Genomic DNA, 72,089 nt, shown 5'->3' on the forward strand with positions numbered 1-72,089 from the left:
TAGGCTTAGGATTGGGTCTTGTCCATCACATCATTCTCCTAATGATGTGATCCCGTTATCAACAACATCCAATGTCCATGGTCAGGAAACCGTAACCATCTATTGATCAACGAGCTAGTCAACTAGAGGCTTACTAGGGACATGGTGTTGTCTATGTATCCACACATGTATCTGAGTTTCCTATCAATACAATTCTAGCATGGATAATAAACGATTATCATGAACAATGAAATATAATATAATAATAACTAATTTATTATTGCCTCTAGGGCATATTTCCAACACCAGTCTCATCATTGATTTTAACACTCACCGTGCCATTCCTAAGGATTTGCGACACCCACCCACACCATTTTGAATTGAACCCACGTTTAGCATGACAGTCTAGTAAGAAGTCCCAATTCACTTTGTCGTAGGATTTCTCAAAGTCGATCTTAAAGATCACACCCACCTCATTTTTGATATGAGTATAGTGCAACACCTCATGTAAGGATGAGATACCATCCACTATATGTCGCCCCTTAATAAACGCATTCTGCTGAATGCTAAAAACCTTGCTAGCAAATTTTGCGGCCCTGAGATCCATGGCTTTTGTGCAATTTATATGGGCACCGCAGCAAACAAATAGGCCTATACTGCTGAATTTTTCTTGCATCACCTGTTTTAGGCAACAGTGTAATAATACCATAGTTTAGTCTTTGAACATCTAATTTTCCCTCATAGAACCACTCAAAAAGGTTGAACAAATCTGTTTTCACAACCTGCCAGCAATGCTGGTAAAATTCCACCGGTATATTATCCGGTCCAGGGGCTCGATTTGGTTTCATCACAAACATCGCTTCTTTAATCTCCTTAAGTGAAAAGGGACGAGTCAGGTACTCATTATCCTCAGGCATGATTTTTTCATCCCGAGACCAAAGTGAGGCATCGATCTTACAAGTATTTCCAGGGCCCGAACCGAATAAGTCTCTATAATACTCCGTAGCATGAGACAATAAATTCTTGGTCCCCTCAATAATTATTGGGCCGCACTCCAGCGAGATCATAGTGTGCTTTCTATGTCGCCCATTAGCCACTTTATGAAAAAAGTCTGTATTATTATCCCCCTTCAGGAGCCATCTCTGTAACACCCCGGATATGATTTTCCTAATATGTACTCCAACTCTTGCTGTTTCCGGTGTTAAGTTATTTTATTTTCTCGGGTTCGGGTTTTTATCTCCGTGTGTTGTTATCGTTGTCATGCATCTCATATCATGTCATCATGTGCATTGCATTTACATACGTGTTCATCTCATGCATTCGAGCATTTTCCCCGTTGTCCGTTTTGCATTCCGGCGCTCCGTTCTCCTCCGGCGGTCATTTCTACCTTTCTTTCATATGTGGGTATTAAACATTTCCGGATTGGACCGATACTTGCCAAGCGGCCTTGGTTTACTACTGGTAGACCGCCTGTCAAGTTTTGTACCGTTTGGACTTCGTTTGATGCTCCAACGGTTAACCGAGGGACCGAGAAGGCCTCGTGCGTGTTGCAGCCCAACACCCCTCCATTTTGGCCCAAAACCCACCAAAACCCTCTCCATCATCTAGAGCGTTCGATCACGATCGCGTGGCCGAAAACCGCACCTCATTTGAACTCTCCTAGCTCCCTCTATGCCTATATAAAGACACCCCCGAAAAATCTCCTTATCCTTCCCCCCGAAATCCCTAGGTCCATCTCCACCCGCCACCGCCGGACAAAATCCGCCGGGCCGGACATTGTCCGACCCGCGCCGCCGCCGCCACGTCAGCTCCCGCGAGCCCTACTTCGTCGCGAATCGCGCCCGGCCCACGAAGCCCGCCACGGGCCCTCCATGACGCCGACCGGGCCCGAGGCTCCTCGCCTCTTGCCGCCTCTCTTCCCCGAGGCCGGCCTCCCAGAGCACCGCGCCGCCATCTCCGATGGCTCCGCCGCCGCCCGGCTTGCCGCACCGGGCCGCCGCCGCAAGCCCGCGCCGGAGCCGCTTCCGGCGACCGCCGTCACCGCTCCATCCGCCTCGCGCCGCCATCTCCGGCTCATCCTCATCCGCTTGCTCCGGCCGTGCCCCGTCGCTGATGAACAGTTGCCGGCCAACGTCGTAAACCGCGCCCGGCCATATCTGGATCCGGATCTTGCCTCGGTTGACTTTTTTTTTTGCACGAAACCCTATTTATTTTGTCTATGTTCATCGCATCGTAACTTTGCATCCGTAGCTCTGTTTTGGGCATATAGCATATCAAAATGTTCGTCTCAAAGAGCACATCATTTCATATCATTGCATCATTTTCTTTTGAGTTCATCTTGATGCCCTAAATGTTGTTAGAAGAATGCTATTTGAGATAATTGTCAGATCTGCTGCTCCAATTAGATATTTGTCATTTTTGCCATGATTATTGTGTGCATGATATGCCCATGAGCTCTACATGTGTTTTGTTATATGTTTTGCCATCTATCCAGAGGTGCAACCTATGTATTTTTGTGATGTGTGTGGTGACTAGCACAAGCTTGCAAAGTGAAGCATTCGTTAATGCTGATTTCAGGGACTTAGCATTTCCACTAAGTCCTTGATTTGTTTATCTCAATATGCCATATGTTCTTATTGTTTCCTAGTGATCCGTGCCTCTTTTGAGGATGATCAATAAGGATGTTTTGTTAATCTTGTAGTGCTCTATCCATCCATGTATTTTTTTGCAATTATGGAGCACCCTAGCTTGAGTCAATCGAGATCTACTTTTGCTATTTCGTGAATCTGGGCAGAATGTCTACTTGTTAGCGATTTTGCCGATGATGTTGTAGTTGATCCGTGCATGCCATGTTATTGTACTTGCCATTTCTAGCTTGTATAATGTGTATTCTTGATGGGTGTATGCTTAGATTGTCATTACTTGCTCTGTAGTGAGTGCATCGAGCTTGTAAACATGCCTACTTGATATCTGTTTCAGCATGCTCCAGTTTTCACAGTCTGAGAACTGATTATGTTTTTGCCATGTTCACATGCTTGCAAATGTATTTTCTGATCCCTTTTGGCTCAAGGTCACTAAGGGATTTTTGTTAAGCTCTTTGAGTAGCTCCATGCCATGCTTTACTTTGTCATGTTCAGCACCTGTAGCATATACTTTTCATGCTCCAAAGTGTGCTACCTGATCTGAAATTCCAGACAAGTGTTAATTTCACTAAGTCTGAAATCTGTTTACGAAATGCATTTTTGTCATGCTTGTTTGAACCTGCTAATGGATGAATTGGCCGTAGCTCAGTGCTAGTCTTTTGTTAAGCATCATGAATGAATCCCTGCCATGTATTTTGTTGTCATGTTTGAGTGCTGTAGCATGTTCATCTTGTTGCATTTAGATGACTACTTGCTGTAAATCGCAGAACGTGGTCATATTTGAATTGCTTGCCATTCCCAAACCGTAACTCCGATTCCAGCGTTCTTTATATCGTTTTCAAGCGATTTCATCTCATCTTTGCAGTGGCACACTTGGATTTTCAAGTTGAGGCCAGGTTCATTCATTACTTGTCAAATCTTGCATATGCATCACATATTGCATCCCGCATAGCATACCATGGTTGCATCATATTGTTGGAGTTTTGCACGTGGTTGATTGTGTCCTTGTTGCTTGTTTGTCTTGTTTGGGTAGAGCCGGGAGACGAATTCGCTAATGAGGAGCCCGTTGAGTTTGCTTTCGAGGATCCAGTCAACTCTGACAACTTTGCAGGCAAGATGATCATACCCTCGAAATCACTACTATCTTTGCTATGCTAGATGCTCGCTCTTTTGCTATGCCTATGCTACGATGCCTACCACTTGCTTATCATGCCTCCCAAATTGCCATGTCAAACCTCTAACCCACCATGTCCTAGCAAACCGTTGATAGGCTATGTTACCGCTTTGCTCAGCCCCTCTTATAGCGTTGCTAGTTGCAGGTGAAGATTGGAGGCCGTTCCTTGTTGGAACATTATTTACTTGTTGGGATATCATTATATTGCCATGTTATCTTAATGCATCTATATACTTGGTAAAGGGTGGAAGGCTCGGCCTCTCACCTAGTGTTTTGTTCCACTCTTGCCGCCCTAGTTTCCGTCATATCGGTGTTATGTTCCCGGATTTTGCGTTCCTTACGCGGTTGGGTTATAATGGGAACCCCTTGATAGTTCGCCTTGATTAAAGCTTTTCCAGCAATGCCCAATCTTGGTTTTACCATTTGCCACCTAGCCTCTTTTTCCCTTGGGTTTCCGGAGCCCGAGGGTCATCTTATTTTAAACCCCCCTCTTCCCCGGGCCAGTGCTCCTCTGAGTGTTGGTCCAACCGAGCGATGTCCGGGGCTACCAGGGGCAACTCTGGGCTGGCCTACCCGACGTCTGGCTCATCTGAGTGTGCCCTGAGAACGAGATATGTGCAGCTCCTATCGGGATTTGTCGGTACATTTGGGCGGTGTTGCTGGATTTGTTTTAACTTGTTGAAGTGTCTTGAAGAACCGGGATACCGAGTCTGATCGGAATGTCTCGGGAGGAGGTCTATTCCTTCGTTGACCGTGAGAGCTTGTCATGGGCTAAGTTGGGACTCCCCTGCAGGGATTTGAACTTTCTAAAGCCGTGCCCGCGGTTATGGGCAGATGGGAATTTGTTAATGTCCGGTTGTAGATAACTTGAACCTTAACTTAATTAAAATGAATCAATTGTGTGAGTTACTGTGATGGTCTCTTCTCGGCGGAGTCTGGGAAGTGAACACGGTGTTGGGGTAATACTTGCTGCAGGTTGCCCTCTAGTTACTCGTTCGCGCTTTGCCCTCTCTTCTCGCTCTCTTTTGCGAACAGGATAGCCACCATATATGCTAGTCGCTTGCTGCAACTCCACATATTTTACCTTGCCTTACCTATGAGCTTAAATAGTCTTGATCGCGAGGGTGCGAGATTGTTGAGTCCCTCTGGCTCACAGATTACTTCCAAACCAGATGCAGGGCCTGATGATTCCGTTCCAGATGACGCGCTTGAGCTCAAGTGGGAGTTCGACGAGGACTCACGCCGTTACTATGTGTCTTTCCCTGATGATCAGTAGTGGAGCCCAGTTGGGGTGATCGGGACCGTGTCGCATGTTGGGTTGTTCTTTTATTTTGGCGCCGTAGTCGGGCCATGAGTGTTTGTTTGATGTAATGCTATTTATGTACTTTGATTGACGTGGCGAGTGTAAGCCAACTATGTATATCCCCTTTTATTATCTATATTACATGGGATGTTGTGAAGATTGCCTAACTTGCGACATTGCTTTCAATGCGGTTATGCCTCTAAGTCGTGCCTCGACACGTGGGAGCTAGAGCCGCATCGAGGGCGTGACAAGTTGGTAATCAGAGCCTTCCCCGGCCTTAGGAGCCCCATTGCTTGATCGTTTTTAGCGGCCGAGTTGAGTCTAGAAAAATGTTTTGAGTCATTTAGGAATTATATATCGGAGAGTTTAGGAATTCTTTTTACTCCCCAGTCTCCTCATCACTCTGGTAAGGCATCCTGACGTAGAGTTTTGACTCTTCTCTTCTCAAATTTCACAAAAAAAATATTTAGGATCACGCGGGTATCTTGGAATCGTTCCGATGGTTTTGTGACGAGAACATTGTTCTTGGTGCCTCCTGTCTTTAGGGGTTGTGGCAGTGTCCCGGGGAGTTGAGCTCCGAGGTGTTGTCGTCACAATTTTATCGTTGCAGTTCTGGAATACCTGAGTTTAGTACGCCGACATCGAAAATCTCTTTTATGCAGTTCGTTGGTGAGATAACCTCGACGCCACCCAGTACTGGGGCGGGAGTTCGGGAGTATCGCCATAACTTGTATAACGGATGCTTTTCGAAGGTTGAGGTAGATGGTTTCCGAAGTTTTTCTTGGTTATGTGTTGAAGGATGGATACAACTGGATGTAGGAATTGCTAGATTTGGGTGAGATATTATGCTTCCCCTGTATCCCCAACACCTGATTGCATAACCGGAAAGGTTCGGGAGTTTCATAGGTGGGAATTCTTGTAGCTCTAGCTCTTCTTCCACGGAATTTGGTTTGAGATTGGGATTTCTTACCGAGTATTCGTTCTTGGTCCGTACCTTGTTGATTTATTTCTCTACCTAAATTCTAAGTGGCTTCTCAATTTATGGATATGTGACCATTTCAAGTGGAATGCATTCATTCATTTTGTTCGGATGTGAAGACTATATGTTGCAATTTCAACCCGTTCGATTCAGCTTTATTTTATCTGCCAATGTGCTAACGGTTGTCAACCTCTTCAGGATGGCTCCCGCTAAGAGCACCAATCAGAATCAGAATCAGGATCCGCCACCACCTCCACCTCCTTCGGAGGCATGGCAAGCTGTGATGGCCGCAACCAATGCAAACACGCAGTTGATCATGCAAATTCTTCAAGAGCGCAATCAAGCGAACCAAGGCAACCAAGGCAACAATCAGAATCACTTTGCTACACTCAACCAGTTCCTTGCTAACGGGCCAAAGACTTTCAGCAATTGTGTTGAGGCAACTGATGCTGACGATTGGCTCGTGGATCTGTGCAAGCATTTCGAGTGCAGTAACGTCAGGCCTGAGGACTTCGTCAAGTTCGCTTCCTTCCAACTCAAAGAGACCAAGCTGCAGAATGGTTCCAACAGTACAAGGATTCCAGAGGAGGCCGTGTGATTACCTGGGATGAATTCCGTCAAGACTTCAAAGCTCATCATATTCCTTAGAGCATGGTTGAAAGCAAGCGTGAGGAATTTCGCAACCTGAAGCAAGGCTCTTTGTCTGTCTATGACTACAACAAGTTGTTTCAGAAGCTCGCCCGCTTTGCTAAGCAGGACGTACCTGATGAGAAGAGCATGATATACTAGTTCAGGGGTGGTCTCAGAGAAGAAATCCAGCTAGCTCTTGTTCTCTTTGAGCCCTTGAGGTACAATGAGTTCTACAACATGGCGTTGAAGCAAGAGGCCGCTCAACTGAGGTGTGATGCTTCCAAGAAGCGAGTCAGCGACACTACTCCTTCTTCCTCTACTCAAGTGGCCAAGCAGCAGAAGTATTGGCTTCCTCCTCCTCCGTTTCGTCAGCCGTATCAGCAGAAGAGCAAAGGTGGTAGTGGATCTTCCCACCCACCCAACCCTGGCTTTCAGAACAAGACTTCGTCTCAAGCTCCAAGATCGAGTGCTCCGTATCACCGTCTGCTTTTAAGAGGTCACGTGCAACAAGTGCTTAGTACAGCTATGGTCAAGCATAACACCAAGTCCGCCAAGGTCAACTTGCTGAATGCAGCTCAGGCACAGGACTCGTCAGATGTCATCATGGGTAACCTTCCTATTAACGATATTCCTGCAAAAGTTCTTTTTGACACGGGTGCATCGCATTGTTTCATCTCGAGACCATTTGTTTCTAGGCATGAGTTGCCTTTACAAGATTTGCCTAGACAATTATCTGTTGTTTCTCCGGGTAAATTCTTGAATGCAAGCGCTATGGCCCCGGATGTTACTATCACGTTGGGCGACTACAAGTTTCTTTCTTCTCCGGTGATTCTTGGTAACTCGGATATTGATCTTATTCTCGGGATGGATTGGCTTTCTAAGCACAAGGCGCATCTTGATTGTGCAGCCAGGCAGATTCAATTGACTCATTCGTCTGAGGATGTAATTGTCTTTGCCGCTCGTGATGATACCATCCGTCTGTTTTCTCTCAATGAGAAGGGTGAACTGGATGCTATATCGCAAATTCCAGTCGTTTGCGAATATCAAGACGTCTTTCCAGAAGAGCTTCCAGGAATGCCTCCGCACCGGCCAGTTGAATTCGTCATCGATCTTGAGCCTGGCATGGAACCAGTGTGCAAGCGTCCTTACAAGCTCGGATCCGGAGAGTTGAAGGAGCTGAAGAAACAACTCGATGTTCAAGAGAGAATGGGTCTCATCCGGCCTAGTTCTTCTCCGTGGGGTTGTGGTGTTTTTTTGTGAAGAAGAAGGATGGAACGGACCGACTTTGTGTCGATTACCGTCCATTGAACAAGAAGACCATCAAGAACAAATACCCACTTACGAACATCAACGAGCTGTTCGAACAACTCAAAGGCGCCCAAGTATTCTCCAAGCTTGATCTCCATATGGGTTATCATCAGATTCGAATCCGTGAGCAAGATATTCCCAAGACGGCTTTCAGGACAAGCTATGGTTCTTATGAATACACCGTCGTGTCTTTTGATCTCGTCAACGCTCCTCCGACTTTCTCTCGCATGATGAACTTCATCTTCAACGCCTACACCAATGACTTCGTTTTGGTCTATCTCAACGACATTCTGGTCTTTTCAAAGAACAAGGAAGATCATGCCAAGCACTTGCGTTTGGTGCTCGATAAGCTCAAGGAACACAAGTTCTATGCCAAGTTCTCCAAGTGCGAATTTTGGCTCGATGAGGTTCTTTATCTTGGTCATATCATCTCTGCCAAGGGCATTGCGGTGAATCCTGAGAAGGTGTCTGCAATTGTGAATTGGGAACCACCTCAGAATGTGAAGCAACTCCGTAGCTTCCTCGGTCTCGCAAGCTACTGTCGAAGATTCATTGAAAACTTTTCTAAGATCGTGAAGCCTCTCTCAAATCTTCTCCAAAAGCACGTCAAGTACGTTTGGTCTCCGGAGTGTGACATTGCTTTCAACACTTTGAAAGAGAAATTGGTCACTGCTCCAGTTCTGACTCCTCCTGATGAATCCAAACCGTACGAGGTCTTTTGCGATGCCTCTCTCCAAGGTCTTGGCGCAGTGTTGATGCAAGAGAAAAAAGTTGTGGCTTATACCTCTCGCCAATTGAAGCCCAATGAGAAGAACTACCCCACTCATGATCTCAAGTTGGCGGCGGTTGTGCATGCTCTTTTGACTTGGAGACATCTCTTATTGGGAAGAAAAGTGGACATCTTCACTGACCACAAGAGTCTCAAGTACATTTTCACTCAGCCTAATCTCAACCTCAGGCAAACTCGATGGGTCGAAATGATTCAAGAGTATAATCCGAGTATCGAGTATACTCCAGGCAAGGCCAATGTGATTGCTGACGCATTGAGCAGGAAGGCTTATTGCAACAATTTGATTCTCAAGCCTTATCAACCCGAGCTTTGTGAAGCTTTCCACAAACTTAATCTGCAAGTGGTTCCTCAAGGTTTCCTCGCCAACCTTCAAGTCTCTCCTACCTTGGAAGACCAGATTCGTCAAGCTCAACTTCTTGATGCTATGGTGAAAAAGGTGGAGATTGGGATTGTCAAGAGTCAACACAAGTACAAGTGCTACCGCCTTGATGACAAGGATACTCTCTTCTTCAAGGATCGTATTGTTGTGCCCAAAGGTGACCTTCGTAAAGTGATCATGAATGAGGCTCACAATTCTCTCCTCTCCATCCACCCTGGGAGCACGAAGATGTATTAGGACCTCAAGCAGGCTTATTAGTGGACTCGAATGAAGCACGAGATTGCTCAATTCGTGAATGAGTGTGATGTCTGCAGAAGAGTGAAGGTAGAACACCAAAGGCCAGCTGGTCTCCTCCAACCTCTTGCCATTTCAGAACGGAAGTTTGATCACATTGAGATGGACTTCGTGACTGGGTTTCCAAAGTCCAAACGTGGCAATGATGCTATATTCGTTATCATCGACAAACTCACTAAAGTGGCTCACTTTCTGCCTATCAAAGAGTCTATCACTGCAGCTCAATTGGCGGAGCTCTATACCTCTCGAATTGTCTCTCTGCACGGTATTCCACAAGTGATCTCTTCAGACTGTGGCAGCATCTTTACCTCCAAGTTTTGGGATTCTTTTCAGAAGGCCATGGGCACCAACATCCGCTTCAGCACAACTTTCCATCCTCAAACTAGCGGTCAAGTCGAGCGTGCCAACCAGATTCTTGAAGATATGCTCAGGGCTTGTGTGATCTCCTTCGGCATGAAGTGGGAGGATTGTCTTCCATATGTTGGATTCTCCTACAACAACAGTTTTCAAGCAAGTTCGGGCAAGGCCCCATTTGAAATTCTGTATGGCGGGAAGTGCCATACCCCTCTCAACTGGTCCGAAACCGATGAACGTCAGCTTTTGGGAAATGACTTAATCACAGAGGCAGAGGAAATGTGCAAAGTCATTCGAGATAACCTCAAAGCAGCCCAATCCCGCCAGAAGAGCTACTATGATAGTAAGCACCGTGATTTGGCTTTCGAGATCGGAGATCACGTTTACCTCCGCGTCTCTCCAATGAAAGGTACTCGTCACTACGGTATCAAAGGGAAGCTTGCCCCTAGATACGTGGGACCTTTCAAGATCGTCAGCAAGAGAGGCGATCTCCCCTATCAACTCGAGCTTCCTTCAAACTTTGCAAATGTGCATGACGTGTTCCATGTCTCTCAGCTTCGAAAGTGCTTCAAAACTCCTGACCGCACCCTCAACTTCGAGGACATTGAGCTCCAAGAAGATCTCTCTTATCGTGAGCACCCCGTTGCTATTCTTGAAGAGACTGAACGCAAGAGTCGCAACAAGTCAATCAAATTCCTCAAAGTCAAGTGGTCACACCATTCCGACCGTGAAGCTACCTGGGAACACGAGGATCACCTCCGTTCTGAATACCCGGCGTTCTTTCAGTCCTAGATCTCGGGACGAGATCCTTTCGTAGTGGTGGAGTGTTGTAACACCCCGGATATGATTTTCCCAATGTGTACTCCAACTCTTGCCGTTTCCGGCGTTAAGTTATTTTATTTTCTCGGGTTCGGGTTTTTGTCTCCATGTGTTGTTATCGTTGTCATGCATCTCATATCATGTCATCATGTGCATTGCATTTGCATACATGTTCATCTCATGCATTCGAGCATTTTCCCCGTTGTCCGTTTTGCATTCCGGCGCTCCGTTCTCCTCCGGCGGTCATTTCTACCTTTCTTTCGTGTGTGGGGATTAAACATTTCTGGATTGGACCGAGACTTGCCAAGCGGCCTTGGTTTACTACCGGTAGACCGCCTGTCAAGTTTCATACCATTTGGACTTCGTTTGATGCTCCAACGGTTAACCGAGGGACCGAGAAGGCCTCGTGCGTGTTGCAGCACAACACCCCTCCATTTTGGCCCAAAACCCACCAAAACCCTCTCCATTATCTAGAGCGTTCGATCATGATCGCGTGGCCGAAAACCGCACCTCATTTGGACTCTCCTAGCTCCCTCTATGCCTATATAAAGACACCCCCGAAAAATCTCCTTCTCCTTCCCCCAGAAATCCCTAGGTCCATCTCCACCCGCCGTCGCCGGACAAAATCAACCGGGCCGGACATTGTCCAACCCGCGTCGTTGCCGCCACGTCAGCTCCCACGAGCCCCACTTCGCCGCGAATCGCGCCCGGCCCGCGAAGCCCGCCGCGGGCCCTCCACGACGCCGATCGGGCCCGAGGCTCCTCGCCTCTTGCCGCCTCTCTTCCCCGAGGCCGGCCTCCCAGAGCACCGCGCCGCCATCTCCGATGGCTCCGCCGCCGCCCGGCTTGCCGCACCGGGCCGCCGCCACAAGCCCGCGCCGGAGCCGCTTCCGGCGACCGCCGTCACCGCTCCATCCGCCTCGCGCCGCCATCTCCGGCTCCGGTGCCCGACCGCCGCCGACCTCCTCCTCATCCGCTTGCTCCAGCCGCGCCCCGTCGCCGATGAACAGTTGCCGGCCAACGTCGTAAACCGCGCCCGGCCAGATCTGGATCCGGATCTTGCCTCGGTTGACTTTTTTTTTGCCCGAAACCCTATTTATTTTGTCTATGTTCATCGCATCGTAACTTTGCATCCGTAGCTCTGTTTTGGGCATATAGCATATCAAAATGTTCGTCTCAAAGAGCACATCATTTCATATCATTGCATCATTTTCTTTTGAGTTCATCTTGATGCCCTAAATGTTGTTAGAAGAATGCTATTTGAGATAATTGTCAGATCTGCTGCTCCAATTAGATATTTGTCATTTTTGCCATGATTATTGTGTGCATGATATGCCCATGAGCTCTACATGTGTTTTGTTATATGTTTTGCCATCTATCCAGAGGTGTAACCTATGTATTTTTGTGATGTGTGTGGTGACTAGCACAAGCTTGCAAAGTGAAGCATTCGTTAATGCTGATTTCAGGGACTTAGCATTTCCACTAAGTCCTTGATTTGTTTATCTCAATATGCCATATGTTCTTGTTGTTTCCTAGTGATCCGTGCCTCTTTTGAGGATGATCAATAAGGATGTTTTGTTAATCTTGTAGTGCTCTATCCATCCATGTATTTTTTTGCAATTATGGAGCACCCTAGCTTGAGTCAATCGAGATCTACTTTTGCTATTTCGTGAATCTGGGCAGAATGTCTACTTGTTAGCGATTTTGCCGAGGATGTTGTAGTTGATCCGTGCATGCCATGTTATTATACTTGCCATTTCTAGCTTGTATAATGTGTATTCTTGATGGGTGTATGCTTAGATTGTCATTACTTGCTCTGTAGTGAGTGCATCGAGCTTGTAAACATGCCTACTTGATATCTGTTTCAGCATGCTCCAGTTTTCACAAAGTCTGAGAACTGATTATGTTTTTGCCATGTTCACATGCTTGCAAATGTATTTTCTGATCCCTTTTGGCTCAAGGTCACTAAGGGACTTTTGTTAAGCTCTTTGAGTAGCTCCATGCCATGCTTTACTTTGTCATGTTCAGCACCTGTAGCATATACTTTTCATGCTCCAAAGTGTGCTACCTGATCTGAAATTCCAGACAAGTGTTAATTTCACTAAGTCTGAAATCTGTTTACCAAATGCATTTTTGCCATGCTTGTTTGAACCTGCTAATGGATGAATTGGCCGTAGCTCAGTGCTAGTCTTTTGTTAAGCATCATGAATGAATCCCTGCCATGTATTTTGTTGTCATGTTTGAGTGCTGTAGCATGTTCATCTTGTTGCATTTAGATGACCACTTGTTGTAAATCGCAGAACGTGGTCATATTTGAATTGCTTGCCATTCCCAAACCGTAACTCCGATTCCGGCGTTCTTTATATCGTTTTCAAGCGATTTCATCTCATCTTTGCAGTAGCACACTTGGATTTTCAAGTTGAGGTCAGGTTCATTCATTACTTGTCAAATCTTGCATATGCATCACATATTGCATCCCGCATAGCATACCATGATTGCGTTATATTGTTGGAGTTTTGCACGTGGTTGATTGTGTCCTTGTTGCTTGTTTGTCTTGTTTGGGTAGAGCTGGGAGACGAATTCGCTAATGAGGAGCCAGTTGAGTTTGCTTTCGAGGATCCAGTCAACTCTGACAACTTTGCAGGCAAGATGATCATACCCTCGAAATCACTATTATCTTTGCTATGCTAGATGCTCGCTCTTTTGCTATGCCTATGCTACGATGCCTACCACTTGGTTATCATGCCTCCCAAATTGCCATGTCAAACCTCTAACCCACCATGTCCTAGCAAACCATTGATTGGCTATGTTACCGCTTTGCTCAGCCCCTCTTATAGCGTTGCTAGTTGCAGGTGAAGATTGGAGGCCGTTCCTTGTTGGAACATTATTTACTTGTTGGGATATCATTATATTACCATGATATCTTAATGCATCTATATACTTGGTAAAGGGTGGAAGGCTCGGCCTCTCGCCTAGTGTTTTGTTCCACTCTTGCCGCCCTAGTTTCCGTCATATCGGTGTTATGTTCCCGGATTTTGCGTTCCTTACGCGGTTGGGTTATAATGGGAACCCCTTGATAGTTCGCCTTGATTAAAGCTTTTCCAGCAATGCACAACCTCATCTGAGTGTGCCCTGAGAACGAGATATGTGCAGCTCCTATCGGGATTTGTCGACACATTCGGGCGGTGTTGCTGGATTTGTTTTAACTTATCGAAGTGTCTTGAAGAACCGGGATACCGAGTCTGATCGGAATGTCTCGGGAGGAGGTCTATTCCTTCGTTGACCGTGAGAGCTTGTCATGGGCTAAGTTGGGACTCCCCTGCAGGGATTTGAACTTTCTAAAGCCGTGCCCGCGGTTATGGGCATATGGGAATTTGTTAATGTCCGGTTGTAGATAACTTGAACCTTAACTTATTAAAATGAATCAACTGTGTGAGTTACCGTGATGGTCTCTTCTCGGCGGAGTCCGGGAAGTGAACACGGTGTTGGGGTAATACTTGTCGCAGGTTGCCCTCTAGTTACTCATTCGCGCTTTGCCCTTTCTTCTCGCTCTCTTTTGCGAACAGGATAGCCACCATATATGCTAGTCACTTGTTGCAGCTCCACATATTTTACCTTGCCTTACCTATGAGCTTAAATAGTCTTGATCGCGAGGGTGCGAGATTGTTGAGTCCCTGTGGCTCACAGATTACTTCCAAACCAGATGCAGGGCCTGATGATTCCGTTCCAGATGACGCGCTTGAGCTCAAGTGGGAGTTCGACGAGGACTCACGCCGTTACTATGTGTCTTTACCTGATGATCAGTAGTGGAGCCCAGTTGGGGTGATCGGGACCATGTCGCATGTTGGGTTGTTCTTTTATTTTGGCGCCGTAGTCGGGCCATGAGCGTTTGTTTGATGTAATGCTATTTATGTACTTTGATTGACATGGCGAGTGTAAGCCAACTATATATCTCCCCTTTTATTATCTATATTACATGGGATGTTGTGAAGATTGCCTAACTTGCGACATTGCTTTCAATGCGGTTATGCCTCTAAGTCGCGCATCGACACGTGGGAGCTATAGCCGCATCGAGGGCATGACAATCTCCCATTAGAAACTTGGTGCCAATGGGTCTCTTCTTCAATGTACATGGTATTAAGCTCAGCTAGGATGTCCAACTTTCTCATATACGCCTCCCCACAAAGATCATATTCCTCCTCCAACTTTTTTAGCTCTTGCAATTCAAGTCTGATGAGATCTTTTCTGATCTTGTTATGACCAAATATATTAGATCCCCAACCCTTGAAGAACTTCTTAATTCTCTTCAACTTGATATTTAGAATATCGATAGGATCACTAGTATAGACAGGCTGGGACCAGATTTCTGTCACCAGAGGAAGAAAGTCTGGGTTATTTAGCCATGCATTATCGAACTTAAATCATCTACTCCCAGAGGCTCTAGATGAAGCCACACCCCCATCTAACAACAAGGGGTTATGATCAGAAATTTCCTTGACCAACTTACAAACAGAAACAAAGGGATAAAGGTCCTCCCAGTCTGATGACATTAAAACCCTATCCAATTTCTCTAAGGTAGGGTTCTCTTGTTTATTCGACCAAGTATAGCAGCCGCCTGACATATCAATTTCCCTCAGACCCAACAGGTGTATAACCGAATTGAACACATCAGAGAAATGAGACATGGGGGTTTTCTTGTTTTTCCCCCACTATGACGAAGAATATTAAAATCTCCCCCCACTATATAGGGGATAACAGTCCTATGACACATCGACGACATCTCTGCTATGAATTTAGGTTTGTTTTCATCCTGTGCAGCCCCATACACCACTAGCAAGGCCCACTTATAGTTCTTACTCTTGTCGAAGAGGTCAATTTGCAGGATAAATCTCCCATGCTTCACCCGCAAAAAGAATACAACATTGGTGCGTTCCTGTGGTTGGTTGATCGTATACAACACCCGCAAAAAAAATACAACACTATATATAAACGATAGCAAAGCCGTCAGAGGCAGAAGCTCAACAAAGACCGAGACTACATAGAAACAACTACCACCGATCATAAATGATAGTGAAGCCGTCAAAGGCAGAAGTTGTCGCTTGACGGACGATGCCGAGCCGATACGATAGGCGGGCAAAGTGAGCGAGACCAAGACGGACCAGACGTGGAGTGGCAAAGGGGGCCTACTATATGTATATGTGATTAGTAAACGATTCAAGACATCGAACGAAAATCAAATGAACTAATGAACAGTGTGTCCACAGCGGAATGTCATTCTTAGTTGGCAGAAGGCCATTGCAGGCTACGACAGAAAGGTCGTTAATCGATTGTATACTTGTGATCACATGCTAATTTTTTAGGTAACGATGAAAGACGATTGTTGTTTGGCGTAAGGTCACTTTTTATTGAAGTTAATAGTGGAGGATATTTAAGGTATATGTTTAAATGACCGGCTTTCGTACCGGTGTCCATGGATGCGTCTGGACGTATCGACAGATGGACACCATATCTGTTCCGAGGGTCGGCATTGTAGAAACCCTTATATTTTACTTAGGTTCGTCGAACAATAATGTTGTGGGCAGTAAGGTTTGTCGAAAGAATAACATTTTGCAGAATGGTTTTGTAAGCAAATCGAAAAGATCTTTTTTTAAGCGCCACCGAAAAGATCTCATGCATCCCATTTCTTCATCTGGCCAACATGGGGCACCGGGGCGGGTGGCCAACCACGCCCAAGGCCCACCCCACGAATGTCAAATTGCTTGTTGAAAGCAGGTGAACAGTAGCCCCCCCTACAACCGCCCCACTCAACGTTAGATTTCGGCCGTCCTGCTTCTGCCGCTGATAGTGCTCAAGTTTTTTCTTTTCTTTTTGGAGAAAAGCTTAGCATCAACCGGCAGGTTGCAGAGGGATTATACTTCTAAAACATATGCGTTGCCGCCACCCAAGCGCGGTTAGAATGAGGAGGGGCGGAGAGAGAGAAGTCGAGACGAAGGGAGGGGGGCGTCGAGTGAAGGGAGTTTCCAATGGGCTTCATGCAAGAACGAGCCCAATAAACCACGTGACAGCAATTTTGCTGCGGGAGGAGCTGCCCCAGCCCGTTAGCGGTCCGTGTTAGTGAACGGAGCTGGATTAGGCGTGACTCACAGCTAATCTAATGGTCTGAAATCCTCAACAGTCACGATCAAACGGTTGGAAAAGCTTGTAGCCTGAGAGGGCTAGAAAAATGCTTAGTTATAATATATTTAAATGCGGTGTCGGCGTGTCGCAATGGTTTACGACGGGTTTATGTTTTACAACAAAACCTATCTTGCAAAAAAATTCTGCAACAAGACCTCGTTGAAAACAAAATTGCAACAAAACATCAGTTGCAAAAATGTTTATGCAATAAAACAGTTATTACAAAAATATTCTGCAACAATACATGTGTTGTAGAAATAATTCTGCAACAATACCATGCCAAATACCTGTGATGCAACAAGATCTTTCTAAAATGGAGAAGGCGCGCTTGCCAGTCAATGAGGCAGATCCGACGGCTCTCGACCCAGCTGATCTAAAAGATCAGCCGACGGACGCGTAGCACGCCCCTTCTTAGGCAGATCCGATGGCTCTCGGCCCGACTGATCTTTAAAAAAAATCAGTCGGCATGCCTCTTCTTTTTGCCAATCTTCACATCAGTGCATCGCTCCCAGAGGGCCCGGTACCAAGTTAAGATCCGTATTCCAAACTGGTTCTATCCATCGGAGTGTCTTTTTTAACATCAGTACAGACGCAAGTGCTCATACATATGCGCATACACTCACCCTTATGAACGCACACACGCATACCCTATCCCTATGAGCATCTTCGAGAGACTGAGCCGGCATGTTATCTTGAAATTTGCGAGCACCGAGACTTGAGCCTTGGTGAACTGGGAATACCACTGTCCTTCTAATCATGCAACCACAGATCGCATCCATCAGAGTGGTTAGTACTCCCTCCGTTTCTTTTTACTCCGCATATAAGATTTGGTTAAAGTCAAACTACACAAAATTTGACCAAATATATAAAAAAAATAGACATCTACAATACTAAAATTATATAGTTTGAAAATACGTTTCATGGTGCATATGATAATATTGATTTCATATTGTAAATGTTTATACTTTTTAATACCCCTTCCGTCCGGAAATACTTGTCCTTGAAATGGTTGTATCTAGACTTATTTTAGTTATAGATATATCCATTTCATTCATTTATAGGACAAGTATTTCCGGACGAAGGAAGTATAAACTTAGTCAAACTCTATAAAGCTTGACTTTGACCAAACCTTATATGCGGACTAAAAAACGGAGAGAGTATAAAAAGATTGCGGGAGACTGGCGAACGTATACGAGGAACCCCTTTTGACCCGTGCACGGTACTTTTACAGTTTTACTACACCAGCTAAAAATTTACTTGGCCTTGTGCCGGAGTACACATTTGGGTTTCAGGTCGCGGTCGGGCGCCGTGCGCGCGCGGCTGAATAAACAACGGTTGTAGAGGACCGGACACGATATGACGCGGACAAAAACCTCGGTGCCGATGGTGGGGCGATCAAGACGAAATACACGGTGGCCGTGACTCTCGATCGTCCCACCAACGGCCGATATATCGCGCACATGGCCACGGCCTTTCTGAACGGCAAGGACGAGTTGGCCACGATGTGCTATCGCGGCTCCTAGTGTGCTCCTACGTTAGCTCTCTCTCTGAGAGGGATGTTTTCGGCGACGTGCACTCGTGTATAGTGACCAGTGAACCGCTGTATTTTTGTGTTATCGTACATATAGGCAAGATCCATTGGGAGGTAATTCCTCGTTGATGACATTAACGAACTGTATTTTATTTACTGTTAGTACGAAAGACAGAGTACGGAGGCAAGGATCGTCTTGGTTTATGTGTTTGGCGTTCCCTCCTTGACCCAAGCTCAGTGTCTGTTTGGATTTGAGCCAACGCCCACTTGCCCTGTCAACAAATTGATGCTCACTGCTTGTTCTGCGTCTGCTTGGATGGGAGCCAATTTATTTATTGACGGGCGCAGTTCACTTTCACACCAATTCCTCGAGAAGAAGCGGGTGGCCAAATGTTCGCCAATGGTTTGGCTGGCCTAGCAGCTTAATTCAAACTTACATCTTGCTTGCCTCCTATGAATTGAATTTGACTCCATTTTGTTTATGAGAAACTTCTAATCTATTCATGTTCAATCATGACAATACAGCTAACATCAGGAATAATAAAAATTACATTCAATTTTATAGACCACCTAACGACGACTACAAGCACTGAAGCGAGCCGAAGGCGCGCCGCCGTCATCGCCCTTCCCTCGTCGAAATTCAACTCCAAACTTAATTCCAAAAACATAGTATTTGAATTTGATTCTGAAAAGATTTGACTTTGTCCCCTTGACCGAAGCGGTTTCTTGGAGGTATTCTGCTGGCATTTCTTGCCTAGAAGAAGGGTGGTTGGTATTAATAAACGTTTTGCTATTTTACAGTCGAGTGTTTTTCAATTCGTCGTCAATCAAATCCGTGTCCGTCCGTTCTCACGCAGAGATTCGTGTTGATTTTTTTCTTCGTGCTGGCGTTCCACTTGTTTGGGTTGATGCGTGTTGGTTTCTCGGGTTTGGTTTTCCTGTCTCAGCCCGTTACCGCCCCCGGCCCGGCACTGTCTCCACTTGGAGAGGAGGCGATTTCTTATGTTCATGGCGATTCCGAGCTATTCCACCGCTCGATTTCGATTTCTCCTCCCTTTTCTCTTCGATCCCCGCTGCCGCGGTCGGTTGTCCTTGTCTCTCGTGTTTCCCTGTGTGCTTTTGTTTGTGTTGTGGCTGTGTAGTTCCGGATCTAGGTAAGTTTTGGATCCATAGATCCATGGTTCATCTGTTCTTGATGTTGTCTGTGGATCCGTGGTAGGTGCATGTTGCTGCCGTGTTTGTTTCTAGTCCGCCATGCCTAGCGCTCCATTTCCCATCCTTCTGCTCGCCTGAGTTATGTAGGAGCTTGTTGTATGTGGGGGTTCTAATCCATCTGCTTGTTGTGGTCATATTCTCCCATGCTTGTAGATGTGGAGGTAGGCGTAGGTTGTTTATTCTGATGTAGATATAGAGGTAGGGGAAGTTATAGTTGCAGCGGTGGTTAGCCCTATCAATTTTATTTCTGCCGGCCTGGGTGTCTGTTCCTTTGTCATTAGATGTAGTTGCAGATGATCTAGCCTGATTTTTGCCTGCTTATGCAGTTTAGTTGTATTTGCTGTTAGCTGCTGATGTTTGATGTTGTAGTCCCTGGAATTCATTATGATTTTTTGTGTTAGATGTAGGTGTTCATTTCTCCCGGTACCTGAATCTCTCTGAATTTGTGTGTACTAGGCTGCAGCGTTGTTGTAGTGTCAGTCCAGGAATCTCTCTGAATTGCATGCTTCTTTACAGTGTATTTTTACTCCAGACTTGAAGTGTAACTTACCCCTAGAATTACAGTGTATCCCCATCCAGAATTGCTGTGTAATTTAACCCATAATTACAGTGTAACTTACCCCATAATTGTAGTGCATTTACAGTGTATCCTGATGCTTCTTTATTTGTTGTTACTCTGGAATTTGTCCTAGTAGTACTGTGTATTTCCCCCTAATTACAGTGTAATCCCGATGCTTCTTTCTTCAGTGTGAATTTTGCTATAATTACTGTGTAATATGTCCGTAGAATTACACTGTAGGTTACCCTGCAATTACAGTGCAATATACCGTAATTACCGTGTGTTTTTGTGCTTTTTTATTTGTAATTACTGTGTAATTTGTCCTAGAATTACTGTATAATATTTCCCCCCATTACATTGTAATTCTCATGTGTCGTAGAATCAAACTGTAGGTTAGCCTGCAATTACAGTGTAATATACCATAATTACATTGTTTTTTCGTGCTTCTTTATTTTGTAATTATTGTGTAATTTTCCCTAGAATTACCCCCATTACAGTGTAATTATCATGCTTCTTTCAGTGTAAATTGCAGTGTATATTTTTTCAGTGTAATACTGCGCCAGTTTCTTTGTTATTTACATTGTATTTTTTCTCAGATGTTTTGCATGCATTCATGTGGTTTTGCACTGTAATATCCCCCATTCTTACTATATAATTTATCTTCAGTTTTTGGCAGTGTACTCCCTCTACCTTTTCATTGTAAGTTGCCCTAATTATTGTGTATTTTTACTCAGAGTTTCACTGTATTTAGGTTTTACACTGTATTTAAGTGATTCTTCCACTGTATTAATATGCCCCCATTACTCTATAATTCCCCTGATTGCTGCCTTTCAATGTATTATTTGTTGTGAGATTTCCCTTGTAATTGAGCCCCATTACCCTATAATTTTCAACTTTCTTTTATTTTCTTTCGTGTGTCATGTATTATGTTTTGTTAGGTTTAGGTCAATGGGGAGACTACGGGAAGTCTCTCACAATGATGTTTTGGTAGTTTCTTCTATTGAGAGGGCTGATTCTTTGAATGATCCTTTTGTGCCTAATGACTTTGTGGAAGATGGTTCTAATGCTATGTCTTTGGTAGTTATTTTTGTCTTGTTCTCTACTTTCATTTTCGTTTTTATTCTTTCTTTCAGTTTATTAAAATTTCTGTTTGTTGACTGAATTATTTTTTAGGATCTTTCTAGTGATGATAGGGGTTTTGATAAAACTATTTTCAATTTCTATGTGAATCATGTGAGTCTTTCTGATCTAGTTACAACTAATGACTTATCTTTTTTATTCACAAGAATTACAATGTAATTTAGCCTAAAATTACAGTGTAGTATGCCCCTAGTATTACAGTGTAATGTATCCAAAAATTTCATTGCAATCCCCATGCTTCCTTTATGTAATTGCAGTGTAATATACCCTAGAATTGCAGTGTAATTTAGCCCAGGTTTTAGTGTAATCCCAATGCTTCATTTTTTTAAATGACAGTGTAATTTTCCCAGAATTACAGTGTAATTTTCCTAGAATTACAGTGTAAACTCCATGCTTCATTTATGTAATTACAGTGTAATTTTCCCCATAATTACAGTGTAAACTTCATGCTTTATTTATGTAATTATAGTGTAATTATTCCCCGAATTGCAGTGTAAATTTTCCTAGAAATTCAGCGTAATTTTTCTTCTTCTAAACAAAGTAGTGTAATTTTCCCGATGAACCTCTGTATTATTTGATATTTGGGCTTCATTCTTGTTCAGATTTGCTTGAATTACAGTGGATTTTAACTCTGCTTTGTGTGATTATCCTTGTGTAGTCTCTTGGTTATTATCATTGTAATCCACTAGTGTGATTATTCATTTCCTTCACTGTCCATGTGTACCAGCACTGTAACAAGCTCTACTTTTGATTGTCAATATTAATGCATTCATCTGATAGGACTTGTGTTCTTTATGCTGATAGGTCTGTCTCTGTATTCATGACTTCATATGAACTTGCATGTATCTCTGTACTTATTCTGTTCAGCTTTTGCTTGAATTTCCGGTGAATTTTAACTCTTTGAATTACAGTGTAATACCTCTTAATTTCTCTGTAATTTCCACTATATTTGTAGTGTAATATTCCCCAGGATTACATTGTAATATACATACCCCAAATTTATATTGTAATATCCCCCAGAATCACATTGTAATTCTGAATTGTATTAAATAATGCTGGAATACGGTGTAATATTCCCCCAGTTTGCATTGTATGTCATGTAGGTATTACACTGGAATTCATCTCATTTTTCCATGAATGTCATGAGTTGTCTAACTCTGTAATTTCCCCTGAGTTCATGTTAGCTACATTGCCATGTATCGCAGCAAAGATTTTTTCATGTGTACTACAACACAGCTTTTTTCATGTAATTTCCTCATGGTTCATGTTACCTACATTGCCCTATACTGCAGCAAAGTTTTTTTTTCATGTGTACGTTACACTGGAATTCGTGTTGGTGTAGTGTTTTGACAGTGAAATATTAACAGTTTTAACTTCCGACAGTTAGAATTTTTCCCCTGACGATTCCAAAATTCTCACTAGATTGTATGATGGTTTTTTTGCAGGCTAGTTCCTGTAGCAGGTGTATGTAGAGCAGCAGGGTGAGGAAAAACATGGAAGAGTTCAATAGAAGTGTGATCAAAAGGAGTAGGACATTTCGTGAGCTGTGGACCGTCTCTTGGATGATCTTCCTTTGTCCACCACCGATTATTCAGATCTGTTCTTCCCCCTTGCTTCTCTCCAGGTACTTGCCCCTCTGATGTGCCTCTCTGACTTGTTTTTGTTCTTCCTTCTTCTCACTCCCTCTCTCCCATGACGTCTCTCTGATGTTTTTCTACTCTTTCTTCTCATTTCCCCTCTCCCATGGGCCATGGCGCCTCCCAGATGACTTGTGTGATGCAAGTTAAAGGAGGGTCCTGGGAGACGCCAGTATTCTGATGATTTTTGTTCCTTTTCTTTGTCAGGTGATTTGTTGTCCAGGAAAGGAAAAAAGAGCGTGGGCAACGGTCCAGGAGGGTTTGGTGATAGTTGCCTTGTTTTGTTTCGGTTATTAGTTAGAACTGGGTCAGATTTTAGCCACACGACCCCTTTTTTGGAAATACAAGCATACAATTGTCCATGGTATTTGGACATAGGTGTCAGCACTTGATTTATCAGGAAATTTGACTATAATATAGTGCTTTTTACCTTTGTATTGGTTCTCCGTTATTTAACATGTTTACCCCCGACCCGGGTTTGATGTTTACCCCCGACCTGTTTAGGCGTTCTTTTTTGCTTTCTGTTGATTTTTCTGCTCATACAGGTGTAATGTGTTGATTGGTCAAAAAATTTGACTGTTTTCGAATTGAAAAACAGTCAAATGTCAAATAGACAGCCTTAATAAAAGCTCATCATGCATCCAGGGAGATATTAATAGTGCCACATTGCTGGTTACATGCATGTAGCCGGGGGGTAATGTCCATGATGATTGGAGTAATAGGCTGAGACCATGGAGCTAGCAAGGTGACGGATCCGTCCCAGCACACGGGAGATTTGTCGTTCACCTATCGCATTGGTGCATTTGTCGTTCACTTGTCGCACCGGTGCGTTCTTGTCGTTGGTTGATCGTATACAACATGAATTCCGGGTCTTGGGCCACATTGCTAGTTACAGCGTGTGAACGAAATGTGTCCTGGACTCCTGGTGATATGAAGAAACATGTGGGTGTGATTGTGTGCAAACATTTGCGACCGGCGGCTTATCGGGCAAATACAGGGGAAGCTGGTAACACCCCTGGCCACGTAGCAGTAGTTATTTTGAATGATTTGAAGATTGCTCGCCACGCCCTACCTCGCGCCCCGGTCACGTAGTTATAGTGATATGACATTGTTATTAATAACATCTGATTTTCCTTAGTTGCAAATAACAGCGAACTTTGTACACATTTATCACGTGTTAACGTGCCGTTGGACGAGCCTGGCCAGCTGTGACGGCATATCAGGGCTCAAGCCACACACGAGGCACTACTCCCTATGCCGTGGTGCGCCACAGAAGTAGCTCAGTGGTGCGAACCACTAGGCTGATAAAACTAATGCTTGCACGTGAGCGCTAGCCACGGCATGCCCACTCATGCAACCTAATCAAGAGGCTTTCCTAAAATATAGTAGTACTCCTAGTTACGGGAGCAACTAAACGGACCATGTGTACTATAGTGTAGCTGCATGCGCACGTAAACGGTCGGGAGCGAGCAACGAAGGCTACGTTACCCGTTCCATTGAGGTTTCCTCGGATTACCCTCAAAAGAAAAAGAAAAAGGTTTCCTCGGATCCAACTCTTTTTTTTTTTTTTGATAAGACGAGACGTGACATCGTACAAAGCCCATCCTTCGGGGATACTAAAGAAAGAAGGGTGGAAAGAAACTCTACTCCAAATCTCCAGTCCCTGCGGAACGAGATGCTTCACATACTATCACACCAGAGCAGCATGCCACATGGCAGATCTAACGCCGCAGATCCCGCGGAGTCTTGCTCTCGGACTTCCCAAACCGCATGGGCCGCGCGCGCAGCGCACAAGAGAGAGCTCCCGAGCCGTGTGGGCCTCCCGACTCGTGACCCGTCGTCGGCGCCGCACGCAGGAGAGGAGGAAGAAGCCGAGGTAGGGTTCCCTTTTATACAGCCGCGGATCAGGCCGCAGCCGCAGCGCCACATGCTCGTTGCGCTCTCCCTGCTCCCTGCCCCCTGCCTGTTCCATCCGTCGTGAAAATATTTGGTCTTTGCTAGAGCTTCGTTAGAGGAGGCGTCGCCTAGAGGTGGAGGTAGGATAAGAGTAAGATGGCCATTGGCGGAGCGGCGCCGCACGACTCGCCGGGCGGGCTACCGGGCTTCGAGCAGCCACTCCTCCACGCGCACGGTGGCCTGCTGCCCGGCAAGGACCCCGCGGCGGCGCACGACCACGAGGCGCAGTGCTCGCCGGCGGCCGGCGGCGCGACGTCCCTGCGCACATGCTTCAATGGCCTCAACGCCCTCTCCGGTGAGTCCGGAGCCCGAATCTTTCTTCCGTTGCCTGCAACAATCTGTATCTTCGGTACGGCCATGCCCTTTCTTGACAGTGTCGGCCCACTCTGACTGACCGGTCGATGTCGAGGTTTCAGGCGTGGGGCTGCTGTCCATCCCGTACGCGCTGGCGGAGGGCGGGTGGCTCAGCCTGGTGCTGCTCCTCCTCGTCGCCATCGTCTGCTGCTACACCGGCCAGCTCCTGCAGACGTGCATGGGCGCGTCGCCGGACGTGCGCGGCTACCCGGACATCGGCGCGCGCGCCTTCGGGGCCAAGGGCCGCTTCGCCGTCTCGGCCTTCATGTACGCCGAGCTCTACCTCGTCGCCATCGGCTTCCTCATACTGGAGGGGGACAACCTCGACAAGCTGTTCCCGGGCGCCAGCCTCAGCCTCGGCGGCGTGCTCCTGCTCTCCGGCAAGCACCTCTTCATCGTGCTCGTCTCCATCGTCATCCTGCCCACCACGTGGCTCAGGAACCTGGGCGTGCTCGCCTACGTGTCGGCCAGCGGCGTGCTCGCGTCGGTCGTGCTGGTCTTCTGCGTGCTCTGGGCCGCGGTGGTTGACGGCGTCGGCTTTCAGGGGAAAGGCACCATGCTCAACGTCAGCGGCCTACCCACCGCGCTCGGACTCTACACTTTCTGCTACTGCGGCCACGCCATATTCCCGACATTGTGCAATTCCATGAAGGAAAAGGACAAGTTCTCCAAGGTAATCACTAATCAATGAGTGGCCTATCATTTTAACGCCAGCCAAGACATTCCCAAACTGTTCATCATTGTATTTTTCTTGGCGTTTTAACGTGCAATAGATCTGATACTAAAAAACATGTGACAGTGACCTAACAGTGTTCTATGCTGAACGATGTCTCACTTCCCTCAACTAAAAAGTACAGTAGATTGAATGACTGAAGATTTGGCATGTCTGTCTGTTGGAGTGCATTGACAGGTACTGGTCATATGCTTCGTGGCATGCACCCTCAACTACGGATCCATGGCCATACTGGGCTACCTCATGTACGGCGACGACGTCGAGTCTCAGGTGACCCTGAACCTCCCGGAGGGCAAGCTCAGCTCCAAGCTAGCAATCTACACGGCGCTGATCAACCCGTTCTCAAAGTACGCTATGATGGTGACCCCCGTCGCGACAGCGATCGAGGAGAAGCTGCTTGCTGGCAACAAGAGGTCCCTCAACATGCTCATCAGGACCTTCATCGTCATCAGCACGGTCATCGTGGCCCTCGCCGTCCCCTTCTTCGGCCACCTCATGGCGCTCGTCGGCTCGCTCCTCAGCGTCATGGCCTCCATGCTGCTCCCGTGCATTTGCTACCTCAAAATCTTCGGCACGGCGAGGTGCAGCAGGGCCGAGGTCGCGCTGATCGTCATGATCATCGTTCTCGGCTCCTTGGTTGCCGCAAGTGGGACTTACTCTTCTCTGCAGAAGATCATTCACGAGTTCTGAAGTTCTGAAGATCATTCACGACTTCAGATGATGGTGGCGGCACCCCTCTGTCCGTCTGCTTGGTGTTGTGCGGCAATGCAAAATTTCCAACAGCGCATCTGAACTGAACAGCAGCTACGTAGTGTTGTCTCGTGTCATGGCAGTTTGTAGATGAGGCAGGGATAGTACAGAACGGATAGTTCTACGCTCAAAATGTACTTACGTTCGAGATGAGTATTTCTGTTTCTAGTAAAGCAGGTAACTGCATGCTATTGTGGGACGGCACTTCATCGGCATTCCATGTTATTGTAGTTGTGCGGATTTCATTTCCTGATGCTTGCAGGTATTCCTGTTAAACACTAGACTGTCTCTTGTACAAAAAGTAGTACGAAAAGCAATGGAGTACATTAAGTCAACCATTTTAGGCGAATGATTCTCCTTTGGTGGTTAGGGGATTTGACTGGTTGTATGCATCCAAGAAAGGCAGAAACCGCAATTTAGTCGTAAAAGAGATGTAATCAGCGCACAACAACAACAACAAAAGAGATGCAATCAGCCACGCTTCAAGACAGACAAAAAACTACTATGTATGTATAAGAAAAGGGAGGAAATTACAGAATACAAGATACAACCACTTCGATCTGCAGCAATCATATGCGGATCAGATGATCCAACCAGGAGGAGCTACAAAGGAATATGGAAACTGAAACCGGCAAATGCTGTGCGCTACGCGGGCGGCGGGCATCAGAAGGAGAAGAAGCCTTCCTTGATGCAGAGAGCGCAGACGAGGACGGCGAGGCCGGCGCCGATGCACTGCGTGCTGGACACCACCGTCTGCTGGTACGCCAGCACCGTCATGGCGGCGCCCACGCACCCGAGCAGGAGCCCCGTCATGTTCCGGTCCATGCTGCCGCCGCTCGGTCGTCTCTTGGCCTCCCTTCCGCGGCTGCCGGTGCTGCTCTCGATCGACTTCTTCTCTTGTTTGTTTGGATGCTTCTGCGAGTCTGCGATGGGAGGTGGTGGGGGTTGGGGAATTAAAGCTCTGAGGTCAACGCCTTGGTGCGTTGCTGGTGAGAGCGCGTGGAGAGGGTTGAGCTTATGGAGGGCTTCGAGGGTCGCCCGGGGGTGCCGTCTGTCTTTCGGAGCCGGGAAAGACGTTTGCGGCTCGCCGGCGTCGCGGCTCGTCTGAACGCCCGTCAATTTTGAACTAAGCATAGTTTGATTAGCTTCACTGTTTGCTTTTGATTTAATATAAATCATTTTAGCCTTTGTAGGCGTAAATCATTTTAGCCATATGTAAACTGCCAGAAAATTGATTTTGGGTCAGCTAGTTTTTTTTCCTCATCGATTTCTGCTTTGAGATTTGCGTTTTTTTTGGTGAGTTGTCTTGACCTGGGTTTTTCGACTGATCACAAATTTGAGTGTCAATTCCTCAACTTTCTCAAGCCCATTACCTGTACGATACGGCCCTCCTCTCTCTTCCTTTGTTCCTTTCTGTTTCTATTTGTTTTTTTATTTGTTTTTTTTCTGGATATTTTTGGGATGTTCGGTGCGTGTACATCTTTATCTTTATCTTTACCTATTAATAAAGCGGCTATCGCTTCTGGTCGTCCGTCATTAAAAGTACCCTTCAAGTTGATAAAAATTACCCATCAATGCCACCCATAAGTAGAAAACGATTTAATTTTTCGGACCAAAAATCGCCACCTCCTTCATTGTTTTATAGGGGAGCGACGAGTAGAATACACAGAAAAACGAATGGCAGAGTGGTTGGCTGGTAGATCTTTTGGCAACGAGACTAGGGTTTGATCCCTAGCTCTCACACTTTTTATCTTTCTTTTCTCACGCATGTCCTACCCATGTATGCGTTCATGGGCCGGCCCATTTGTGGGGCTTTACTTGCTTGTTTTTTTATTTTACCTTTTTGTCTTTTCTTTTCTCGTTATGTTTTCTTTCTTCTTTCTTCTTTAAATTAATTCGTGATTTTAATATTCTAAAAGTTGCGAGTTTTCACAAATAAAATGTTTGAGAAATCATAAAATATATGTGAATTCAAAAATGTTTAGAAAATCATAAAAAAAATTGCAGATTCAAAAAATGTTGGTGGTTTTGCAAAACTGTTTGCAAAATTAAAAAGAATCACAATTTTGAAAAAATGGTCAGGAAATAAAATCATGTTCATGATTTTGAAAAAATGATCGTGTATTCAAAACATATTCCGAAAATCATGATCGTTATTCAAAACATATTCCGGAATATGAAAAAAATGTACAATACACTTTAGAAAATGTTCACAAAAATAAAAATAAATATTTTGTTTTTTTAATTTGTTTCCCAATTTTAAAGAAAAGTTCATCGATTCAAAAAATGTTTGGTGAGTAAAAAAATGTTAATGAATTTGAAACCGGTTCATACATTTAAATAGTTTTGTAAACAAAAGTAATGTTCATGATTATTTTGAGAAAATCATAAAGTGGTATTTGACTTTAACCGTTCTCAGGTTGCTTCGTTGTGAACGCGCCTGAATCCGGAGGAAATCCGCGACGACTCTAGTGACTCCCAACTTCTCTCAAATTTGTTTTTTGTATTTTGAGGATCAACTTCTCTCAATTTATGGCCCGTGCTCACTACGCAAAACCAACCGCACCCACGGGCCGGCCGGTACATCTTTCCCGTGGGCCTCCCGCGCCTGGCCCGAGTAGTGATCGCAACCTTCTGACCCGCTGCTGCCTTTCGTCCGACCCACCGCCGCGGCACCGCCGACCGGACGAACCCTTTCCTCGACGCCGCCCTAGGAATAGGATCTGCGCCGCCGTCGCCCAACGAGCCGCCCGTCGTCGAGTCCTCCTCGACGCTGGTCGAGGATCCAGTCCACCTGGAGCTGCACCAAGGACGCACCCCCCGGACATAGGTAGGCTTCTCTCGCCTCTTGTGTTGGGTACTCATCGAAGCAGCAGGCGGAGGGCTCTTCCCCCATTCTCTTTGGTTGCATTATATGGTCTATCAGGCTTCCATCTCGTATTGAGTGAAATTTTATGGTGGTCTTTGCGAGAGGTATGCTTGGTGGGGAATATGAATGCTCCATTTTATTGTTAATTTTCTCCCTATATGAACAAAATTACAAAAATTACAATACACCCAACTTGACATATACGATCAGGTTACTCACCATATAGGGAATATAATCCACCTTGGGCAGCTAGACATTATTGTTTGACGAATAGGCAGACGTAAGTTGGCATTGCCATGTGTTTCCATGGGGAAATTATGAACTTTTGGCAACCAAACACAAAAGTTGGGATTGCAGATCAATCCCAATTTCATAAGAATTTGAATTGGGCCTCCAAATTTGCAAGGACAGCCCCGTTCCACAAGCCAAATGGACATAGGCGATTTGGAACTCAGGGAAGAATTAAATGGACATAGGATTTCCTGAATTTCTACATGGATTTGGATTGTGTCATGTTCTAGAACTATTTGTGGTGGTGGTACTGTGGTAGGGTGGGGGGTAATCATGTTATACACTCAAATGAGTAGGTTTTCGTCACACATTCACCTTGAGCTACGAAACACGGATACGGCAGAAAACCAGTCTATAAGAGGTGGATACTGCCCGGATATGCTGATACATCTGGATACATCCGGTGCAATCACTAATGTCTTGGTGTGTCTTGCTCATGCAGTCATTGTGATTTGATGAGCTTGGCAGCTTGCACGTGCAGTTATCATGATTTGGTGAGCTTGAGTGGTGTGTTGGCTCATGGGATTGGAAAACAATTATGTTCCCATTCCTGCATAGAATCATTAATATCTATATTGTTTTAGTATCTATATATATGAAAATGTATCGCTGCATTTTTAAAAAGTTGCCGTTTCACGGTATCTGTATCATCATATCTGGGCAGCCTAGCCTTGGAGTTGTTATTAAGACTTCAGGTAGAGAGTATCTCTGTGCTAAACTTTCTCTGTTTTCTGTTTACTTATTCCTTGCAGAAGTGTAAACTGTGCGGCAATTGTTTACACATGTCCATCTTTCGCTTCATTCTCCCGAGAATAGAAAGAAGTAGAGGCTGGAGATGCTTTGCTACTGGAATCCTTTCTGATTCTATAGCGGAGCTCAATAGGGTTAGGTTTCTTCACTCTCTCTTTAAATAATTCGTCATGTGTAACCTGTTCTTTTCCTTTACTGTTATTTAGTCATCTTATTGAGACTAGACATGGCTAGATTACTAGACATATTTGTCGTTTGATGCTTTGGGTAATGGCAATTACGTAATTGCCGTGTACGTGCATGTGGTGTTTTTTGGTATCTTCAGGTTGGGTGTCCAACATGATCATGATAGTTACTTTTCCCTTTATGCCTGAGCTGTAAGATAACCATGTCCTATTGTAGCACGCTTAAGTTTGGTGAATTATAGTCTACTACTCCCTATATGTGGCAAAAAAAGGCTGAAATAGTGCAGCCTTGGACTCTTCCTGTAGAACACATCCAGAAATCAGGTTATATGTATCAAATGATATACACCACGAAAATTATATTGACTAATACCCAAATGAACTATAGGACATGGACAAATCATGGCTTCAGACAAAATATAGATAATATATGTGAGAAAGGAAGTTTCTGTTCATGGCTTGGGTGCACGGCACATGATAACAAATTAACTTTGTCAAAGAAGAGGTAAAACATGTCCTAAATTAAACTAAAGCAAATTTGTTTCTTCATATGCTCAGGGTATAGGAGGATCTTCAATGGCAAAAGAAAAATGGGACATCCGAATTACCACCCAAACTGCAACCTTGATATGCGTCTTTTTTTCAAAAAAATTGATGGGTAGCAAAAGTTATCAGCAGATATATCCACTCGAGCAAAATTAAGCAAATTCATGATCTAGCGTTAAGCAAATAGGGTGCACGCAACAAAGAGGATTAATTAGGCTATTTCCATATCACAATGTTACTTCCAAAAAAAACATGGTGTTATTCATCTGATTCAGAATAATATTAATTGGATAAAATTTAGGAAAACCATGGAGCCGTGGATCCACTCATTCTGACCGTCAGATTCATGTACGGGATCGGTGCCAAGAATCACAGTTGGGCCAACTTCTCTTGACCACTCCTGTAATTCCAACTTTCAGAAACAACTGACTGAAATGAACATCTAGTTCAGTACAAATTCTGGAGCTGCATTTTTTTATAACCAATAATAGAAACTTACAGCTGTTTTGTCTATATATTATTCATTCTTCATCCATCATGATCATGTGTAACTTTTCTCAAATGTGTCTAACTTCCAAAGATGTCAAAATATTCTAGTGCAGTTCATGTGCTCTAAACAAAAGAAAAATGTTTGAACAGATGGCTGCCAAATCGAATCGACTGAAAGAAATCCCAAAGTACTACTATTCCACTTATACATCCATCCTTGAATAACATAACTTCATAACTTTATAATAAACAAATAATTCAGTGTACTCATGACAGAACAAGGATATGGAATCCCATTAATGATGTTCTAGACACAAATTGTATAATTGGAACACCAAAAAGACAATCGAAGCTAAAGGTTTATGCATTGTCTTTTAAAATGTATACACAGTACTTTGCTTGACTTAAACTATTATGACACTGATTTAGAAAGTAAGAAAATCCAAGGCCTGGTACTACAGTGCAGGTAAAGAAAAAAAAACTGTAGTTACAACCTGATTTCAAGTCCTTGCTGACAGAAATGTGGTGTTGCTAACAAAACTGTTACAGCCTGACAAAGGAGAAAGAACAGCTATTGTTAGCTACAGCCTACAGGATTAAAACACAGTTTGTTTTATCTTAATCGTCTATCCAGTGAAAACAAAGATACTGAACACGACTTAGTTGAGAACAACATGAACTTTTGATTGTATGTCCTGTGAACCAACATCACCGGGAAGATTTGCTTAATAAAAGAGGTATAGTTTATTCTTACTGGATGTCGAAACTAAAGATATGAATTTCCATTTAATCATACTAAAACATGTTATAATGATTGAGGACGTCCATAAGTAGATGACTCACTTGAAATGTGGTGAATGATTAGGGGTATAGATACTTTACTATCCAGTATGTTTCATTTTTCCTCTCTAAGCTTTCCCAATTTAGAATTTACCAACTGAATCTGTTTCCTTCGGTTCTGAATTGTAGTATGCAGAATTCTTAAAGACAAAAAATCTACACAAACTAATATAGGTTTCTGACTTAGTCATGAGTATTGTGAACTGTCCTCGTACTAATATATTTGGTCATTGGGCATTAATAATTATCTTGAACTTTGTAATTCCAGGAAATGGAATCGATATTTGGCGAATCTCCTTCAGCCAGCCCTTTGGGCTCAAATCCTCCGCAGCAAGTAGTCCATCCCACTCCTGCAGCCCGGGAGACACAACCGGGTCTTACCCATGTTGATTGCAGTGGCCAGGCAAAGATGGTTGATGTCTCACCCAAACATGACAGTGAGAGAGTAGCTATAGCCAGTTGCAGGGTCTTGCTAGGCCAGAAGGCATTTAACTTGGTGGCGTCAAACCAGATTGCCAAAGGCGATGTACTTACTGTTGCAAAGATAGCTGGAATAACTGGTGCGAAGCAAACTAGTAACCTCATACCCCTGTGCCACAACATTAATCTCTCCCATGTTCGTGTTGATCTCACTCTCAATGAAGAGGACTCTAGTGTTGTCATAGAAGGGGAAGCCACCACTTGCGGGAAGACAGGGGTTGAAATGGAAGCAATGGCTGCAGTGACCATTGCCGGACTGACGGTTTATGACATGTGCAAAGCAGCTTCAAAGGACATATGTATAACAGATATCTGTCTCCAGCACAAATCGGGGGGAAAGAGTGGAAACTGGTCCAGGAATTAGAAGCTTCAGTTGCTTTTCTGAGGATATGAATGCAGGCCTGAATTCTGACACCAGAAGGTTTTGATTTGCTTTAAATTTGTGCACACTAGATGTTAAATCTTTGAGCCATCAGAGAAGGTTATTTTGAATTCCCTGCCTGTTAATGCACTGCCCAACTGGTTATGTTACCCATGGTTTGTTGTGCATTCTCCATTGCTGCTCATTGTACACAGACTGGTATGCACATGTCAACATAAGGTGGAGTAAGTGAAAGTTGAGAATAAATATGTTGATATTTTTGTGTCCTTGGTTGGAAGAGTGCATAAAGGCCAGTTTTATTATACGAACGCTCTCTCTGCAAATTTAGTATCTGAGTCCTTTATCATTTTAGGTTCCGACTTGTGTAATTGTTAGTTGGTGTGATGATCTCAATAATATTGATCATGCCGCATGTGTTCTTTTTTATTTGATTACAAGGTGGAAGAATGCATCTCCTGGATAACCATGGTGACAAGAAGTGAAGTAGTGAACCATAGAGTGATTGGCTGCACTTCATCTTGTACAGTGAACCATAGAGTGATTGGCTGCACTTCATCTTGTACTCCGATCGACTTAGTGTGTATATAAAATACCTGACGCCAGACGGTACAGAAGAAGCCACGTCTGTTGCAGTTATCATAACCTGATTATATAGAAGTTATTACCTCAACTAACTGTCAGTGTTATGCAGTGCCATTAAGTTATTACCTTAAAATACTAGTAACTCAGATGGAGATGGTATCTGATTGCCTTCATTTGATTATTTTTTGACACTCACGCACAAAAACGTCCAATATCCCTGGGCTTAGTTCCTATCGACGTGGTGAAGTTATTTGCAGCTAATGACAAAATCTTAACTAACGTTTCCAAATTGATGCGGCTTGGTTCATAACCAACTACAGATACACGTTTCTTTCTTTAGCTGGTACCACATTTGCTTTTTGTTATCCTGATAATGTGGTTACTTTCTGATGATGCAGGAAATATTCTGATTTTTTTGACCCTATATAAAACGAATTGATCCCAGGTAAAGTTACTTTCTTAAACATGCCAATCATATAACCTATTGGTTGGACATGGTGGAAGTGGGATAGTGACTTTTAGAGAAGGGAAACATAACTAGTTCACATCCAAATCATTATTTTAGGTGATGTTTGGTCCACATTTAGTTATTTTTTGATGGCATGATGCATGTGACATCTTGTTCTACATTATATGAACAATAGGTCTGGATGTTTCACTTTGAAAACTAGAATATTGTAGGTTATTGGCCAAACATGCAGGAGGCGAGACAGTGACTACATAGAGGACCCTTGTGCAAACATTCCACACAAAGTCTTTACATGCTTCTTCTTACTTGGTCGATCATGTTTGTTTTGGTTTAAGTGCTTTGCTGCTGACATGATCTGCACTTGAGTTCTGGGCACATGCTTTGCGCACCAGAAAGCAGCGGTAGTTTACAAGAGACCGAAGCTGTCCATGCCATGGCCTTAGTGATGATCAGTGCAAATCTGAAGTAGTTGGGATTCTTCTGTGCCTATCTCCTTTGAAAATCCTCACAATGAACACCTGTATCAACATAAGTTATTCACATTTATTATATTCAGAAATGTAGGGAAAGGCTGCGTACTATAGACCCAAAGTGGTCGGACCCTTCCCTGGACCCTGCGCAAACGGGAGCTACATGCACCAGGTTGCCCTTTTTATTATATTCTGAGCTGACATACTGGATGACATGCAGGCTTTGCACTGCTTTGCTGTAGTCTCCCGTTGCCTGGACACATAGCCATGGACAAGCTGAAACCGACGTTTTTTGGGCGCTTATCTGGCATTCTAGTGTGTTCCTGCCTCTGACTGCTGATTTGCTATTGAAATAATAGTAATCCTCTCTGATGATGGCATCTGAAGAGGTCAATTTCTGCAAGGCCTAGTGCCAACCACTCAGAATTAGTCGTCCTGGCCACCTGCAGATTTTTGGTCAACTGTCCCTGGTGGCTGCATCCCCAACAGATCTTTGCAGATCGCGGTTTGACCGACATTCGATTATGAAACCGCAAGTATGTTTTTCTCTCCTGTTTTTGGCAGCATGTTCCGAATTCTTGTCACGCCCCTGCTGTGATGTTTGCGGGCAGGGGGCATAAACCCTCAGCCCTGAATAACATAAACTTGGTTGAAACTTGAAACCGAGCAAAGAACACGCGTGGTTGAGGGAAAAAGATGTTCTTGGCCTAAAGTATGGAGGGGTCCAAGCAGGCCATTTCGTTTCCGGTCTCTCGTGCTAGTTGCAAACAGCCTAACATTGGCATCTCCGCCAATTGATGCCCTAGTTCCTTTAGCCTTTTTTGTAAGAAAACCGGTTTGATACGGTGTCTCTGAAGTCTGAACACAAGTAAGTGAGTTCAGTATAGAAAGTCGATGGAGGCTGGAGTAGTGGTGTGAAAAAGGATCTGCCACGTCAAACAGGATATGATATACTAAACTGGATAAATTGGTCAGTGTTTTCGACCGGAAGGTTTTGGTCCGATTGATTAGCTGAACTAATGAATGCGTATTGCCGTACTCGTTGTGACAGGACAGGAGACGTGAAGGATTGAAACAGGATTCCGGTGCAAAAATCTCAAGAATGTGAACCAGAAGGCGCTGTCATTACGACTAGAAAAATGCGTGTCCTTGAAGAACAGTGCGACGCATTGGCATGGAGCGGGAACCCGGAGTCGCGGCACACATGGCGACGGAGCATTGACACAAGTCGATCCGTCCCGACAGGAAAAGAAGCGCCCGGAAATGATCTACTCCTAGATAACATACTTTAAAGAGCCGATCACTGTCAAATAAACCAGTTTATGTATTTTTTTCCAAGGGGAGGAAGTGGAAGGAGAGCGGCCACCCATCCCTTGAAGTCGCGGTGACCTTTGCTCCTTCATCAAAAACAAAAGGTGGAAATGACCTTGCTGCTTGCCATGATTGGCCCGGTTGCCATTATCCGGACATTTCTCTGCTCCGCGTCTCTAGTGCCGATCTGGCAAGTTGAAGCGTTCCGCCGGGCGCCGGCGGGACAGCCATCCCGAAAGGGAAACCCGGCGTGCCGACGACTCGCGGATCACGGAGCGGTTCATGCGTGCGAGCGGAGCGGAGGTCGACGTGGACGTGGACGTCGACGGGATAGGCACATACAGTAGTGATCTCCCCGCACCGGACTCTCCGCGCGACACGCGTCGGGGGCGCGTCGCCGTCGCCCGGCCCCACCTGCACCGGGAGAAGAAAGCCGTCGCGCTCTCCGGATCCCGATCTGACTTGGGCGCCCGTAAGGCCGGGCCTGGCCGCGTTTGCCGTTCCGTGCGTGGATGGTGTGTCGCCGCGACAACGGGTGCGCGGGTTGGCGAGCGTGTGCCGTGTGCGCACGGCAGGGCTGGTCCGTTTCGCCGGCGGCCACCCGTCGAAACCGGTGGCGTGGCTCTCGCAACCAGTGCATGCACACGTGAACTACCGAAGCCGAAAATATGTACGAATAGTACGTACTTGCCCTGCCACGACAGGGAAATGGCTCACGAAGTCACGATGATGGACAAACCATTCAGGAGCTATGTACTAGTAGTAGTAGCAGCTAGATTCCTAGATGTACGAGCATGTATAATTGTATGGAACAGTACACCTACGTTGGTAGGAAACCAACTCCGGTGAAGGAGTACTAATCAAGCCCCGAAGCAACAAGGTCTCCGATTTGACGCTCGCGTAGAGACCGAGGAAAGGCTTTCTTTCTTCCAGTAGAAGAAAAGAAAGGCGATCGCCTCTTGCCGCCAGTGCGACTTCCTCCGCCGCCGTCCTCCGGCGGCTCCCCTCCGCTGACGACTTCGGTCGTCGGTGGTGAGGAGGGTCGTCGGATCCACGCATGTGGATTGTTTTAGGCCTTAGTTTTTTTTAGAATTTTGGGTCGTTCATCGTCATGGCTTTGGCGACGGCGATGGCGACGCCGACTAATAAATTTTCAGATTCTTCCTCAACGAGACGATTCGTTTTTTGGGTGAATTTGGAAATCAGACTGTTCAAGTAAGGATGGTGCGGCGACGGCGGCGGCATCCTCGTGGTGGACCTTTGTCCTCGGGCTCCGCTGTTGCGACGGCGTTTGCTCCAGCGCCGGCGTGGAGTTTGGGAGGTAGTCCAGGAGCGGATGCAGATTGTGATATGCATCGACGGCATCTGCAAGATGGTGGATCTGGGTTCGTGGTTCGTGGCATGCAGGTATGGTTTCCTCCTCCAACATCTTAATTGGGCGGGGGTGCTAGATCTGGAATTCGATGGCGTGTCCGGGGTGTTGCTCCGGTCTGATTCGTTCAACGGCAATGGCTTCGTCTTTATTGGTGAGCCACCTTGGAGGTCCGCAAAGCTGCATATCATCGATGGAGCCGTGTCGAGCTCGGGTGTGGAGGTGATCCGTCATTTTCTCCTTTGGTGGCTGCTATGGTGCTGCCAGAGGCAGGTGACGGGCGTTGGTGTCATGCTCAGAGGATTCTTCAGTCTTGTTTGTAATTTTATTTCTTGGCTGGTGTTTCTGTGTGCAAAGGCTAGTGGTCTGCTGTCTTTTCAGTTTTGTCAGGTCGGTATGTATATAACTTGTACTATGGTCGTTATGATATAAATGAGACATGTATTATCATAAAAAAAAAAACCCCGAAACAACATATCCATGAAATATCCCTTGCTTAAGACGAAAGCCTACACAAACGCACCGCACCTTTCTGTGAGTCCAAGAATAATCACAACTTCGATCAGGTTCATATTCATATCACAATCTCACAGGCCGAGAGCTCGCACCCCCGGCCCGGCCATGCAATGATTGCTGATCAGAAAGCCACGGCTTATGACAGTGTAGCGTTGTCGACTATTCAAGCGGCACGCGAGAGCGTGAAAGAAGCCTTTTTGTCTCGTCGTATTGAACCGGCAGAGCCAACAGAGGCCGTTGCCAGCATGGGAGGGGGCAGGCGAGCTAGCTCTAGATACTGTCACTGTAGCCGGGGAGGGGGTCGCATGCATGCCATCATGGCTCATCAACGTCGTCGACATGACAGACAAGCGCACCATGTAATCAATCATGTCATGTAGCGTCTCCCAAAAGGAAAAAAATATATATAGATCGTGCCACGTAGGTGGATCCACTTGGCACGTACAGACGTACACGATACTGTATGACAGTACTGCCATCTACTCCGTAGTACAGCTAACAACTGAGCAAGATCACAAAGTTCTTTCTGCAGTAGCTCCATATATGAATGGTTCCAAGTGCTTGCTCCATCCATTATCTAAAAAAATTCTCCAGCTGGGATGACAACGCATGAGGCAACTCCGCTCGACCGCCGGTGGGCGGTTCACCTCGTCGCCGACTATCCACGCCGGCGCTGATGATTTTCAAGCGAGGCGTTCTGCTCCGGCGTGGTGATTCCCCTGTGCTGGCCCTCATCGACAACCACGGGGTACGCGTCGACTCGATGCGGGTACACGGGAAGTTTCCGATCTGGGAGGGGACGCAGGTGCGTTTTCCTTGTCACTTTGTGTTGGTCGACAGGGTGCTGGGTTCTGAGGCGGAGGCGCGGCACAACGCGTAGATCGAGGCGGAGGAGGAGAGGGAGCGTCGGGAATGGAGGGGGATTAAAGCTGCTACGCGGTGCGGTGCGGCCATTCCCTCCCTTTTCGATGAAATCTACTCCCCTTCTCTCCCACAAGCGAGCGCTCCGCGAGAGGATAACCATGGAGCCCTGGAAGCTGAGGCTCGAGGCGATGGCTCGGGTGATCGCAGACGGGGATGAATCGAAGCTGGCGAAGCTGATGGAGATCATCTCCAGGTTCTCGACGAAGAGAAATCTGAAGGAGGCGGCGGGGGTGGCCTACAGGAAGCTCACCGAGGCGGAGGACTGGCGCCTCGCACCGACGGGCGAGCCGGTGGGGGCGCTCAGGATTCTGCTGTGGGCGATGGAGGAGGCGGAATCGGACGACCCTATGCAAGCAATGAAGTGGGTGGCGTTCCGCTCGCGCCGCCGCGCTCCGGCGGGCCCGTCGGAGTACATGGTTGGTGCGGTGATGGGTCTCTCTGCACCGGTGCCTGCGGTGGCCAGGGAGGTGAGGCCTGCTCCTGCAGTGGCGTCGGAGGCGCGGACAGATCTGGGGAGCGGCAAGGGCAAGGGAGGAACGAAGCCTGGTACGAAGAAGAAGATACTGAAGATGCCACTGACCCAGAGGAGGTCGCTGCGCTTCCCCCGCCGCTCCCACGCCTGCTCAGTCTCGCTCGCTCCCAGGGTCGGGAGTAGGGATCTCGCCGGCGGGCAGTCGCTTCTGGCTGCTCGCTGGTGTGGATTTCGACGAGGAGACTGGGCTCTCGTTGGAATCTCAAGGTACAATTGTTGGGGAACGCAGTACAATTGTAGGGATCTCGCCGGCGGGCAATCGCTTCTGGCTGCTCGCTGGTGAGGATTTCGACGAGGAGACTGGGCTCTCGTTGGAATCTCAAGGTACAATTGTTGGGGAATGCAGTATTTTAAAAAATTTCTACGATCACGCAAGATCTATCTAGAAGATGCATAGCAACGATAAGGGAGAGTGTGTCTACGTACCCTCATAGACCGAAAGAGGAAGCGTTTAGTAACGTGGTTGATGTAGTCGAATGTCTTCACGATCCAACCGATCAAGTACCGAACGCACGACACCTCCACGATCTGCACACGTTCAGCTCGGTGATGTTCCCCGTACTCTTGATCCAGCTGAGGCCGAGGGTGAGTTCCATCAGCATGACGGTGAGGTAAAGGTGATGATGAAGTTATCGACGCAGGGCTTCGCCTAAGCACAACGACAATATGACCGAGGTGAAAAACTGTGGAGGGGGGCACCACACACGGCTAAGGATCAACTTGTGTGTCTATGGGGTGCCCCCCTCCCCCGTATATAAAGGAGGGGAGGACGAGGAGGGCCGGCCTCAAGGGGCGCGCCCAAGGGGGGATTCCTACTCCTAGTAGGAGTAGGTTTCCCCCTTTCCTAGTCCAAGTAGGAGAAGAAGGAAGGAGAGGAAGAAGAGAAGGAAAGGGGGGGGGCTATCCCTAGTCCAATTCGGTTTGGGCCGGGGGGGCACCACCTCTTGCCCTGCCTCCTCTCTTCCACCACTAGGCCCATAAGGCCCAATAACTTCCCGGAGGGGGTTCCGGTAACCCCCGTACTCCGAAACTTATCTGAAACGACCCGAACCATTTCGGTGTTCGAATGTAACCTTCCAATATATGAATCTTTATGTCTCGACCATTTCGAGACTCCTCGTCATGTCCGTGATCTCATCCGGGACTCCGAACAACCTTCGGTACATCAAATCACATAAGTCATAATACATATCGTCATCGAACGTTAAGCGTGCGGACCCTGCGGGTTCGAGAACTATGTAGACATGACCGAGACACATCTCCGGTCAATAACCAATAGCAGAACCTGGATGCTCATATTGGTTCCTACATATTCTACGAAGATCTTTATCGGTCAAACCGCATAACAACATATGTTGTTCCCTTTGTCATTGATATGTTACTTGCCCGAGATTCGATCGTCGGTATCATCATGCCTAGTTCAATCTCGTTACCGACAAGTCTCTTTACTCGTTCCGTAATGCATCATCCCGCAACTAACTCATTAGTCACATTGCTTGCAAGGCTTGTAGTGATGTACATTACCTAGAGGGCCCAGAGATTCCTCTCCGACAATCGGAGTGACAAATCCTAATCTCGATCTATGCCAACTCAACAAACACCATCGGAGACACCTGTAGAGCATCTTAGTCAACTCCTTGAACTTGTCGAAAACCTTTCGCAACAAGTCAAGCTTTGTAGATAGTAACATTACCGTCAACGTCAATCTTCTTATTGAAGATCCATTTATTCTCTATGGCTTGCCGATCATTGGGCAAGTCAACCAAATTCCACACTTTGTTCTCATACATGGATCCCATCTCGGATTTCATGGCCTCAAGCCATTTCATGGAATCTGAGCTCATCATCGCTTCCTCATAGTTCGTAGGTTCGTCATGGTCAAGTAACATGACCTCCAGAACAGGATTACCATACCACTTTGGTGCATATCTTACTCTGGTTGACCTACGAGGTTCAACAGTAACTTGATCAGAAGTTTCATGATCATCATCATTAGCTTCTGCTACCTCTTGAGCATGCGTTGGTTTTTCCCTTGAAGAGGAAAGGGTGATGCAGCAAAGTAGCGTAAGTATTTCCCTCAGTTTTTGAGAACCAAGGTATCAATCCAGTAGGAGACAACGCACAAGTCACCTAGTACCTGCACAAACAATCAAGAACCTTGTAACCAACGCGATAAAGGGGTTGTCAATCCCTTCACGGTCACTCGCAAAAGTGAGATCTGATAAAGATAGTAAAGTAAATATTTTTGGTATTTTTGTTGTATAGATTGGAAAGTAAAGATTGTAAAATAGTAAACGAGATGCGATGTAAATAAAAGAGATGCAATATAATAAGAAAGAGACCCCGGGGCCATAGGTTTCACTAGTGGCTTCTCTCAAGATAGCATGTATTACGGTGGGTGAACAAATTACTGCCGAGCAATTGATAGAAAAGTGCATAGTTATGAGAATATCTAGGCAATGATCATCAGTATAGGCATCACGTCCGTGTCAAGTAGATCGAAACGATTCTGCATCTACTACTATTATTCCACACATCGACCGCTGTCCAGCATGCATCTAGAGTATTAAGTTTATAAGAACAGAGTAACGCTTTAAGCAAGATGACATGATGTAGAGGGATAAACTCAAGCAATATAATATAAACCCCATCTTTTTATCCTCGATGGCAACAACACAATACATGCCTTGCTGCCCCTACTGTCATTGGGAAAGGACACCGCAAGATTGAACCCAAAGCTATGCACTTCTCCCATTGCAAGAAAGATCAATCTAGTAGGCCAAACAAAACCGATAATTCAAAGAGACTTGCAAATATATCAAATCATGCATATAAGAATTTAGAGAAGAACCAAATAATATTCATAGATAATCTTGTTCATAAACCCACAATTTATCGGATCTCGGCAAACACACCGCAAAAGAGTATTACATCGAATAGATCTCCAAGAACATCAAGGAGAACTTTGTATTGAGAATCAAAGAGAAAGAAGAAGCCATATAGCTAATAACTATGGACCCGAAGGTCTGTGGTAAACAATTCACGCTTCATCGGAGAGGCTATCGTGTTGATGTAGAAGCCCTCCGTGATCGATTCCCCCTCCGGCAGATCACCGGAAAAGGCCCCAAGATGGGATCTCACGTGTACAGAAGGTTGCGGTGGTGGAAAAGTGGTTTCGTGGCTCTTTGCGATTGATCTAGGGTATAAGAGTATATATAGGCGAAAGAAGTACGTCGGTGGAGCTACGTGGGGCCCACGAGGGTGGGGGCGCGCCCTCCTTCTCGTGGCGGCCTCATAGAGTTCTAGACTTCAACTCCAAGTCTTCTGGTTTGCTTTCGGTCCAAGAAAGATCATCGCGAAGGTTTCATTCCGTTTGGATTACGTTTGGTATTCCTTTTCTACGAAACTCTAAAATAGGCAAAAAAACAAAAACTGGCATTGGCCCTCCGGTTAATAGGTTTGTCCCAAAAATAATATAAAAGAGCATATTAAAGCCCATTAAACATCCAAAACAGATAATATAATGGCATGGAACAATCAAAAATTATAGATACGTTGGAGACGTATCACCTTCCTCACTAATTGGTGTAGGAATCACTTAACTGGTTTTTGTGATGAACTACTTTCCAATAAGGGAGCAGGTACAATTACCTCATCAAGTTCTACTTTCCTCCCACTCACTTCTTTCAAGAGAAACTCCTTCTCTAGAAAGGATACATTCTTAGCAACGAATATCTTGCCTTCGGATCTGTGATAGAAGGTGTACCCAATAGTCTCCTTTGGGTATCCTATGAAGACACATTTCTCCAATTTGAGTACGAGCTTATCAGGTTGAAGCTTTTTCACATAAGCATCGCAGCCCCAAACTTTAAGAAACGACAACTTGGGTTTCTTGCAAAACCACAGGTCATATGGTGTCGTCTCAAGGGATTTCAATGGTGCCCTATTTAACGTGAATGCAGCCGTCTCTAAAGCATAACCCCAAAATGATAGCGGTAAATCAGTAAGAGACATCATAGATCGCACCATATCTAATAAAGTGCGGTTAGGATGTTTGGACACACCGTTACGCTGTGGTGTTCCACGTTGTGTAAGTTGCGAAACTATTCCGCATTGTTTCAAATGAAGACCAAACTCATAACTCAAATATTCACCTCCATGATCAGATCGTAGAAACTTATTTTTTTTGTTACGATGATTTTCCACTTCAGTCTAAAATTCTTTGAACGTTTCAAATATTTCAGACTTATGTTTCATCAAGTAGATATACCCATATCTGCTCAAATCACCCATATCTGCTCAAATCATCTGTGAAGGTCAGAAAATAACGATACCCGCCACGAGTATCAACACTCATCGGACCACATGCATCAGTATGTATTATTTCCAATAAGTCTGTTGCTCGTTCCATTGTTCCGGAGAACGGAGTCTTAGTCATCTTGCCCGTGAGGCATGGTTCGCAAGCATCAAGTGATTCATAATCAAGTGATTCCAAAAGCCCATCAACATGGAGTTTCTTCATGCGCTTTACACCAATATGACCTAAACGGCAGTGCCACAAATAAGTTGCACTATCATTATTAAACTTATATCTTTTGGCTTCAATACTATAAATATGTGTATCACCACCATCGAGATTCAATAAAAATAGACCACTCATCAAGGGTGCATGACCATAAAAGATATTACTCATATAAATAGAACAACCATTATTCTCGGATTTAAATGAATAACCATCTCACATCAAACAAGATCCAGATATAATGTTCATGCTTAACGCTGGCATCAAATAACAATTATTCAGGTCTAATAGTAATCCTGAAGGTAGATGTAGAGGCAGCATGCCGACCGCGATCACATCGACTTTGGAACCATTTCCCACGCGCATCGTCACCTCGTCCTTAGCCAATCTTCGCTTAATCTGTAGCCCCTGTTTCGAGTTGCAAATATGAGCAACATAACTAGTATCAAATACCTAGGCGCTACTGCGAGCATTAGTAAGGTACACATCAATAGCATGTATATCAAATATGCCTTTCACTTTTCCATCCTTATTATCTGCCAAATACTTGGGGCAGTTCCGCTTCCAGTGACTAGTCCCTTTGCAGTAGAAGCACTCAGTCTCAGGCTTAGGTCTAGACTTGGGCTTCTTCACTTGAGTAGCAACTTGCTTGCCGTTCTTCTTGAAGTTCCCTTTCTTCCCTTTGCCCTTTTTCCTGAAACTAGTGGTCTTATTGACCATCAACACTTGATGCTCCTTCTTGATTTCTACCTCCGCAGCTTTTAGCATTGCGAAGAGCTCGGGTATTGTCTTAGCCATCCCTTGCATATTATAGTTTATCACAAAGCTTTTGTAGCTTAGTGGCAGTGATTGAAGAACTCTGTCAATGACACTATCATTAGGAAGATTAACTCCCAGTTGAGTCAAGTGGTTGTGGTACCCAGACATTCTGAGTATATGTTCACTGACAGAATTATTCTCCTCCATCTTGCAGTTGTAGAACTTATTGGAGATTTCATATCCCTCAATCCGGGCATTTGCTTGAAATATTAGCTTCAACTCCTAGAACATCGCATATGCTCCATGACGTTCAAAACGTCGTTGAAGTCCCGGTTATAAGCCGTAAATCATGGCACACTGAACTATCGAGTAGTCATCAACACGCGTCTGCCAGGCATTCACAATGTCTGCAGTTGCTGGCGCGGGTGGTACACCTAGCGGTGCTTCCAGGACGTAATTCTTCTGTGCAGCTATGAGGATAATCCTCAAGTTACGGACCCAGTCCATGTAGTTTCTATCATCATCTTTCAACTTAGCTTTCTCTAGGAACGCATTAAAATTCAAAGGAACAGGAGCACGGGCCATTTATCTACAACAACATAGACATCCAAAATACTATCAGCTACTAAGTTCATGATAAATTAAAGTTTAGTTAATCATATTACTTAAGAACTCCCACTTAGATAGACATCCCTCCAGTCATCTAAATGATCACGTGATCCACATCAACTAAACCATGTCCGATCATCGCGTGAGATGGAGAAGTTTTCAATGGTGATCATCACTATGTTGATCATATCTACTATATGATTCACGCTCGACCTTTAGATCTCAGTGTTCCGAGGCCATATCTGCATATGCTAGGCTCGTCAAGTTTAACCCGAGTATTCTACTTGTGCAGAAACTGGCTTGCACCCATTGTATGTGAACGTAGAGCTTATCACACCCGATCATCACGTGGTGTCTCAGCATGACGAACTATAGCAATGGTGCATACTCAGGGAGAACACTTGTACCTTGAAATTTAGTGAGAGATCATCTTATAATGTGTTGGAGATATGCCCTAGAGGCAATCATGTATGATGATATTTCCTATGTGTTTGTGAATAAAGATAGTCCTTGGACATTATCAATGATGTGTATCAGCAAGTACGTGACTTGTTTGTGGGACTATGCATTGTATGATGATTGTCCTAAAAGGTCCCTAGTTGAAAGGCCTGTGTGGACGTGCAACCGACTAGATTAGCATATGACACGGTCAATGGCTTGGTCTCACTAGCCATGGAGCATTGGATGCTAACCGGATAATATGGACTCAGAAGGATCTACTCGGATTCGACGTAGTCAGATCCGAGTTGAGATAAGGTCCAAGTCAGACAGACCCAACTATGAGACGCAGTGATATGTCATCTGTGAGTCTCTAGTACAACATATGTTCTATGTCCTAAGATCTGAGCTGGCGCATGTACTCAGGATGGTGACAGACTTGCTTTGGGCCAACCAAATTCTACTCCGTGACTGGGTAGTTACAAAGGTAGGTTTCGGGCTTGTCCAAACCCATGCTGTGAGACATGGTCGAGCAAGATGGGATTTGCCCCTCCGACCAGGAGAGATATACTCTGGGCCCCTCGTGTGATCCGACCAGGATAAGCAAGCGACAAGGATTATGAGATAATCTGGTTTGTGGTCGACATCACTGGAACGAGAAAGAGGTCGGGCTAGCTGATACGTCACCGTCGTATCTATAATTTTTGATTGTTCCATGCCAATATTCTACAACTTTCATATACTTTTGGCAACTTTTTATACTATTTTTGGGACTAACATATTGATCCAGTGCCCAGTGCCAGTTCCTGTTTGTTGCATGTTTTTTGTTTCATAGAAAATCCATATCAAACGGAGTCCAAACGGGATAAAAACGGACGGAGATTTTTTTTGGAATATATGTGATTTTTGGGAAGTGAAATCAACGCGAGACGATGGTCGAGGGGCCCACGAGGCAGGTGGGCAGGCGCGCCCCTGACCCTCATGGCCACCCCGTAAGGTGGTTGATGCCCTTCTTTCGCCGCAAGAAAGCTAATATCCGGATAGAGATCGTGTTAAAATTTCAGCCCAATCGGAGTTACAGATCTCCGGGAATATAAGAAACGGTGAAAGGGTAGAATCTGAGAACGCAGAAAAAGAGAGAGACAGAGAGACAGATCCAATCTTGGAGGGGCTCTCGCCCCTCCCGTGCCATGGAGGCCATGGACCAGAGGGGAAACCCTTCTCCCATCTAGGGGGAAGGTCAAGGAAGAAGAAGAAGAAGGAGGGCTCTCTCCCCCTTGCTTCCGGTGGCACCGGAGTGCCACCGGGGCCATCATCATCACCGCAATCTTCAACTTCACCACCATCATCACCAACTCTTCCCCCCCTCTATGCAGCGATGTAACCTCTCTCTTACCCGCTATAATCTCTACTTAAACATGATGCTCAATGCTATATATTATTTCCCAATGATGTATGGCTATCCTATGATGTTCGAGTAGATCCGTTTTGTCCTATGGGCTATTTGATGATCAAGATTGGTTTGAGTTGCATGTTTTATTATTGGTGCTGTCCTATGGTGCTCTCCATGCCGCGCAAGCGTGAGGGATCCCCGCTGTAGGGTGTTGCAATACGTTCATGATTCACTTATAGTGGGTTGCATGAGTGACTGAAACACAAACCCGAGTAAGGGGGTTGTTGCGTATGGGATAAAGAGGACTTGATGCTTTAATGCTATGGTTGGGTTTTACCTTAATGATCTTTAGTAGTTGCGGATGCTTGCTAGAGTTACAATCATAAGTGCATATGATCCAAGTAGAGAAAGTATGTTAGCTTATGCCTCTCCCTCAAATAAAATTGCAATAATGATTACTGGTCTAGTTATCGATTGCCCACGGACAAATAACTTTCTCATAACAACAAGCTCTTTACTAAACCTAACTTAGTTGTGTCTTTATCTAATGTCACATCCCTAGCTTCTGGCATTGCACTAGGCTAGCTTCATGTGTGCATCATGTTTAAATTTTGCCTAAACTTGAAATGGGGATGTTCAAACCCTAGCACCAAATGAAATCCAACTAGGATCACAATGAAATATTCTCAATGATCCCAAAATGCCTTTGGAAATGTTCATCATTTCTGATAAAGGTAAAAACCTCTGCCAAAAATGATAAACATATTTCTAGGTCATTTCTTGATTTTTGAGTTAACTCATATTGTACTTGAATTGGGGCATTTAAATCCTATAAATATTTTAAATGCTCTAATAATTCGGAAACTAGTTGAGGGCTGTTTGGAATAATTTCAACAGTGCCTACAAATATATTCAGGATTTTTGGAAATGCTCTGGCATTTTTAATAAAGACCAAAACAATTGCAGAAATTAGAAAATAGAAAACAATTAATAAGAGAGAGAGAGAGAGGGTTTTTACCTGGCACTTACCTGGGCCTCACCTGTTTTGGCCCAGCCCACCACCTGGCGCTGCCAGTCGCCGTCCAGCTCCCGCCAGTCAGACGCCGCGCGCCGGCACGCGCCGAGCCACCTCCTGCTTCCGCCGACGCTGTAGGCTAGCTGGACGCGCCATGCAACCGCCCCAACCCCTCTGGCCTATCCACTCCTTCTCCCCCTCCTCTGCTCTCTCCTCGCAGCGCACCCGAGCGCAACTGCAGCCGCCGCTCGCCGTAGCCATGGCCACCCCACGCCTCGCCGACGCGCCCAGAAGCTCCGCCACCTCGTCCTCCACCCCCTCACCGTGCCACGCCTCGCCGGAAGCCCTGCAGTGTCGTCCCCGACCTCGTCTTCAACCTCTGACCGCCGGCGAACTTACCAGGGATTCGCGAGCTCCATCCCCTCCCTGGCCTCGCTGTTGCCTCTACTGGAATCGCCGTTAGCCCCTGCCCTTTTCCCCTCTCTTCCCGTGCTCGTCCGTGCCTTCTAACCACCGTAGCCATCGGAGCCGATAGCTCCTCGCCGCCGGCCATGTCGCCACCGCGACCACGGCCGTGCAAGCACGCGTCCGAGCCCACCGCTGCACTCGCTGCACTTCTGCGGGTCGATCACGACCATCCACACCTCCGGACATGCCCCGCAACATGCAAACCGCCGTTGGCCGAACTCCGGCCGCTACCGCGAGCTCCCTTCCGACGAGCTCAGTCCACCCCAGCTGCTCCCGCTTGCCCCGTTTGATGCGCGCGATCGCCAGCTCCCCGTAGAGCCTCTCCGCCGCTCATTTGGTCGCCGGAGGAGCTTTTCCGACGCCCTCTGCCATCTCTGGTGTCGCCGGCGACGACACGCGGGTCAACTCCGGCGAGTTTGACCCAGCTGACCAGGGGTTTGACCTCCCCTGGCTCACTGACATGTGGACCCCAGGCCACTAACTAAACTAGGATTAGTATTAGTTTAACGCTAACTAAATTTAGTTAGTTAACTAACCACTGACCAGTGGGTCCCACTGGTCAGGGTTGACCTGGACCGCGCCCGTTGACTACTGACATCACAGTGATGTCATGCTGATACAATAACTCTTTTCTGGATTTATTCTTTTACAGGAAATTCCAGAAAATTGCCTAAACTTCTAAAAATCATAGAAAATCAACCGTAACTCCAAATGAAATAAATTATATATGAAAAATTATCATAAAAATCCAATCTATCCATTTATGCTACTTTCATGCATGTTCAACCAACTTATACCCCCTGTATAAGTGAAAACATGATAATGGCATTTTAAGTACCCCTTATGGAGTTTGCATATGAACCCTTGGTTCATATGGACTTCATTTAAATTGTTGCTAGATGCATTAGCACAAATCATAGCATATTGCCATGTCATGATCATGCATCATATTGTCGCATTTGCATTGATTGTGTTCTTCTCTATTGCCGGTGCTTGTCCCCTCTCGGTAGGCGTATTCCGACGATGAGTTCGATGACACCGATGAAGAGCTATATTATCTTCAGAAGTGCCAGACAAGCAAAAACCCCTTGTTCATTCCGATGCAATCCCACTCTCTCGCTCCTGCTCTCTTTTACTGCATTAGGACAACAATGATTCAACTGTTTCTTGTTGCGGTAGTTGAACCCCTTATCCTCTGCATGACCTACCATTGCCACAGTAAATAGATGAAACCCACTAGCATGAGTAGGAGTTGTTTGAGCCCTGATGTGCCTACTCATTCATGCTTGTTTGTCATGCCTGCTACTGCTTAGAGTTGAGTCAGGTCTGATTCATCCGGGGTGAATTAGAACAGTGATGAACATGTCCTACTGTGTGTGAACACGATTTGGTAAAGGTAGCGGTGAGAGGCCATGTAGGAGTACATGGTGGGTTGTCTCACTGAAACCGTCCTCAGGAACTGAGTTCTGTGTTTGTGATCCATGAAACAGCTTCTACCACACATTGGGCCCTGGAATATGACCCCGCTCGACTTATTGACCCCTCTCGTCCTCTGTCCAGGAGTTGCAACTAGTTTCTGGTGTTTGTAGATTATGTGTTGGCGGCCGTGCGTAGCGCTGACCCTAGAGGTGGGCTATGATGCGGTAGATACACTGTGGCCGGGTATGCCGGGCGCCCGTTTGGCGTCTCGGGACCCTGTACACATCGTTTGGGGCCGTTGAGGACACCCCGGCCGGATTTCCTTGCGGATGGAACCCGAATAGGCAATAAACCTGGACTAGAGACTTGTGCGGTTAGTCAGGTCGCGGTCTACACCCATGTCGGCTTTCGCTTGAAGTCTGCCGAGCACATGTCGTGTGCAGACGCTAAGTGATGGAAACATGTGTGAAGAAGTACACCCCTGCAGGGTTATAAATGATCTATTCGAATAGTCGTGTCCGCGGTAAAGGACCTCTGGGTTGCCTATAACAGTTCATAGACAAGTGAAAGTGGATACTCTAAAATGCGCAAGATAAGCGTGAGTGTTATGGATGACGTTCTCGTAGGAAGACAGGAGCGGATCCTTAGTGGTGTATTGATTGGTGAATATGTGGACTCGTGTGCGCTACCTCAAAAGAGTTACTTGCAGTCGTAGTTTAAGATAGCCACTGAGTCAAAGCTGGCTTGCTGCAATTAAACTCCACCACCCCCTTTATTGATACCGATGCATATGTAGATAGTTCTGATGTAAGTCTTGCTGGGTACATTTGTACTCACGTTTGCCTATTTCACGTTTTGCAGAGATACGTCAGTCTCGCTAGTAGTTCTGTGTGGACTTCGATGTTTAGCTTGATACCTCAGCTATGATCTTGTGCCCTCGGCAGGATCTGGTAGATAGTCAGGCTTCTTAGCCTTTTTCATTTGTAGATGTCTGTACTCAGACATGTTAAGCTTCCGCATGTGCTTTGATTTGTATGCTATGATTGTTGGGTCATGAGACCCATGTTTGTAATATCTCGCTCCTCGGAGCCTAATGAATAAATACTTGAGTTGTAGAGTTATGTTGTGATGCCATGTTGTATTTACACATATCGAGCATATTGTGTGTATGATTGAAATGCTTGGTATGTGTGCGATCCGACAATCTAGTTGTTTATCCTTGGCAGCCTCTCTTATGGGGAAATGCAGTCTAGTGCTTCCATGAGCCATAGTAGTCCGCTACAGCCCGGTTCACCGGAGTCCTGTTAGCCCAGCACTACTGCTCAGGACACTTGACTGGCCGGCATGTGTTTCACTTTGTGCATGTGTCTGTCCCTTCGGGGAAATGTCACGCGGTGACATCCGTAGTCCTGCCTAACCTGCTATAGCCCGGGTTCCCGGAGTCCTGTTAGCCCAGTGCTACAGCCCGGATTCACACGCTGCTGACCGACACGCTCGATGTGATTCATGTATGCCTGTCCCCATTGGTTAGTGCCGCTTTGGGTTCACGACTAGCCATGTCGGCCCGGGTTCTTTGTCATATGGATGCTAGCGACACTATCATATACGTGAGCCAAAAGGCGCAAACGGTCCCGGGCCATGGTAAGGCGACACCCGTGGGAATACCGTGCGTGAGGCCGCAAAGTGATATGAGGTGCTACCGGCTAGATCGATGTGACTTGGAATCGGGGTCCTGACATCTAAACAGCCCCTACTTTTTATTTATGTAATCTTTATTATCTTGCAAACCTATTCAACAACACCTACAAAGTACTTCTAGTTTCATACTTGTTCTAGGTAAAGCGAACATCAAGCGTGCGTAGAGTTGTATCGGTGGTCGATAGAACTTGAGGAAATATTTGTTCTGCCTTTAGCTCCTCGTTGGGTTCGACAATCTTACTTATCGAAAACTGTTGCGATCCCCTATACTTGTGGGTTATCAAGACCTTTTTCTGGCACCGTTGCCGGGGAGCAATAGTGTGGGGTGAATATTCTCATGTGTGCTTGTTTGCTTTATCACTAAGTAATTTTTATTTGCTGTTCTTAGCTGTTCTTTATCTTTAGTTATGGATATGGAACACGAAGTACCAAAAAATTAGGTGTACTTTCTGCTCATGGAGATGGGGAACCTCCTAAAACCCTCGATGCTGGTTATGTGAATGATATTATGTACTACTTGAATAATCCTGAGAAAACCCCATTCAATTATGTAATGGGAGTAACGTTGGATCAACGTGAGTACTTTAGGGATTATCGCTTGACACAAAAAGGGAAACTATTATGGGATCAAATTCATATATTGGATTGGTATGCTAGGCAACTATGCTTGAGATATGATTATACTTGTTGCTCTAGGGTGAAGGCTCCACACCTTCCCTTTTCATGCGAATTTAATGGTAATAAAACCTTAGCTTCTTATGCTAATGGTATATATGATTACTATGATGTGGAACAAATAGAAGAATTTGTTGCTTTTATGGGTGCTTATGAAATTGAATCTATGTTTAAAGAGTTTGAAGACTTTGATGATTCGGTTTATAGACCTGAAAATTTAGCTATCCTTAAATATTGTTATGAGAATTATGAATACAATTACGATATTAATGCACTTATTGAGAAAGTCTCCGCTGTCCAAGAAGAGATTAATATTTTGCAGGAGTCTATGGAAGAAGAAATTGATGAAACTGTGAGCTCATTGGATGAAAAAGATGAGGAGGAGAGCGAAGAACAAAAGGAGGAAGAGCGGACTGATCACCCGTGCCCACCTTCTAATGAGAGTAACTCTTCAACTCATACATTGTTTAATTTCCCTTCGTGCTTACCGAAGGATGATTGCTATGATGATTGTTATGATCCCGTTGATTCTCTTGAAATATCCCTTTTTGATGATGCTTGCTATGCTTGTGGCCAAGATGCCAATATGAATTATGCTTATGGAGATGAACTTGCTATAGTTCCTTATGTTAAACATGAAATTGTTGATATTGCACCCACACATGATAGTCCTATTATCTTTTTAAATTCACCCGACTACACTATATTGGAAAAAGTTTGCCCTTATTAAGGATTATATTGATGGGTTGCCTTTTACCGTAGCACATGATGATTTTGATAGATATAATATGCATGTGCTTGCTTCTCCTACTTGCAATTATTATGAGAGAGGAACTATATCTCCGCCTCTTTATGTTTCCAATACAATGAAATTGCAAGAAATTGTTTATACTATGCATTGGACTTTACTTTGTGTGCATGAATTGTTCTTTTATGACATGCCTATGCATAGAAAGAGAGTTAGACTTCGTCATTGCATGATATAAGTTACTTTGTGCTCACTACTAAATTGCAAATAATTGCTAATTAAAATTGTCTTTGATATACCTTGGGATCCGGGTGGATCCATTACTTGAGCACTATATGCCTAGCTTAATGGCTTTAAAGAAAGCGCTGCCAGGGAGACAACCCGGAAGTTTTAGAGAGTAATTTATTTCTGTTGAGTGCTTTAATATAGTTTAAAAACAACAAAAATAAAGAGGGGAACCCAAAACTTTTTCAAAAAGGAAAGTGAAAATGAGAAAGACAAGCATTGTTGAAGTGGGAGAGCTCCTTGAACTTTGTTCATGCTCACGGCAACTTTGTGAATCTTGATTACAGAAACTTTTCAACAAAAATAATTATCCCATTGTACAATTCCATTGTATTATAAAAATAATGTGCCAAGGTTTGCCTCTAGGATGTTTACATTTTCTTAATGGTTTGTACGGTGCAGGACAGAAACTTTGGCTGTAGTGATCGATTTTAAATTTTTAGCTGGAACGTCAAATGGTTCTGATTCTTTTTGCACTGTATTTCTATACAAATTTTTTATTTTTCCTAATTTTGGAAGAATTTTTCAAATATCATAAGTATGGTGAATGTTCAGACTATTACAGACTGTTCTGTTTTACACAGATTCTGTTTTTGATGCATAGTTTGCTTGTTTTGATGAAACTATCGATTTATATCAGTGGATTAAGCCATGAAAAAGTTACATTACAGTAGACACAATGCAAAAATAAAATATGAATTGGTTTGCAACAATACCTAGAGTAGTGATTTGCTTTATTATACTAACGGATCTTACCGAGTTTTCTGTTGAAGTTTTGTGTGGATGAAGTGTTCGATGATCGAGAAGGTCTCGATGTGAGAAGAAGGAAGAGAGGAAAGAGCTCAAGCTTGGGGATGCCCGAGGCACCCCAAGTAAATATTCAAGGATACTCAAGCGTCTAAGCTTGGGGATGCCCCGAAAGGCATCCCCTCTTTCTTCAACAAGTATCGATATGTTTTCGGATTCGTTTCGTTCATGCGATATGTGCAATCTTGGAGCGTCTTTTGCATTTAGTTTTCATTTTTCTTTTATGAACCATGCTGGTATGAGGTATTCCTTGGTTGATTTATAGAATGCTCTATGCACTTCACTTATATCTTTTGAGTATGGCCTTATAGAATGCTTCATGTGCTTCACTTATATCATTTGAAGTTTGGATTACCTGTTTCTCTTTACATAGAAAACCGCCATTTGTAGAATGCTCTTTTGCTTCACTTATATTTGTTAGAGCATAGGCATATCTTTTGTAGAAATAATTAAACTCTCTTACTTCACTTATATCTATTTAGAGAGATGACAGGAATTGGTCATTAACATGGTTAGTCATAAAATCCTACATAAAACTTGTAGATCACTGAATATGATATGTTTGATTCCTTGCAATAGTTTTGCGATATAAAGATGGTGATATTAGAGTCATGCTAGTGGGTAGTTGTGGATTGTAGAAATACTTGTGCTGAGGTTTGTGATTCCCGTAGCATGCACGTATGGTGAACCGTTATGTGATGAAGTCGGAGCATGATTTATTTAATGATTGTCTTCCTTATGAGTGGTGGTCGGGGACGAGCGATGGTCTTTTCCTACCAATCTATCCCTCCAGGAGCATGCACGTAGTACTTTGTTTCGATGACTAATAGACTTTTGCAATAAGTATGTGAGTTCTTTATGACTAATGTTGAGTCCATGGATTATACACACTCTCACCCTTCCACCATTGCTAGCCTCTCTAGTACCGTGCAACTTTCGCCGGTACCATAAACCCACCATATACCTTCCTCAAAACAGCCACCATACCTACCTATCATGGCATCTCCATAGCCATTCCGAGATATATTGCCATGCAACTTCCATCATCATCATATACATGACTTGAGCATTCATTGTCATATTTCTTTGCATGATCGTAAGATAGCTAGCATGATGTTTTCATGGCTTGTCCATTTTTTGATGGCATTGCTACGCTAGATCATTGCACATCCCGGTACACCGCCAGAGGCATTCATATAGAGCCATATCTTTGTTCTAGTATCGAGTTGTAATATTGAGTTGTAAGTAAAAAAGTGTGATGATCATCATTATTAGAGCATTGCCCCAGTGAGGAAAGGATGATGGAGACTATGATTCCCCCATAAGTCGGGATGAGACTCCGGACGAAAAAAGGAGAGAAAGGCCAAAAAAAGAGAAGGCTAAAAAATGAGGGAAAAAGAGAGAAGGGGCAATGTTACTATCCTTTTACCACACTTGTGCTTCAAAGTAGCACCATGTTCTTCATATAGAGAGTCTCTTGAGTTATCACTTTCATATACTAGTGGGAATTTTCATTATAGAACTTGGCTTGTATATTCCGATGATGGGCTTCCTCAAACGCCCGAGGTCTTCATGAGCAAGCAAGTTGGATGCACACTCACTTAGTTTCAGTTTGAGCTTTCATACACTTATAACTCTTAGTGCATCGGTTGCATGGCAATCCCTACTCACTCACATTGATATCTATTGATGGGAATCTCCATAGCCGTTGATACGCCTAGTTGATGTGAGACTATCTTCTCCTTTTTGTCTTCTCCACAACCACCATTCTATTCCACCTATAGTGCTATGTCCATGGCTCACGCTCATGTATTGCGTGAAAGTTGAAAAGGTTTGAGAACGTCAAAAGTATGAAACAATTGCTTGGCTTGTCATCGGGGTTGTGCATCATGTGAATATTTTGTGTGGTGAAGATGGAGCATGGCCAGACTATATGATTTTGTAGGGATAGCTTTCTTTGGCCATGTTATTTTGAAAAGACATGATTGCTTTATTAGTAGGCTTGAAGTATTACTGTTTTTATGTCAAATGATAGACTATTGATTTGAATCACTCGTATCATAATATTCATGCCATGATTATATATGTGATCAAGATTATTCTAGGTAGCATTCCACATCAAAAATTATCTTTTTTATCATTTACCTACTCGAGGACGAGCAGGAATCAAGCTTGGGGATGCTAATACGTCTCCATCGTATCTATAATTTTTGATTGTTCCATGCCAATATTCTACAACTTTCATATACTTTTGGCAACTTATTATACTATTTTTGGGACTAACATATTGATCTAGTGCCCAGTGCCAGTCCCTGTTTGTTGCATGTTTTTTGTTTTGCAGAAAATCCATATCAAACGGAGTCCAAACGGGATAAAAACGGACAGATATTTTTTTGGAATATATGTGATTTTTGGCAAGTGAAATCAACGCGAGACGATGCTCGGGGGGCCCACGAGGCAGGGGGGCGCGCCCCAGGTGGGCAGGCGCGCCCCTGACCTTCATGGCCACCCCGTAAGGCGGTTGCTGCCCTTCTTTCTCCGCAAGAAAGATAATATCCGGATAGAGATCGTGTTAAAATTTCAGCCCATTCGGAGTTACGGATCTCCGGGAATATAAGAAACGGTGAAAGGGTAGAATCTGAGAACACAGAAATAGAGAGAGATAGAGAGACAGATCCAATCTCGGAGGGGCTCTCGCCCCTCCCGTGCCATGGAGGCCATGGACCAGAGGGGAAACCGTTCTCCCATCTAGGGGGAAGGTCAAGGAAGAAGAAGAAGAAGGGGGGCTCTCCCCCTTGCTTCCGGTGGCACCAGAGTGCCACCGGGGGCCATCATCATCACCGCAATCTTCACCAACAACTTCACCGCCATCATCACCAACTCTACCCCCTCTATGCAGCGGTGTAACCTCTCTCTTACCCGCTGTAATCTCTACTTAAACATGGTGCTCAATGCTATATATTATTTCCCAATGATGTATGGCTATCCTATGATGTTTGAGTAGATCCGTTTTGTCCTATGGGCTATTTGATGATCAAGATTGGTTTGAGTTGCATGTTTTATTATTGGTGCTGTCCTATTGTGCTCTTCGTGTCGCGCAAGCGTGAGGGATTCCCTCTGTAGGGTGTTGCAATACGTTCATGATTCGCTTATAGTGGGTTGCGTGAGTGACTGAAACACAAACCCGAGTAAGGGGGTTGTTGCGTATGGGATAAAGAGGACTTGATGCTTTAATACTATGGTTGGGTTTTTCCTTAATGATCTTTAGTAGTTGTGGATGCTTGCTAGAGTTCCAATCATAAGTGCATATGATCCAAGTAGAGAAATTATGTTAGCTTATGCCTCTCCCTCAAATAAAATTGCAATAATGATTACCGGTCTAGTTATCGATTGCCTAGGGACAAATAACTTTCTCATAACAACAAGCTCTTTACTAAACCTAACTTAGTTGTGTCTTTATATAAACAACCCCTACGTTTTATTTACGTAATCTTTATTATCTTGCAAACCTATTCAACAACACCTACAGAGTACTTCTAGCGTCATACTTGTTCTAGGTAAAGCGAACATTAAGCATGCGTAGAGTTGTATCGGTGGTCGATAGAACTTGAGGAAATATTTGTTCTGCCTTTAGCTCCTCGTTGGGTTCGACACTCTTACTTATCGAAAACTGTTGCGATCCCCTATACTTGTGGGTTATCAAGACCTTTTTCTGGTGCTGTTGCCGGGGAGCAATAGTGTGGGGTGAATATTCTCGTGTGTGCTTGTTTGCTTTATCACTAAGTAATTTTTATTTGCTGTTCTTAGTTGTTCTTTATCTTTATTTATAGATATGGGACACGAAATACCAAAAAAAATCAGGTGTACTTTCTGCTCATGGAGATGGGGAACCTCCTAAAACCCTCGATGCTGGTTGTGTGAAATATATTATGTACTACTTTAATAATCCTGAGAAAACCCCATTCAATTATGTAATGGGAGTAACGTTGGATCAACGTGAGTACTTTAGGGATTACCGCTTGACACAAAAAGGGAAACTATTATGGGATCAAATTCATATATTGAATTGGTATGCTAGGCAACTATGCTTGAGATATGATTATACTTGTTGCTCTAGGATGAAGGCTCCACACCTTCCCTTTTCATGCGAATTTAATGATAATAAAACCTTAGCTTCTTATGCTAATGGTATATATGATTACTATGATGTGGAACAAATAGAAGAATTTGTTGCTTTTATGGGTGCTTATGAAATTGAATCTATGTTTAAAGAGTTTGAAGACTTTGATGATTCGGTTTATAGACCTGAAAATTTAGCTATCCATAAATATTGTTATGAGAATTATGAATACAATTACGATATTAATGCACTTATTGAGAAAGTCTCCGCTGTCCAAGAAGAGACTAATATTTTGCACGAGTCTATGGAAGAAGAAATTGATGAAACTGTGAGCTCATTGGATGAAAAAGATGAGGAGGAGAGTGAAGAACAAAAGGAGGAAGAGCGGATTGATCACCCGTGCCCACCTTCTAATGAGAGTAACTCTTCAACTCATACATGGTTTAATTTCCCTTCGTGCTTACCGAACGATGATTGCTATGATGATTGTTATGGTCCCGTTGATTCTCTTGAAATATCCCTTTTTGATGATGCTTGCTATGCTTGTGGCCAAGATGCCAATATCAATTATGCTTATGGAGATGAACTTGCTATAGTTCCTTATGTTAAACATGAAATTGTTGATATTGCACCCACACATGATAGTCCTATTATCTTTTTGAATTCTCCCGACTACACTATATCAGAAAAGTTTGCCCTTATTAAGGATTATATTGATGGGTTGCCTTTTACCGCTGCACATGATAATTTTGATAGATATAATATGCATGTGCTTGCTGCTCCTACTTGCAATTATTATGAGAGAGGAACTACATCTCCGCCTCTTTATGTTTCCAATACAACAAAATTGCAAGAAACTGTTTATACTATGCATTGGCCTTTACTTTGTGTGCATGAATTGTTCCTTTATGACATGCCTATGCATAGGAAGAGAGTTAGACTTCGTCATTGCATGATATATGCTACTTTGTGATCACTACTAAATTACAAATCATTATTAATTAAAATTGGCTTTGATATACCTTGGGATCCGGGTGGATCCATTACTTGAGCACTATATGCCTAGCTTAATGGCTTTAAAGAAAGCGCTGCCAGGGAGAAAAAACCCAGAAGTTTTAGAGAGTCATTTATTTCTGTTGAGTGCTTTCATATAGTTTAAAAACAGCAAAAATAAAGAGGGGAACCCAAAACTTTTTCAAAAAGGAAAGTGAAAATGAGAAAGACAGCATTGTTGAAGTGGGAGAGCTCCTTGAACTTTGTTCATGCTCACGGCAACTTTGTGAATCTTGATTACAGAAACTTTTCAACAAAAATAATTATCCCATTGTATAATTCCATTGTATTATAAAAATAATGTGCCAAGGTTTTCCTTTAGGATGTTTACATTTACTTGATGGTTTGTACGGTGTAGGACAAAAACTTTGGGTGTAGTGAGCAATTTTACATTTTTAGTTGGAACGTCAAATGGTTCTGATTCTTTTTGCACTGTCTTTCTATACAAATTTTTTATTTTTCCTAATTTTGGCAGAATTTTTCAAGTATCAGAAGTATGGTGAATGTTCAGATTATTACAAACTGTTCTATTTTACACAGATTCTGTTTTTGATGCATAGTTTGCTTGTTTTGACGAAACTATCGATTTATATCAGTGGATTAAGCCATGAAAAAGTTATATTACATTAGACACAATGCAAAAACAAAATATGAATTGGTTTGCAACAGTACTTAGAGTAGTGATTTGCTTTATTATACTATATGAAACAAGAAAAAGAAACAATGAAAGGAATGTTCTGGAATGTGAGAGGGATTAGACAGGATATCAAAAGGAATTTTATTAGGGAAACCATTGTAGATAAACACTTGGATTTTGTGGGTTTGCTTGAAACCATCAAAGGAGATTACACAAAGAATGAACTTCATAACCTTTCTGGAGGAGGAAATTTTCTCTGGGAATGGATTGCCCCTAGAGGCAAATCTGGGGGTATCTTAATTGGGATTAATAATGATAAATTTGATTTGTTACAAGTTGAAAAGGGTACATACTTTGTTAGGACACTTCTCTTTGACAAAAAACTAAATTTAGCTGGAATTTGGTGACTTTTTATGATGAAGCCCCAAAAGAAGGAAAAGCAGCATTTCTAGCTGAATTATCCAGACTATATCAAGATAATCCTCTCCCCTGTGTTATTGGAGGATACTTCAACATTATTAGAAATAGTGCTGAGAAAAATAAACCTGGAGGGGTTGATCACTTCAGTTTTGTTTTCAATGCTATAATTGAACATGCTGGGCTGAGAGACATTCCCATTAATGGAAGACAATATGCTTGGGCAAATAATTTGCGAGAACCCACCTATGAGAAACTTGATAGAATACTGATATGCCCAGATTGGGAAGAAAAATATCCCATGACCATGGTCACTCCATTAGAAAGAGAAATTTCTGATCACACCCTCTGCTGTTAGACTCAGGGGAACAGAAAACTTCCTCACCCATATTCAGATTTGAGAATGTCTGGATGCATATGGAAGGGTTTAAAGAATTTGTTGAAAAAAATTGGGAGGTGAAATGTAGTGGGTCCAGTATGGACACCTGGCAAAAGAAAATTAGGAATATTAGGCAGAAAATAAAAGGCTGGATTTTAAATGCAAATGCCATGTATAGAAAGAGGAAAAATGAATTGTTAAACATGCTTGATATCATGGATAAAAATGTTGAATCTGGAGGTATCAATGCCTAGGAAAGAATCAAGCAAAAAGAATTAAGGAGAGAGTTGAAAGAGATCCTCAAATTGGAAGAAAATTAAGTGGTTACAAAGATATAAGGATAAAGAAATTAAATAAGGAGATTCTAAAACCAGATATTTCATGCAAAGGTAAATGGTAGAAGAAGAAAAAATAGAATCATCAAATTGGAACAAGATGGGGAAGTAATTGAAGGAGAAAAAGAACTGATGGACTACATTACTGCATTCTACAAAAACCTGTTTGGTCAAGCAGAGACTTCTAGTATAAACCTTAATATACAAGGGGCTAGAGAAATCTCCCCTCAAACACAAGAAAAACTGATTATAAACTTCTCTATAGAGGGGATCAAAGAGGTAATCTTCTCTATGGAAAAAATAAAAGCCCAGGGCCCGATGGATTTGCCATTGAATTTTATTAGAATTTATGGGATATAGTTAAAAATGACCTAAAAAATATTCTAGATGATTTCCACAGAGGGGTGGTTGATTTGGCCAGACTAAACTATGAGATTATTACTTTGGTCCCTAAAGTCAAGGAAGCCAAACAGATTCAAAAATTTAGGCCCATTTGCCTTTTGAATGTGAGCTTCAAAATCATTACTAAAGTCTTGATGAACAGACTTAGCAGGGCTGTCAACCCAATTATTTCACCCATACAAACTGCCTTTGGTAAAGGCAGATATATCATGGAAGGAGTGGTCATCCTACATGAAGCTCTGAATTCAATTCATACAAAAAAGCAGAATGCTATGCTGTTTAAGGTTGATTTTGAAAAAGCACATGACAAAATTAAATGGCCTTTTGTCCCTAAAATGCACAAACTGAAAAACTTCCCTGATAAATGGTGTGACTGGGTGATGCATACCATGAGGGGGGGGGGCAAGTGACACGTCTCCAACGTATCTATAATTTATGAAGTATTCATGATGTTATCTTATCATTCTTGGGTGTTTTACAATCATTTTATAGCAACTTTATATCATTTTTGGGACTAACCTATTGACCTAGTGCCTAGTGCTAGTTGTTGTTTTTCTACATCTCAAGAAATCAATATCAAACGGAGTCCAAACACCGTGAAACTTTATAGAGATTTTTTTGGACCAGAAGGAACCCAATGGGCCAGAGCTGCACCTGGGGGGGTGCCCCGAGGGGGGCACAACCCACCAGGGCGCGCCAGGGCCCCCTGGCACTCCCAGGTGGGTTGTGCCCACCTCGATGGCGTCCTGCACCCCCTCTTTGCACTATAAATTCCCAAATATTCCGAAACCCTTCGGGGTTAACCTAGATCAGAAGTTCCACCGCTGCAGGGCTCCGTAGCCATCAAAAACCAATCTAGACCCGTTCCGGCACCCTGCCAAAGGGGGGAATCATCTCCGGTGGCCATCTTCATCATCCCGACGACCACCACGATGAGGAGGGAGTAGTCCACCCTCGGGGCTGAGGGTTTGTACCAGTAGCTATGTGTTTTATCTATCTCTCTCTCTCATGATCTATATCATGGGCTTTATTAGCATAGATGGATCATATGATGTTTCTCCCCTCTATACTCTTGTTGTGATGAATTGAATCTTTACCCTTTTAAGTTTTGTCTTGCCAGATTGAATATTCAGAGATGAGAACACATGATATATGTCTTGCGGTATGAATACTTAAGGTGACAATTGGGGTATCTTATCGATTCACTTGATATATGTTATGGCATTCAACTCGCGGATTCCCGCGGTGATATTGGGGTAATCTATGCATAGGGGTTGATGCACGTTTTTATTATCTTTTCTCCGACGGAAACTTTGGGGTCTCCTTGTAGTTCTTTGTGTGGATTGAGTATTATGAATATGAATTTGCTTTGGTGTTATCTTAGTACAAACTATAGGATAGATCGAATGGAAATAATAGCTTTGTGTTATTTTAGTACGAACTCTTGAATAGATCGAACAAAAAGAATAGCTTTGAGGTGGTTTTGTACCTTACAAACAATTCCTATCTTTTGTTCTCCACTAATAGGAACTCGGGAGTGATTCTTCGTTACACTTTGAGGGATAATCATATGATCCAACTATGTTAGCACTGTTGAGAGATTGCACTAGTGAAAGTACGAACCCTGGGCCTTGTTTTTAAGCATTGAAATACCGTTTTTGTGCCTATTTATTATTTGATACCTTACTGTTTTATTTATTCAGATTATCAAAATATATTTCTACCATCTGTATTACACTTTTATCACCATCTCTTCCCCGAACTAGTGCATCTATACCATTTGCCATTGGATTGGGTGTGTTGGGGACACAAGAGATTTCTTGTATTTGGTTGCAGGGTCGTTTGAGAGAGACCACCTTAATCCTACACCTCTCATGGATTGATAAACCTTAGGTCATCCACTTGAGGGAAAATTGCTACTGTCCTACAAACCTCCGCGCTTGAAGGCCCAACATGTGTCTACAAGAATAAAGTTGTGTAGTAGACATCAGCAAGTAGGGGTGAAAGTCAACGATAACATTGGTAAATTCTTCAAAACTTTCAAGGGACATAGACAGGGGATTCTTTACCCCCTTTACTATTTGATTTAGCTGTAGATGCCCTGGCAATAATTTTGGATAGGGCTAGAACTAAAGGATACATAAAAGGGGTGCTTACTGACATTCATGAGAATGGGGTTAATATGTTGCAATATGCTGATGATACTATATTCCTAATACAAGATGATGAGGAATCAACAAAAAACTTGAAATTCATTCTGACTGCCTTTGAACAAATGTCAGGATTGACAATTAATTTCCACAAAAGGGACATCTATCTCTTTGGAGAAGCTAAAAACAAGAGAAATCTTTATCAAGAGATCTTCACTTGTGCTTTGGGGGAAATGCCACTAAAATATTTAGGTCTACCAGTTCATAATAAAAGGATAAGTAATAAAATGTGGAGAAATGTGACTGAAAAAATTGAAAAGAGGTGTGCTTGCTGGCAGGGCAGATTGCTCAATATAGCTGGTAGAGTTACACTGGTGCAGTCCTGTCTTACCAACATTCCCATATATATGATGTCATTTTACCTGCTCCCTGTTGGAGTTAGGAAAAAAGTTGACTTCTTCAGAGCTAGATTAGTATGGCAAGCTAAAGAAGGTAAAAAGAAATATCACTTAGTTAACTGGAAAACTTATTGTTTGCCAAAACAAAAGGGTGGGATTGGGTTGATTAATCTTGAAAATTTTAATATTGCCTTGCTTGCTAAATGGATTTGGAAGCTGGAGGCTGAGGAAGGGCTCTCACAAGATATTATTAAATACAAATATCTCTAGGACAAATGTCTTTCAAGAGTCAAAAAAAGACAGGGAGATTCTCAGTTCTGGACTTGCCTATTAAAAATTAAGGGTCTAGTCTTCCCCCACATCAAGAAGAGACTAGGGGATGGGAGGAACACTAGATTCTGAGAAGACTGGTGGGTAGATGATAAACCCCTAAAAGAAGCTTATCCCTCACTATACTCAATTAGTAATGACAGAGAGATTACTGTCAGGGGGCCGGGGTGATAGATAAGGGATGGGGAGCTATGTCTTTTAGAAGAACAATCTGTGGGGGATATGATAATCTCTGGGATAGTTTAAAGAGAAGATGTGAGGAAATCATAATGCATGGAGGGAGGGATAAACCATTGTGGATGTTGAATGCTAACAAAATCTTTTTGTGGAATCCTTATATTTACATCTTGTTAAAACTGATCTTGGCTTGCCACACAAATTTCTGTGGAAGGTTATGGTGCCTGCAAAAATCAAAATTTTCCTCTGGCTCTTGAATAAAAAAAGTATCCTGACCAGAGATAACTTGTTAAAAAGGGGATGGAAAGGAAACAAGCACTGTGTGTTCTGTGGGAAAGAAGAGAACATTTATCACCTTTTTTTTCTCTTGCTCGGTTGCTAGACTTGTTTGGAGTCTGGTAGGATGTGCATTTGATCTTAAAAACATTCCAAAAGACACAGATGACTGTTTTGGAAGGTGGTTAAACAAATTTAACAAAGAGGACAAGAAAATGGTCCTAACTGGCACCTCTGCCCTCCTTTGGGCGATCTGGAATTGTAGAAATGATATTGTGATTGGTAGGAAAAATATAAACAACCCAATTGGGATCGTCAAAAGAATGTGCAGTTGGATCATTGACTGGGCTATTTTGCAGAAAAAGGATCCACGGGAAAGAATGCTGATGCTGGGGGCAAGGCTCATCGAACAGGTGGCAAGTGAGATCTTCAAAGCTTCGTAGGGATGGCGCTTCGGAGTTCCAAGGCTGCAGATGTGAAAAGGCTTCATGAAGCGGCGACCTTTTGGGCTTGTCTACTGTTACTTTGTGTCCTTTGCCTCTTCCCTTTTGCTTTGAAGTTGTAATGAAGCTTAAGATTGTTGTCACAAGGGTGCTAGGCTAGATAAGCCCCCCTGCTTTACTTTATGTTTCTTATCTGCCCCTGAACTTGTATCGAACTACTAGACTACTTCTCGGCTTCGTCTTGGTTTCTCTAATGGAAGTCGGAGGGGAAACCCTCTTTTGCTCAAAAAAGTGCTTGCCTCCTCCTGTTAGTAGATATATTTGGCTCTACATCTCTTATGTGGTACTAATATTCCCGCAAAGTATTCTTAGTGTATCTTCAACGTCATTCCCTAAAGTGGATACGGTATCCGTCTGCGGACTGCGTCTGTGGAAACGATACGGGAGCCGACCATCCAATCTTAGTCATCAAATTTCCCTATTTATCCAGACATGTTTGTATACGCATTTCATTAAACACTTTGTGTGCACTGGAGCACGGACGAACGAACACATGCTTCCTATGGTAACGACGGCCATTACGACACAAGGAACAACTTGCGATTGAGAGATTTGTTCCTCGTGGTTGGGAGCATTGTTGCCCACTCTTTTGAATCCATTCTCTCTTTGTGAGTCAAGCTGGCAATGGTTAATCACTGCAAGCTCAATCTGCTCCAGATGTGTTACCCGGGCATCGTTGGATCTTCACCAGCGCAGACGAGGACGCCCGAATCCGAGGCCAGACACGCACGCGTGTCGGTGGATCCTGAGGATGCGCTCCTCACGGCGGTCCTCCACCACTCCCTGACAATGACAGAGACGGATGCGCGGGGGCTCCGCTGCAAGAATGCCAAGGCGATTCGGCTCATTATGGAGCTGTCGGAGCACGATGCATCTAAGGAGGTGGCAGCCAAGGCAAAGGCGGCTTGGCATGCTAATGAGCATGGCCACTTGGTCCGGAGGCTAATGGGCCAAGTCTGCTCCGACGATGACTCGGGCGTCATAGACGGCTCTAGCTCATGCGACGATGCACCGCCGCATGCCAGCACCTACACGGAGGGGCACAACTGCGCCGGCGACCTCAAGAGGAAGGGGCCAGCGGGGAAATGGTATTTCCTTCGCCCTTCTCCGCTTTATCTATGTGTATATATAGTAGTTTTTAGTATGAATTTCCACTGTCCGGTGTTGAACTTTGATCCTTTTGTTCGGCGATGAATTATGATCCTTTTGTATCGGATGAATTTAGTCCAATTGTTGCTACTAAGTGTGTTCATCATGTTCATCTACATACCGTTGCATGGATTTGATGTTCGGATATGAGGGACACAGTTGTAGGAGTAGACAAATGAGGAGTGCTCGGTCAGTGCCCGCAGACACATCTGGCTACGTGTACGGTCGTTTGCAGGCCCATACTTGGGACGCGTTGTTAGCCTGCATTAGGCCCAGCCAGGGCCGCTCGGGATGAAAATGGGCTGTTTGAATGCTTGTGTTTACTGTTTAGCATGTATAGCTCGAACCTTAAAGCACCCCTTAGCCTGGCCCGCTAGGAACGGCCGAATCGGTTGTTTCCAGTGAGCCAAGCTTGAGTGATGCAGGGGAGGGGAACACCGTGCCACGCCACACAGTGGAGGGAGATGGTGGGAGCGATGGCGCATCTCCGAAAAAGCGACGGGACGATTTCGAGTCACCGCCCGTCGATCCGGTCGCCATATATATCGAGGGTCACCACCACGACAAAACTTCCGCCACCATTTTCCCCCTCTCGAGCTTTCCATCCGGTGCGGATCCACTTTGACGACAAGGTAAGTGGCGCATCTACTCCGTCTATCGGTTGACTGCGATAGTGGGTCGACTCCTCTCCGACGTGCCAGGCACCTCCTCCGCGGCCGTTCCGATGGCCTCTGTAAGTTCAATCACCATCTCCTCTCTTCTAGTTCTAGCTAGATCTATCTATGTGCTAAGGTCAGGTTGTCCGTCTTTTTGACTGTGATGTTGTGGTAGCTAGTTGTGATGGAGTTGGAGCATGCTAGGGGTGGTTTCCATGTGGGAAAGTGTTGGTAGTTAGTGGTCATGGATGAATCGGTGGTATGCTAGTGTGCAAGTGTTGAACAAGATCATCCATGTGTCCATGATTAGTGCGCTGTTATCCATGATTAGTGCTCTGTTATGCTGTGGTATGCTTTAGTTGTGGTATGCTTGTGCATGTGATACTACTAGTTTGATCTATCCATGATGTAATGCTAGTTCGACCTGTCCAAGATGTACTGCTAGTTCGATCTGTCCATGTTGTAATGCTAGTTCATGCCATCCATGTGTAGTGTCCTGTGGTGTTGATGACACTTATGTTTGTAGGACATGACCACACAAGAGTTTAGTCAAGCCCACATGCTGTCTGAGAGCCAGTTCCCGCCGTCCTACGTTGAGGACTCCCAGCTGAAGGAAATATGCTCTAGAGGCAATAATAAAGTTGTTATTTATATTTCCTTATATCATGGTAAATGTTTATTATTCATGCTAGAATTGTATTAACCGGAAACTTGGTACATGTGTGAATACATAGACAAACAGAGTGTCCCTAGTATGCCTCTACTTGACTAGCTCGTTAATCAAAGATGGTTAAGTTTCCTAACCATAGACATGTGTTGTCATTTGATGAACGGGATCACATCATTAGAAAATGATGTGATGGACAAGACCCATCCGTTAGCTTAGCATAATGATCGTTTAGTTTTATTGCTATTGCTTTCTTCATGACTTATACATGTTCCTCTGACTATGAGATTATGCAACTCCCGAATACCGAAGGAACACCTTCTGTGCTATCAAACATCACAACGTAACTGGGTAATTATAAAGATGATCTACAGGCGTCTCCGATGGTGTTTGTTGAGTTGGCATAGATCGAGATTAGGAGTCACTCAGTGTATCAGAGAGGTATCCCTGGCCCCTCTCGGTAATGCACATCACTATGAGCCTTGCAAGCAATGTGACTAATGAGTTAGTGATGGAATGATGTATTACGAAATGAGTAAAGAGACTTGCCGGTAACGAGATTGAACTAGGTATGAGGATACCGACGATCGAATCTCGGGCAAGTAACATACCGATGACAAAGGGAATAACGTATGTTGTTATGCGGTTTGACCGATAAAGATCTTCTAGAATATGTAGGAACCAATATGAGCATCCAGGTTCCGATATTGGTTATTGACCAGAGATGTTTCTTGGTCATGTCTACATTGTTCTCGAACCCGTAGGGTCCGCACGCTTAACGTTCGATGACGATTTGTATTATGAGTTATGTGATTTGATGAACTGAAGTTTGTTCAGAGTCCCGGATGAGATCACGGACATGACGAGGAGTCTCGAAATTGTTGAGACGTAAATATTGATATATTGGAAGGTTATGTTTGGACACCGAATGGTTTCAGAAAGGTTCGGACATTTTCCGGAGTACCGGGGGGTTACCGAAACCCCCTAGGGGTTAATGGGCCTTTGTGGAGAGAGGAGGCAGTGGCCAGGTGGAGGCGCGCGCCCCCCAAGCCCAAACTGAATTGGACTGGGGTTGGGGGGGCTTTCATTCTTTGCCTCCACCTCTTTCCCCTTCCCCTTTCTCCGGAAAGGAAAGGAGGGGGCCGAATCCTACTTGGACCGGGAGTCCAAGTAGGACTCCCCCCCTTGGCGCGCCCCCTTGGGCCGGCCTCCTCTCCTACCCCCCTTTATATACGTGGGAAGGGGGCACCCGAAAGGCACACCAATTCTTCTCTTAGCCGTGTGTGGTGCCCCCCTCCACAGTTACACAACTCGGTCATATCGTTGTAGTGCTTAGGCGAAGCCCTACGCCGGTAACTTCATCATCACTGTCAACACACCGTCGTGCTGACGAAACTCTCCCTCGTCCTCACATGGATCAAGAGCTCGAGGGACGTCAATGAGCTGAGCGTGTGCTGAACACGGAGGTGCCGTACGTTCAGTGCTTGGATCGGTTGAATCGTGAAGACGTTCGAGTACATCAATCGCATTATTAAACGCTTCCGCTTTCGGTCTACGAGGGTATGTGGACACACTCTCCCCTCTCGTTGCTATGCATCACCTAGATAGATCTTTCTTGATCATAGGATTTTTTTGAAATATTGCGTTCCCCAACAGTGGCATCCGAGCCAGGTCTATGCGTAGATGTTATATACACAAGTAGAACACAATGAGTTGTGGGTGATAATAGTCATACTGCTTACCAGCAACGTCTTACTTTGATTCGGCAGTATTGTTGGATGAAGCGGCCCGGACCGACATTTCATGACCGCGTTCATGAGACTGGTTCTACCGACGTGCTTTGCACACAGGTGGCTGGCGGGTGTCTGTTTCTCCAAATTTAGTTGAACTGAGTTTGACTACGCCCGGTCCTTGTTGAAGGTTAAAACAACACACTTGACGAAAAATCGTTGTGGTTTTAACGCGTAGGTAAGAACGGTTCTTGCTAGAAGCCCGTAGCAGCCACGTAAAACTTGCAACAACAAAGTAGAGGACATATAACTTGTTTTTGCAGGGCAGGTTGTGATGTGATATGGTCAAGACGTGATGAGATATAAATGGTTGTATGAGATGATCATGTTTTGTAAAAGTAATCGGCAACTGGCAGGAGCCTTATGGTTATCGCTTTATTGAATGAAATGCAATCGCCGTGTAATTGCTTTACTTTATCACTACACAGTAGTGATAGTCGTCAAAACAATAGTTGGCGAGACGACAACGATGCTACGATGGAGATCAAGGTGTCAAGTCGGTGATGATGGTGATCATGACGGTGCTTTGGAGATGGATATCCAAGTCACATGACGATGATGGCCATATCATATCACTCATTATGACTGCATGTGATGTTTATCCTTTATGCATCTTATTTTGCTTAGTACGGCGGTAGCATTATAAGACGACCCCTCACTAAATTTCAAGGTATAAGTGTTCTCCCTGAGTATGCACCATTGCTACAGTTCATCGTGCCGAGACACCACATGATGATCGGGTGTGATAAGCTCTATGTTCACATACAATGGGCGCAAGCTAGTTTTGCACATGCAGAATACTCGGGGTTAAATATGACGAGCCTAGCATATGCAGATATGGCCTCGGAACACTGAGACCGAAAGGTCGAACGTGAATCATATAGTAGATATGGTCAACATAGTGATGTTCACCATTGAAAACTACTCCATCTCACGTCATGATCGGACATGGTTTAGTTGATATGGATCACGTGATCATTTAGATGACTAGAGGGATGTCTATCTAAGTGGGAGTTCTTAAGTACTATGATTAATTGAACTTTAATCTATCATGAACTTAGTACCTGATAGTATTTGCATGTCTGTGTTGTTGTAGATCAATGGCCCATGCTACCGTTCCCTTGAATTTTAATGCGTTCCTAGAGAAAGCTAAGTTGAAATATGATGGTAGCAACTACACGGACTGGGTCAGTAAATTGTGGATTATCCTCATTGCTGCACAAAAGGATTACGTCCTGGAAGCATCGCTAGGTGCCAAACCCGCTGCAGGAGCAACGCCAGATGTTATGAACGTCTGGCAGAGCAAAGCTGATGACTACTCGATAGTTCAGTGTGCCATGCTATACGGCTTAGAATTGGGACTTCAACGACGTTTTGAACGTGATGGAGCATATGAGATGTTCAAGGAGTTGAAGTTAATATTTCAAGCAAACGCCCGAATTGAGAGATATCAAGTCTCCAATAAGTTCTATAGCTGCAAGATGGAGGAGAATAGTTCTATCAGTGAACATATACTCATAATGTCTGGGTACCACAACCACTTGACTCAACTGGGAGTTAATCTTCCTGATGATAGTGTCATTGAGAGAGTTATGCAATCACTGGCACCAAGCTACAAAAGCTTCGTGATGAAATATAATATGCAAGGGATGGATAAGACGATTCCCGAGCTCTTCGCAATGCTAAAGGCTGCGGAGGTAGAAAACAAGAAGGAGCATCAAGTGTTGATGGTTAATAAGACCACCAGTTTCAAGAAAAAGGGCAAAGGGAAGAAGGGGAACTTCAAGAAGAACGACAAGCAAGTTGCTGCTCAAGTGAAGAAACCCAAGTGTGGACCTAAGCTTGAGACTGAGTGCTTCTACTGCAAAGGGACTGGTCACTAGAAGCGGAACTGCCTCAAGTATTTGGCGGATAAGAAGGATGGCAAAGTGAAATGTATATTTGACATACATGTTATTGATGTGTACCTTACTAATGCTCATAGTAGCACCTGGGTATTTGATACTGGTTCTATTGCTCACATTTGCAACTCGAAACAGGGGCTACGGATTAACGAAGATTGGCTAAGGACGAGGTGACGATGCTCGTGGGAAATGGTTCCAA

General features: G+C 44.3%; 3 protein-coding genes and 1 long non-coding RNA gene across 4 annotated transcripts; 3 read left to right on the forward strand and 1 right to left on the reverse strand.

Moving 5' to 3' along the window:
- Window positions 1-19,262: 19,262 nt before the first annotated feature.
- LOC119355381 lies at window positions 19,263-23,407 on the forward strand. The gene is made up of 2 exons (XR_005171575.1): window positions 19,263-22,897; window positions 23,118-23,407. It is a non-coding gene; the product is annotated as an uncharacterized LOC119355381 (long non-coding RNA).
- Window positions 23,408-24,816: 1,409 nt separating this feature from the next.
- Window positions 24,817-26,951, forward strand: LOC119355382 (amino acid transporter AVT1I-like). The gene is made up of 3 exons (XM_037622176.1): window positions 24,817-25,161; window positions 25,283-25,893; window positions 26,131-26,951. Exons 1-3 carry the CDS (start codon window positions 24,963-24,965, stop codon window positions 26,641-26,643), a joined length of 1,323 nt encoding a protein of 440 aa, XP_037478073.1. The 5' UTR covers window positions 24,817-24,962; the 3' UTR covers window positions 26,644-26,951.
- Window positions 26,952-27,167: 216 nt separating this feature from the next.
- Window positions 27,168-27,739, reverse strand: LOC119355383. Its single transcript, XM_037622177.1, has one exon. It carries the CDS (start codon window positions 27,526-27,528, stop codon window positions 27,367-27,369), a length of 162 nt encoding a protein of 53 aa, XP_037478074.1. The 5' UTR covers window positions 27,529-27,739; the 3' UTR covers window positions 27,168-27,366.
- A 1,609-nt stretch (window positions 27,740-29,348) lies between these two features.
- LOC119355384 (cyclic pyranopterin monophosphate synthase, mitochondrial-like) lies at window positions 29,349-34,205 on the forward strand. The gene is made up of 3 exons (XM_037622178.1): window positions 29,349-29,533; window positions 30,616-30,747; window positions 32,942-34,205. Exons 2-3 carry the CDS (start codon window positions 30,646-30,648, stop codon window positions 33,515-33,517), a joined length of 678 nt encoding a protein of 225 aa, XP_037478075.1. The 5' UTR covers window positions 29,349-29,533; window positions 30,616-30,645; the 3' UTR covers window positions 33,518-34,205.
- The last annotated feature ends 37,884 nt before the right edge of the window (window positions 34,206-72,089 follow it).

Source organism: Triticum dicoccoides, chromosome 2A, assembly GCF_002162155.2.
Source record: "Triticum dicoccoides isolate Atlit2015 ecotype Zavitan chromosome 2A, WEW_v2.0, whole genome shotgun sequence".
Classification (NCBI taxonomy): Eukaryota; Viridiplantae; Streptophyta; class Magnoliopsida; order Poales; family Poaceae; genus Triticum; species Triticum dicoccoides.

What these genes read in the sequence shown, in the direction of transcription:
- LOC119355382 (XM_037622176.1), top strand. Translation starts at nt 24,963, where the DNA reads ATGGCCATTGGCGGAGCGGCGCCGCACGACTCGCCGGGCGGGCTACCG. An exon ending in TGGCCTCAACGCCCTCTCCG is followed by an intron (nt 25,162 to 25,282) that starts GTGAGTCCGGAG and finishes TCGAGGTTTCAG; the next exon opens with GCGTGGGGCTGCTGTCCATC. An exon ending in AAAAGGACAAGTTCTCCAAG is followed by an intron (nt 25,894 to 26,130) that starts GTAATCACTAAT and finishes GTGCATTGACAG; the next exon opens with GTACTGGTCATATGCTTCGT.
- LOC119355383 (XM_037622177.1), bottom strand. Translation starts at nt 27,528, where the DNA reads ATGGACCGGAACATGACGGGGCTCCTGCTCGGGTGCGTGGGCGCCGCC.
- LOC119355384 (XM_037622178.1), top strand. Translation starts at nt 30,646, where the DNA reads ATGTCCATCTTTCGCTTCATTCTCCCGAGAATAGAAAGAAGTAGAGGC. An exon ending in CTATAGCGGAGCTCAATAGG is followed by an intron (nt 30,748 to 32,941) that starts GTTAGGTTTCTT and finishes TTGTAATTCCAG; the next exon opens with GAAATGGAATCGATATTTGG.